General features: G+C 47.0%; 4 protein-coding genes across 6 annotated transcripts; 2 read left to right on the forward strand and 2 right to left on the reverse strand.

Annotated features, from left to right (window-relative positions):
• Nucleotides 1-3,687: 3,687 nt before the first annotated feature.
• On the reverse strand, nt 3,688-14,532 carry LOC136516977 (alpha-soluble NSF attachment protein-like). 2 transcript variants are annotated; one of them, XM_066510581.1, is made up of 9 exons: nt 14,201-14,523; nt 13,161-13,210; nt 12,991-13,063; nt 12,498-12,577; nt 12,125-12,276; nt 5,356-5,515; nt 5,239-5,286; nt 4,361-4,441; nt 3,688-4,195 (listed from the first exon to the last, which is right to left on the reverse strand). In XM_066510581.1, the coding sequence occupies exons 1-9, from the start codon at nt 14,343-14,345 to the stop codon at nt 4,115-4,117; spliced, it is 870 nt and encodes a 289-aa protein (XP_066366678.1). In that variant the 5' UTR covers nt 14,346-14,523; the 3' UTR covers nt 3,688-4,114. The 2 variants fall into 2 exon arrangements, with proteins under 2 accessions (XP_066366678.1, XP_066366619.1); XM_066510522.1 differs by lacking the exon at nt 3,688-4,195 and having other exon boundaries at nt 4,202-4,441; nt 14,201-14,532.
• A 16,675-nt stretch (nt 14,533-31,207) lies between these two features.
• Nucleotides 31,208-37,622, forward strand: LOC136517124 (endoribonuclease Dicer homolog 2a-like). 2 transcript variants are annotated; one of them, XM_066510677.1, is made up of 9 exons: nt 31,208-31,482; nt 31,956-32,218; nt 32,355-32,758; nt 33,072-33,145; nt 33,605-33,792; nt 34,094-34,300; nt 35,384-35,797; nt 36,332-36,607; nt 37,137-37,622. In XM_066510677.1, exons 1-9 carry the CDS (start codon nt 31,395-31,397, stop codon nt 37,488-37,490), a joined length of 2,268 nt encoding a protein of 755 aa, XP_066366774.1. In that variant the 5' UTR covers nt 31,208-31,394; the 3' UTR covers nt 37,491-37,622. The 2 variants fall into 2 exon arrangements, with proteins under 2 accessions (XP_066366774.1, XP_066366844.1); XM_066510747.1 differs by having other exon boundaries at nt 32,355-32,632.
• A 346-nt stretch (nt 37,623-37,968) lies between these two features.
• Nucleotides 37,969-38,628, reverse strand: LOC136456488 (uncharacterized). Its single transcript, XM_066456393.1, has one exon. It carries the CDS (start codon nt 38,626-38,628, stop codon nt 37,969-37,971), a length of 660 nt encoding a protein of 219 aa, XP_066312490.1.
• A 7,011-nt stretch (nt 38,629-45,639) lies between these two features.
• LOC136517281 (endoribonuclease Dicer homolog 2a-like) lies at nt 45,640-60,354 on the forward strand. Its single transcript, XM_066510856.1, is given in 21 exon segments — nt 45,640-45,994; nt 46,109-46,538; nt 46,875-46,959; nt 47,061-47,122; nt 47,216-47,356; nt 48,153-48,278; nt 48,353-48,509; nt 49,188-49,278; nt 49,640-49,835; nt 49,909-50,069; nt 50,891-51,109; nt 51,204-51,430; nt 52,318-52,586; nt 52,711-53,132; nt 53,226-53,329; nt 54,044-54,240; nt 54,915-55,124; nt 56,503-56,587; nt 56,590-56,870; nt 57,988-58,266; nt 59,613-60,354. Coding segments are annotated over 21 exon segments (4,209 nt in total). The 5' UTR covers nt 45,640-45,902; the 3' UTR covers nt 59,988-60,354.
• The last annotated feature ends 1,154 nt before the right edge of the window (nt 60,355-61,508 follow it).

Here is a 61,508-nt window from a genome sequence, read left to right on the forward strand (position 1 = left end):
CTACTGATCCAGGATTGATACATGATGCACAGAGGACCCTAAATTAGGGGCTCGACATGTTGGGTCCCACAGGTACACGTGACACGTAAGCCGTCGGGTCCCACAGGTCGGATGATGAAGGGTCCCGCAGGTACACGTCGGATAGAGAAAGGACAGAGCGGAGACTTCTATGACGAATTGCAAATGTCATAGATGAGTAACTACTAGTCCCATAGGTACACGTCGGATGGAGAAGGGTCCCATAGGTACACGTCACATGGAGAAAATATAGAGCGGAGACTTTTATGACGAATTGCAAGCATCACGGATGAGTAACTGCAAGTCCCACAGGTACACGTTGGATGGAGAAAGTACCGTGTGGAGATCTATGACGAAGCGCCGTTCATTACAGATCGAATATTGTTCATCACATATGTTTAATTAGTTCAATGACGAAGCCCTATTCGTCACAGTATTAAAGAAGATCATCATAGATGGGTCGCGCGAGTGATCTGTGACAAAATCATGTGCTCTTCTATGACATTTTTGTGACGATGCCTGATTTCATCATAAATAGAGAGGGTTGAAGATCACTGATCTATGACGAAACTAAAATATTCGTCATAAAAAGCGATCTTCTATGACGGTTTTAGATTCATCATTAAGATTTTCATCATAGAAGTGGATATTTCTATTAGTAAGACCTGGCTGACTGTGGGTAGCTAACAGCAGTTGTGGCCTAACTGCAACTAGCTGAGGTTGGCTGCACCTTCCTAGGAGGGGCCTCCCGCTAGTTACCTGGACGTCTTGCTGTCAATGGGCATATCATTTCCCACTAAAAGAATAGCGTCGAGATCCTAGGATACATATAACAAAATGCAAGCTCCCATCAGGTCAACGAATTAACCCATACGGTTGCGCTTAGTTTTTAAATGTTGACTTTTTTTGCTAGCCTCCCCTAAGTATAATTCGTAGCTCCGCCCCTACCCATGGCAATCCACAAAACCTTGGGTGCTTGCCAACGACTCCTAGCCATCTAGGAGACTTGATCTCCAAGAGTAACAAATGCTTTCATGAGATCTTTGATTGCTACAAATGCTCAAGATTTGACTTGCTCTCTTTTGCTCACAATTTTGAATCTCACTCCACCCACCTCTAGGATTTTGCACTAAGGATTAATCTCACAAGGATGTGGGGAGTGTTTCACAAGTCTTTTTTTTACACCTCAATACTTCAAGTACAAGCTATAGAATCTAAACTTTAGCACAAACTCACACCATACACCACACACACGCACGCGCGCACAGTGCACAAGCTAGATCTAAACCTATACCTAAAAACACACACGCGTCTTACAGGTACTTGAAGACCAACAGACTCCAAGTGTAATGGACATGGCACATTGACCATTGTGGAGCATCCGCACTTGAGGTGGCAACTTAAAACTGCAAAGAAAATGGGGAAAACCCCTCGGTGTGAAACCTGTGTCGAGCAAGGGTCAAACACAGATCGCGGGAGCTCCAATGAGCACACCCGACCACTAATCCAATGGCTCGTTCGCGTGTTTCACAAGTATTAGAAAGGTTATTTGAAGCACCAAAATCAGCAGCCTTCAAAAGGGAAGGCTTCGTTAACTAGCTATTGTGTTGTATCAGTACATAACCTGACAGGCAAAGTCAGTTCAACTTGTTAGCTCAAACTCGTGTGCAATCATCGAAACTTCCATCGCATGTTGGAAGTCCTCATCATCAGAACTTCCAATGATGATCCTAACTTGTGGAATTGCGCAAAACTGAGAACACAAGCTTAACACTGCAAAACCCCTACACATACCGGACCTTTCCAAAATGCATTACCGTAGTGCACCAAGTTAGTTTTGCACAAGGCTCTCACTCATAGCTCACATGGGTTCGCCACTTTTTTGGTACACAAACCTGCGCCTTTTTTTTTGCTACTGGGCACATGCATCAGAGGCGGGCGTATGTTTTTTTTCCTCTCAAATTTGCTTCGCCACTTTTTTCTAGGGGCAAAAACGTCTTTTTAACAGCCAGTTAACACCGTTAGCTAACGGATTTGACGGTAGTGTCAAATTAGGGATGAAAGTTGAAGTGAGTGTCAAATAGAGAACGAAGAAAATTTCAGGGCCAAGAAAGGAACGACTCATTTTCCCAGTGTCAAATAAGGAATTCTCTCATTGTCATAATGTTGCATCCCCTTGATATACGACATTCTTATGAACTCAAGATTAAATGAAAAAAATGAATCAAACCAATTGAGCTCCAATTCTTTCCAAATGCCATTTCTTGCAATCTTCAACACTTGAGGGTGACAACCAATTGTCTCATCCATTTGAGCAAAACCATCTTGAACATGTGACTTGGAACCATTTCAATAAATCCAAATTCAAGTCATATCTCCAAGTCACTTCTTCCATAAAAATCCAACGATGATTTGATTCTCCACACAATGTGATTTTCAATAGCTTGATTAGTACCAAGTCTAAATGCAGGTACTCTCTTCTTCACCAAAGCATTAATCCATCGGTGCCCAAACCATAGCTTGCCCTTTGCCCTTGCTGGATCCCTCGAAGCCTTTTCCTTGCTATCTTCGTCTTCTCAAGCCATCCCAAGTCACAGGGTGATTTGAACCAACAATAAGCATATGTTAAAATCCTTTTCATGAAACCATCTTCATCTTCATTGATTTCACAAGCAAACTCTCCAAGTGAGACCATCCACATGCATAACCTTATGTCTCATTTATCCTTCACAAATATGCTTGCCTTCACATGATGCAATGATATCCCACAACATATAAGCCATTTCATCAATTCCATTTGCATCGTTATCTTCTGTTTGAACTAGATTGTATCCATGATCTTCAAACATAACAATATACAATTTCGGTTTTCAATTCAACACAATGTGGAATACCATCAAGTTTGCCATCTTATTGAACCTTTGATACACTTCAAATCATACAACAATTCTCCTTTCCAAGTGTATGCAATGCACAATTTCGGTCTATTGTGTCTTCTCCCCTACACCCTAAAGTTTGTACGCCCTTGCAGCCCCCCTCTCCCATGGCCGCCATCTTCGCCACGCCAGAACCAGTCACGAGGTCAAGTCCACATGCCTAGGCACTGTATCCATGCCAAGCTAATGCCAATGCAGGCTAACAATTGGAAACGCTGGAGCGGGGGAGGGAGGAAACCAAGTGGCGAGGAAAGAGATGCCTCTATGCTAGCTTCTTCGAGGACACCAATTTTTTGATCGGCCGCTCCAGTGACAGCAAGGGGGAAGAACTGGGGGCGACTGGCCTGAGCGCCGATGCGGTATCGCTGCCGGAGCCACCAAGAAAAGACAATGCGTAGGCATCGAGAAAAGTTCTCATATAGGTTGACAGATAAAGTTTTATCTCTTCAGTTCCCACTTAATTGATTCCCATTTACTTCAAAATTTAAACAGCTCCCAAACAAAACCAGATCCATCCTCAACATCTTGTATCCATCCTCAACATCTTGTTAAGAACCAATCATGTTCAAGTGATCTCATCACACAGATAGCCAATGTAGATCTCATAACATCGATCGATAAGGTTTATTAGAATTAGTATTAGGCGTCCATCTAATCAGGCGACTCCTATACTCCCCTGTAAAATACCGACATTGCCAACCAACAGATTCATTCACGAGTGATGCCTCTGAATCGACACCCACCAATTGATTGGCGACAATTCAGCATGTATAAATACCATATCAATCAATGAAAGCAATGTAGTTCAATCATTTCTCTCTCTGATTACATACTCAAACACATCTCAAACAAAATCCACACTACTCCCTATTATTTAAACCTATTTATACTAGAAAGCCTGGAGTAATACGCACAGCATATATAATCATGAACACTAATGGAAGAAATGCAACATATAGGATGACACAAATAGCAGCTACTGGATTCCAAATAAGGCGGTGAATTAAGCGGTAACCAGAGTACTCCAAAGTGCAAACAGGTGCCCATAGCGAAAGCATTTATCCAGGAGGTTTTGTATATCCATACTTATGTCAAACAATCTTGTGTAAAGATTTCACGGCATCCTCAATGAAATCATGGAACCTTTTGTAGAACAAAGCCTAGGTTAGATCATCCTCATCCTCATCCTTTTTCTTCAACTCATTTTTTGCCTTTAGAAGGAGAGTTGTTTTCCAAGGATCCTGAAACAAAAACACACAAGACACCTCGTGTAAAGGGGAACTAACCTACTGTTTATGTTTCTGAAGTTAAGATGCAATACTTCATCTCAGATAATACACTACCCTAGAAGAGGCATCTTCCAAATAATGAAGGAAAAACAGAGAGAAGTTTCCAATTGACTGTACCAGGCGTGTCATGCTGTCAAACTCCTTTACAGCATCAGTAAACTTGCCAACGTCTCCTTCATCCATAGAGCCTGCGAGGTCCTGCCATGCAAATTTGACATGCAAATTTCAGTTCAGCCAAGTCACCCAAGAAAACAAAATATCTACACTTGTGAGTGAACATCTAGGATTGACAACCTTTTTTGGGTTTCATTTTAGATAGTTGACGTTCAATAATTGAAATGTGCTATAGTGTTAAAAAAACAGTGAAATTCAAGCTAGCGATGTATAGCTTTTGGGAACTTGTAAGGAAAATCATATGGCACCCTCGTTAGCTAAAGGACTAAAATACCATGTTACAATGTTTCAAAAATCATCATAAAAATCATGTATGTAGTACACCTAAAGTTAAGTGTAAGCCACAACAATTCAGATTGAAATTCATCTTTAATGCTAAGATTAAAAAAACAGAAGTGTCACTGTCAGCACATGATGAACAGTGCCAGGTTTGCTTGTCTATTTTGTTTCTTGGCATCTAGGATGAATTTAAAACTGAATTGTTGCAGCTACACTTAACTTTATGTGTACTACATACATGATTTTTGTGATGGTTTTTGAAACATTCAACATGGTATTTTAGCTAACGAGGGCGCCAGCCCCCCTGGGCACCAAATCTGCACTCAATTTGTAATGCGGGCAGTTTAGTCCTTTGGCGATAGGCGTTTGTAATCTGTGCTAGTTCTGGTGTGCGTGGTATTTCTCATTGCTCTTCGGGGATTAACTTTATGTTCTTTTCTCTCTACTATAATGCAATGCAAAGCTCCTGCCATTTTTCTTCAAAAAAAAGCTAGCAATGTATAATCAAGGGCTATGCATCAAGAGGAAGTATTGTATGGTACCGCCAAAAGCTTGTATTCGCGTGTCCCTGAGAAGGTTGGGTCAATGTCCTGCAAAAAGAAGTAACATTGAGAGTTTACAATAGCAACCAGCTGACAGTTCAATGGAACAGTTTGCACCTGATAACGCTCCAATGAATTATTTATAGCAACAGTATCGCCTCTGCATAGTTGGCAAAGGCCCGCATTAAGTAAAATGCCTCTGACACCGTACTTGAGAAGGTTATTGTTTATTGATTTACGAGCAATTTCTTCAAAGAGCTCGGTTGCTTTCTGGTACCTGAACATAATGGCAGTGTGTGTGATAAACTGTGCATGAGGCCGCAGCAGTCTTGAAAAATATCTAACAAGCTATGAGAAAGCAAGAAAAAGTTATCTAACAAGCTAAGAAAACAAGGTAAAACATCTAACAAGCTAAGAAAGCCACCGGAAGAGTGAATAAATAGTTCAAAAGAGACAGATAAGTAATAGCCTAACACCTAGACCAAAAAAGTGGTCAGTTCAAGCTGGCTACATTAACTTACCCATTTCAAATCAAATACATACCCCAGCTGATTTACAGCATAAAAATCATTTCAAGAAGGGAAATTAGAAATGGGCCAGCAACTTTATAAGAACAAAACCAAGTCCAACTAAACTATCCATATAGATGATGTTCCGTCTCATGTTTTGATTTCTTTTTATCGCAAATGGCAGGAGCTCTGCCTTTCAATTAAGAAGTAAAAAGTTTTCAGTACAGGGTGCCTTTCAATTAAGAAGGAAAGATTTTTAAGTACAGGGTGGGCAAAGGCCCAAAAGAGATCCAGCTCCAAGCGTGGTCAGAAGGAGGTGGGGTGGGTTTGGGTAGGGAGGCACCACTAATCGAAGACAAAAGTGCCCTTTAGGTAGGTTGCAAACGATGTTTTGTATTCAGCACAGAGGAGCAACGCACTAAAAACCAGAAAATAACTATCAATAGGATGCCAACTCTTTGTGGACAGCCTAAAATTCCTTAGTTGATGCCACGGGGTAGTCTTGATGGTATTCCATCATTTGTCGTGATATTGAAGCCATTTTCATTTTTAGTGCAAAATATATTGGATATTCAGTGAAGAGCGAGCAGGGGTCTACAAAGCAGTTCAGTGTTCAAAATTCGCTGTTGGAAACTGATAGAGAAAGGCCAAGAGGCTTGGATTACTTGATGATGAGTTTACAGGAGTATTACATATATAGAGAGAGGCTAAGAGAGACTAAGCTAGAGAGTTAAGAGGGGGGAGAATCCCAGGCAGCATGCCGGGAGTCCCTAGGCAGCACTGGGTAGAAACCCAGGAGGCAGCCGATACACAATAAATGATAGAGGAAATAAATACTCTAACACCCCCCCGCAGTCGGAACGTCGTTAGAACGAACGTTCAGACTGGAGCGAAAGTCCATAAAAACAGAAGAAGGAAGACCCTTGGTGAAGACATCGGCGAACTGCGACGTGGTGGGAATGTGAAGTACACGGACAGCCCCAAGGGCGACCCGTTCCCGGACGAAGTGAAGGTCGATTTCCACGTGCTTGGTACGCTGATGCTGAACGGGGTTGGTGGAGAGGTAGACGGCGCTGATGTTGTCGCAGTAGACGAGGCAGGCAGATTCCAGAGGATGATGTAGTTCTTGCAGAAGTTGCCGCAGCCAGGAGGCTTCGGCGACGCCATTGGCAACTGCTCGGTATTCGGCCTCGGCACTTGACCGTGAAACAGTGGGAGCTTGGACGACCAGGAGATGAGGCTGCCACCGAGGAAAACAGCATAGCCGGAGGTGGATCGTCGGGTGTCAGGGCAGCCAGCCCAGTCAGCGTCGGTGTAGACGATGAGCTGAGTCGGGGAAGAGCGGGGAATGACAAGACCAAAGCTGAGAGTGCCCTGAAGGTAGCGAAGAATCCGCTTGGCAGCAACAAGATGAACTTCCCGAGTATCATGCATGTGTAGGCAGACTTGTTGAACAGTGTACGCGATGTCGGGCCGGGTGAAAGTGAGGTACTGGAGAGCACCCACAAGGCTGCGATATGCTGTAGGATCAGCAACAGAGGGGCCGGCATCAGCAGAAACTTTGGCACAAGTGTCAACAGAAGTGGAACAAGGCTTGCAGTCGCTCATGCCATGGCGAGCAAGAATATCCAGAGTGTACTGACGCTGTGAGAGAAATAGAGTGTCCTGCTGTCGCTGAACTGCTATGCCAAGAAAGTGGTGTAGGGAACCAAGATCCTTCATGGCAAATTCCTTCTTCAGTGCATCAATCACTCGGTATAGGAGCGGCTGAGAGGAGGTTGTAACAACAATATCATCCACATATAGGAGCAAATAGACTGTCTCAGTGCCGCGGTGATAGATGAAAAGGGAGGTGTCGGACTTAGCTTCAGTGAAACCCAGAGATAGCAGATGAGAAGCAAACCGGCTGTACCATGCTCGCGGTGCCTGCTTCAAACCGTAGAGGGACTTGTTGAGCCTGCAGACATGGTCGGGAAGAGCATGATCGGCAAAGCCAGTGGGCTGAGAGCAGTACACTGTTTCTGACAAAGTCCCGTGAAGGAAAGCGTTCTTCACATCAAGTTGATGGATCGGCCAGTCCCAAGAGTGAGCCAGAGTGAGGACGGTGCGAACGGTAGCAGGCTTGACGACGGGACTGAAAGTCTCATCGTAATCGACTCCGGGGCGTTGTGTGAACCCACGGAGCACCCAACGAGCCTTGTATCTGTCCAAGGAGCCATCAACATGAAACTTGTGTTTGAAGATCCATTTTCCGGTGACCACATTTGCCTTGGCAGGCCGAGCAACTAGATCCCAAGTGTGGTTGTCCAGGAGGGCAGCGAATTCTTCTTCCATGGCCTGACGCTAGTGCGGATTGGCAAGAGCGTCACGACAGGACCTCGGAAGTGGGGACAGAGCCTCGGTGTGTAGAGCAAGACGAGGCTGCTTGTATCCGGACTTTCCGCGGGTCGCCATGCCATGGGAGTTGGCGAGTGGCGGGATGGAGACCGCTCCTGTTGGCAGTGAAGGACCACTTGACGTAGCGCGGTGGAGAGGGAATCATGCCAGAGCATCGAGGAGGAGCCCCAGCGGGGGACCTAGGTGGCGAGCTGGGTGCGGGGGCACGCCGAGTGTAGACGTGGACGACGGGCGGCTTGCTGAAGGAAGGAGCCGGGGGTGCCTGCACAGGAGGCGCCGTGGGCGCCGGTACAGGGGGCACTGTGGGCGCCTATACAGCGGGCACTGGTGGAGGGGATGCCAGGGGCGCGGTGAAGCCGGGTGGAGGAGACCGCGGCGCTGGTGTGCCTGATCCCAGCGCTGGGTTGCCTGAAGATACCGGCTGGGAGGGAGCCCGCAGAGGTGCAGGTGCTGGCAGGGTGGCAGCGATGCGAGGTGTTCCTGCAGGTAGAAAAGGGACTAACGGAGGGACGTCATCAGTTAGAAAGTCCAGTTCGTGTGTAGGCGGTGAGGGCCGGCAAAGTGAGAAAGGGAACGTTGTTTCGTCGAAAACAAGTAAACAACGTGGCGAGAGATGATGACACGGTTTGTGGCGAGGTCGAGGCACCTGTAACCCTTGTGGTCGGGAGAATAGCCGATGAAAACACATAAGGAAGAGCGCGGGGCAAGTTTGTGAGGAGTGGTAGCGGTGAGATTAGGGTAGCAGGTGCACCCGAAAGCCCGAAGATCATGATAGGTAGGGTGAGTGCCATAAAGTGCAAAGAAGGGAGTGCTCATGTTCAGCGTTTTGGTGGGGAGGCGATTTATGAGGTGAGTGGCAGTAGCAAGGGCATCGGCCCAGTAGGAGGGGGGCATGGATGCTTGGAAGAGTAGGGTGCGGGTGACGTTGTTGGTGGTGCGAAGCATGCGTTCGGCTTTGCCATTTTGCTGCGAGGTGTAGGGGCATGACATGCGAAGGGAAACACCTTTGGCAAGAAAGAAAGTGCGAGACGCAGAGTTGTCAAACTCACGACCGTTGTCACATTGCACGGATTTGATGGTACAACCAAACTGAGTGTGCACATAGGCGAAGAAATTGGAGAGGACAGTAAAGGTATCGGACTTTAATCGAAGAGGAAAAGTCCAAAGAAAATGAGAGCAATCATCGAGAATAACGAGATAATATTTAAAACCGGATACACTGATAATAGGAGAAGTCCACAGGTCACAATGTATAAGATCAAAAATTTTAGGTGCTCTAGACATGAACTAGCAAAAGGCAAGCAAACATGGCGCCCAAGTCATGGCAGATTGAGTCATCTGTAGACTTGCTGCAGAAAATGGAAGAGGACTAGGTGAGACTCTGAAGGGCAGCCTTGCCGGGGTGGCCGAGACGACGATGCCAAGTAGTTGGAGAAGGAGTGGTGGCCACAAGAGCACAAGTGTCAGAGGGTGATGACGGGAGCTGCAAGGTGTAGAGCGGCCCTGAGCTGTTACATCGAAGGAGGGTATTCCTGGTACGAAGATCCTTCACAGAGACACCAAGAGGGTCAAATTCCACAGAAACAAAATTATCAGTAGTGAACTAATGAACAGAAAGAAGATTTTTAATGATGTCAGGAGCTAGAAGGACATTGTTGAGACGGAAAGGGCCAGGAAGGGTGGAGTATCCGGTGCCAACAACCGGGAGAGTGGCGCCATTTCACACAACAATGGAGGAAGGAAAAGAGGAGGATGGAGATACGGTGACCATACCAGGGTTGGAGGCAATGTGAGACGAAGCACCCGAGTCGATCACCCAGTCCGAGGAGGTCGGTGGCGGGGTGAGGGTGACGGTGCTGAAGGCGTTGGCGAGGGACTGGGGGTCCCATGGTGACCAAGCAAGGGGCGTCGGAGGTGGTGCTGGCGTCCAGGCAAGATGAGGCGCCTGGGTGGGCACCTGGTGGTATGTCCCAGGAGCCGAAGGGTAGTAGGTTGGAGGCACGCCAGCCACCAAAGCGTACTGCTGCAGCTGTGGCGATGTAGACGGACCGGTGCGGGGAGGTGGACCGCGAGAGCCGCCGGGAGTTGACCCGGGCCACATGTGGATGGACCCTGTCCATGGATTGAGGAGGGAGGGCCACTGGGAACCACCTGGGGAGCCGCTGTTCGAGCCGCCTTGGCCACGGCCGCCACGGCGACGCCGGCCACGGCCACTGCCACTGCCAGACAAGCCCCCCCTGGCGTTCTGTTGGGGACGCGGGGTTGCAGACCCAAAGGCCGGCTGGGATGCCGGTGGCTTGGTGGATGAAGATGCGACGAGAGCCGATGGAGGCGCCGAGGGAGGTGCCATGTTGAGCTCGGCCAGGCGCAGGTCGGCGCGGACATCCGCAAAGGAAGGAAACGGCTTATGGCGCGTGATGAACTGCGACATGAACTGGAAGCGCTCGTTGAGGCCTCGCAGGATGTTTAGCACCAGAGTACGGTCATGGACGGGCTCGCCTAGATCAGCAAGGGCATCAGCCATGCCCTTCATCTTGCGGCAGTAGGCGTCGATGGAGAGAGCGCCCTGGGAGATGGTGCGGAACTCAGCATCGAGGAGCATGGCGCGTGACTCGCGATTGTTGAGGAACTGCTGTTCGATGCCGAGCCACGCTGCCCGAGCGGAGACGCCGTCACGTTCGTGGATGACGTCCAGAAGGTCGGTGGAAATGGTGTTGAAGATCCAGGAGACGACCACGCAGTCCATGCGGGACCATGCTGGATCGGTGAAACGGGAGTCGTCACTGAGGACGTGACCCTGTAGCGCGAAGCAGCCGAGGATGAGGAGGACGTAGCCGCGCCACTTGGAGTAGTTGGAGGACTGGAGGTCCAGAACGATCGGAATCAAATTCTTGATGTTCTGGACAGCAGCAGCCTGGTTGTGCAGATGGGCGATGGTTGCGGTGCCGGAGGAGAAAGAGTGATCGCCGCCGTCCTGAGAGTCGTCGTCGTGGAGGGAGTCCGTTCGGAGACGATCCCGGAGGGCAGCGGCCTGCTGTTCTAGGGCGTCGGCCTACGCGCGCTCCTTCTCGAGGGCGTCAGCGGCGGCACGAACGCGATCCTGCGCGGCAGCAGCGGACTTGAGGAGGTCAACCTCCGTCTGAAGCTGCTGGCTGCGGTCGGTGTTGATGGAGTGCAGGGAGGCAGCCTCCTCCTCCAGCTTCTGGGCGACGGCGAGAGCTTCATCACGAAGCTTGATCGCGGTAGCCGCGGTGGAGGCGCCAGAGGTCGAAGTGGCCATGGGCGCGCGGCTGGGGCACCAGGCGCGTCGACGAGGGCAGCACCGGGCACGCCGCCGGCCGAGAAGGGTCGTGGATGGCGGCGGCTCTGGGCGCGCGGGGCGGGAAGGTGAAGGGGCGGGCGCTGCTCGAGGCGGGCGCGGCTCGAGGCGGGCGCCGAGAGGAGCGGAAGCAGAGGAATCGGTTTAGTCTGATACCATGATAGAGAAAGGCCAAGAGGCTTGGATTACTTGATGATGAGTTTACAGGAGTATTACATATATATAGAGAGGCTAAGAGAGACTAAGCTAGAGAGTTAAGAGGGGGGAGAATCCCAGGCAGCATGCCGGGAGTCCCTAGGCAGCGCTGGGTAGAAACCCAGGAAGCAGCCGATACACAATAAATGATAGAGGAAATAAATACTCTAACAGAAACAAATTTTAGCTATGCATTTTCTGTTAAATGGCATTGATTTTTCTATTGGAATTGCACCATGTGAGAGTTAGAAGATAGCTGAGAGCACACAGAAATTCATTATTTCTTTTATATACTGTAAGATTTAACAAGTTATGAAACTAGAAAGCATGTATTGAGCAAACTTTCATTTTAGAATACCAGTGAAAATCTGCATTTATGTCAGCATCAAATTGTGTTTTATTGGTAAAATTTTTTAGTCATTCAGAATAAAGTCATTGTTGCATAAAGCTAAAATTAAAAGCTTACTTTTCCAGCTGAGCATATATTTCTGCAATTTTCTGTGTTATGCTGTTTGCCTGAGAGGATTGTCCCTCACTATCAAAAAGATCAGCAGCTCGATTCAGGTAGACTGCAGCATTCTCTAAATCTTGTTCTTGCTGATAGATTTCACCGATATCCTGAAATGTCCAAATTCAAGGCCATCATTTTGGCGCTTCTAGATAATAATAATATATAATTCTTCTGTTCTTGTAAAAGAACACATAATCCAAGTGTATTGGTCAGTAAAATAGATATGTAGGTTAATCCTTTATAGTACAAGAACTGGAAAATAAGAAAATAAAATATAGGCATCAATGTGATCATATAATATTAAATCAGCATTAATAATGTATATGACCTTGCTGTATCTTGCAGCCATGTTCAGTCTACCGATTTCCAGGAAAAGATTAACGGCATGGTTAAGTGCTTGTGCAGCATCTGCATGAAACATTATATGTAACAGTTAGTAGAGCAAGTTGTAGCAACTTCATTTTGTTGGTTGGATTAATGATTTGTTTAGTTGCAGAAAGTACTCGTGATACATAGCCTTAATGTTTCTTTGATTGCATTAAAACAATTATTGTTAAAGGGACATGCCATATTTTGCATGCTAGCTGCTAGTTGTCCCAAGGGTAGCCAACTATGGAAAGAGGTAGACATATTTAGCCAGAAGGAACAAATCAAACAGCATAACTTGGACAACTGAATGATTTTCACTAGCTCCAATAATTGATATTCTAGAAAATATGAAGGATGTATCGAATTGTATGGCTAGCTAGAAAATGTATGAAATGAAGAATAACAACAAAGGAGGATATTCATCATACTCTGGTAAGTGTATATAGAAGTACCTTGTGGTGAGAACTTTTTGTAGCAGTTTGCTGCCTCAACATAAGCAGAGGCAGCCTCGTGCTTGCTATCTCCCTATAAAACAAACATCAGCAGCATAGTCTCATAATTTAATTTCCATGATGACATGCAATGGTATGCAGAAAAAACAAAAAGGAATAGCCAAACAAACCTGCAAATGACAATCTGCAATCTTTTTGTATACCGCAGCTGCTCTGCTCCCTATAGCAAATAGTTACAATGATTAACAAGGATAAGAAGTTTTTCTTTTCCTTAAATACAAAGGAGTAGTTGATAAATTCCAGTATGACAAGATAAATCTGCAATTTCAGATTCTCACTCATGGATAGCAAATGGATTCGAGAGGACAACAGGGCACAGTAGCTACTGAACATGCATATCAGCAGTTCAGGATCCCTAATGGATAAGTCGGATGTGAAACCATTACAGTGGGATATGGGACACAATTCAATATTGAAAGAGACAAATTATGCGGCCTATAAAAAAAATAAACGGATCTGATAATCGTAACTTCGCAATTTTTGCATTTCAGACCATGGAACAGATGAAACTGCACATGGATGGTAGTACCAGGGAGCTCAATATTAAGATCGGCCTAATGGCGTCGATAAATTTCGTCGAAATCACGAGTATCATGTAACCTCTCCCCCAATCATATATATATATATATATATAGGGAGAGGCTATTCAGTAGCCAGTTATAGAATAAGTTATTCTGTAGCCACCTCCATTTACCATAATTTTATATACTAATTTACGATAATGTCAATATATATTTACTATAGTTGGGTTACTATAATACACGGGGATATTTACCATAACGTTGTAGTAAACCACTTAGTAAGGAGTTACTATAATCTCATAAATTAACATAGTAATTATCGTAACTCAAAGTGGCTACAGAATAAGTTATTTTGTAGCCAGCTATAGGATAGTAGTTCTATATATATATATATATATATATATATATATATATATATATATATATATATATATATATATATATATATATATATATGTGAAACAATAAACCTAGATCTCAGAAATCGCATTTCCGTACGTATCACCGCGATACCCAGCGAAACGACATCATCAGACACCTACATACGATCGATCGCGCCTTGATGTCTCAACACCAGCACACGGATGCGAGATTGCCAAACGATGCAAAAGGGGGAACAGGGGGCTCACAGTTCTTCGCGAGTTTGAAGAAGTTGCCGGCCCTGTCGAGGAGGTCGGCGGCTTCCTCGTACTTGTTGCCGAAGAGGCCCCATCCGGACAGCTTCTGATCGGCCTTCTTCTCGAAATCGTCCCCGCGACCCTCGTGGTCTCCCATTCCTCTCTCTCTCTCTCTCTCTCTCTCTCTCTCTCTCTCTCTCCGGCTGCTGCCGTACGAGGACGCGGTTGCGCGTGTTGCCACCGATCGGTGGCGGTGGACGGTGGTGCGGTGCCGTGCGGAATGCGAATTGCTGCGACGGGGCACCTGGCGCCTTCTTGTTGGGTTGCGGCCTGCGGGGAAGTGGGGACGGGCCATGTGAGATACGTTCCCGACTCCCGAGTTGGGTACTTGGGTTCCACCAGGCCCATAGGTGAATAGTCCAATAACTTTTTTTATCTATTTTAATTTGCTAAAAAGTCTACATAGGTGGATATTATAAAATCAAAGTGAATTCTTCCAACTGCCTTTTTTTACTCTCACAATACACTTACATCGCACATATCTCGACCGTGATCTGGATTCACAAATATAGAGTCCAATTTTAAGATATATTAGAACATGACGCATGTCGGTGTTTCAGACCGGGGGTCCTCAACCGACCAGTGAATTTGTTCTGCGTGCTCCCGATTCCGGATGATGATGCAAAGAGACACAAGATTTATACTGGTTCAGGCAATCGGCGCCCTACATCCAGTCTGAGAAATCGAACTTGTATTCCTTGCACCGAAGTGCTCGTAGTAGGGGTTACAAGCTAAAGGAGAGAGGGAACTAGTCCCAGGTCTCGGCAGGGTGTCGTGTGGGCCGTCTAAGACGTTGCTCTCAAACGGCTGGAATGTGTGCGTGCCTGTGTGTTACAAGGTGTCCTCCTCCTTCGTCCCCCCTCTAAATGGCCCAAGTCCTCGCCTTTTATAGTTGAAGGGGAAGACAATGACAGTACATGTGTTAACTATGCGGCGTCGTGTCAACAGGGGCGGCATGTCCGAGCCCTGTGGCCTGTTCCTATGGCCTGTTCCTGTGGCGACGTGGTCGTCGGAGTGGTCCATCCTTGGGGTACTGGGGCGGCGTGGTCGTCCCATCAGATCCTGTGCGTCGTGGGAGCCCCGGAAATGCCTCGGAGTGGATGCGGCGGCGAACGTGCAAGCCACTGTGGACGGACTGTGCGCGAGGCCGAGACTTGGTCGGTGCTGAGGCTTGTACTGCGGTGGGGGGGTCTCGGTAGGCACGAACCCCAAGATCGCCGAGGCCCCGGTGTACAATGCCGAGGCCCTGGTGTACAGTGCCGAGGCCTTGAGCGGGCGGTCGATCATGGGTACAGCGTTAGGACACAGTGGCCGGTAATCCCCGTCGTACCCTGTCCCAGCCGGTATGGCGCTGATCGTGGACACAGTGGTGGGACACAGTAACCGGTAATCCCCACCGTGCCCTGTCCCGGTCGGCATGGCGCTGATGCGACCTCGGGTCGCGTCAGCCGTTCTGTGGCGTGGAGCCACCGTCCGGCTGAGATTACGGGAGAATGAGGCCTCGCGCGAGACGGAGATCAGGCTCCTTGCCGAGGCCTCGCGCGAGAGGCCTCGCGCGATACGGAGAACGCGCCTCCTGTTGAGGCCTTCCGTGGAGAGCCTCGGGCGAGGCGGAGACAGCGTTCCCTGCCGAGGCCTTCCCTGGGGAGCCTCGCACGAAGCGGAGTTCGCGTCAGGATGCTGAGGCCTCCTGCTCGAGGCTCGAGGCGAGGAGGGGGAGGACCCAGTGGGCTCAGTCGTGGCGGGTGAGGGGCCCACGCCTTACCTTCTAGCTTTTCTTATTTTTTTAGATGGAACTTTAGCGACCCTATTTGATGTTTTGCTTGGGGTATCACATACTAAGGTACCCAACAGTAGCCCCCGAGCCTCGGAGGGAGTGCGTGCACTCCCCCTGAGGGTTTGCCGAGGCTTGGTTTATACCTGCCTCATAGGAATTGGGGTTTGTTTTTTGAGGTTCCGGTGGGTGCGCGCGAGCGCACCCGCTGGGTGTAGCCCCTAAGCCCCTAGAGGAGTGGAGTTACTCCTCTAGGGGCTTTCTTCATTTTCGCGTCTGAACAAGTAGTTCTTATTACATTTGCCGAGCCCCCAAGCGCAAGTTCGGGCTGCAGGAAGAAGCCCTCCTGCCTCCGCACGGAGCGAGAGGTTCGTCAGGGGTCCCCTGACTTTGGGTATGATCCTCACGCTTCCTTTCGCTCAGAAGGAGGGGTGGAATGTGCTAGGCTACCCTCGATGGGCACGAGCGTGGACACTTCCGGTGAGCTGTTAGCGGGTAGTCTGAGTGGAGGCCCGAGCCCCGTTCGCTGGGGGATGGCTAGTGGTCCAGAGACGCACTCCAAGAGTACCAAGGGGTTTCTCTAGTGGGTGCCGAGGCCGTTCATGGGCCTCGGTGGCTCGGTGCCTCCCTACGGTGGGATCCCATTCGGATACTTCCCTGCTGGTCTCGGATACAACTTAGGACGCCCTGAGCGACCGTTTGCTCGGGCCTGGGCCATTCGTAGGCTCGCCCCGATGTCGTCACTGACTCTGTTGCCCTGGGGCGGCTGTCGAAACCTTTTAGAGGCCCAGCCTTCGAACCCCTGGACCGTAACGGGCTCGGTGCCCTTTTATCGTGTTTGTAGCGAAACCTCTAGCGCGGTTTTGGACTGTTTGTCTTTGTCTTGGGTATTCTGGCCCTTTCATCTGATCTTCACATGTCATTTTCGTTCGAACGGAGGGTTAGTTTGCCGAGCCCATTCTGGTCTCGACAAGGTTGCAGGAAGAGCCCCTAGCCTCTGTGTGAGAGGGTCGTCGGGAGTTCTCCTGACTTTTTATACGCCCCTCGCGCGTGAGGGTTTGTTTGCCGAGGCCCCTTTGGGCGCGAGCTCGGGTCGTGGGGTCTCGGCATATTTGCAGGAGGAGCTCCCTAGCCTCTGCATAGGGCGAGAAGGCCATCAGGAGTTCCCCTGACTTTTTATGCGACCCTCGCGCTTTCTTTTCGCTCAGAAGGAGGGGTGGAATGTGCCTCGCTACCCTCGATGGGCACGAGCGGTGGCACTTCCAGTGAGCTGTTATCAGGTAGTCCGAGTAGAGGCTCGAACCCCGTTCGTTAGGGGATGGCTAGCGGTCTAGAGACACACTCCAAGAGTACCAGAGAATTTCTCTAGTGGATGCCGAGGCCGTTCGTTGTGCCTCGGTGGCTCGGTGCCTTCCTACGATGGGATCCCATTCGGATACTTTCCTGCCGGTCTCGGATACGACTTTGGGCATCCCAAGCGTTTCGCTCGCTTGGGCCTCGGCCCCGTATAGGCTTGCCCACAGTCGCCCCTGACTCTGTTATCCTGGGGCGGCTGTCGAAACCCTTTGGGGTCCAGCCTTTGAACCCCTGGATCATAATAGGCTCAGAGCCCGGTTCCTTCCTACGAAAGGAACAGGCCGTGGGGAAAATCTTCCCTATTGGCTCGGCAACGGGTGGCGCGCCTTTTGAGGCGGTTTCATGGGGAGGCAAAACGACGCCTGCTGCCGCAGTGGTCGAGCGTAACGTGATGGATGGGACATAACTGTCCTCGCATTTAATGCGGGAGACGTGGGCGCGTGGGCCGCCGAAATCGGCTCATGGTTAACCGCGCCGGACGGGGGAAAACCTCCCCGATTTCATCGCCCGTTCGTTTCGCCTCCTCCCTACATAAATACCCGAGGAATCTTGCCCCTCCTCATCTTACCTTGCCTGCATTAGCACCGCCTCCATCGAGCCATCGCCAGAGCAGCGGGTGCCAGGAAGAAGAGGAGAGAAGAGCGAGCCTAGGGAGAAAGCGAGGAAAAAGCGAGAGCGTGGGAGGGAGAGAGAAAAACTCACCGCCGCGCCTGATTCCTCCATCGCACCCATGGCCAGCAACGTCGTCGTTGTCGAGGTGGACCCTTGGGATCCGTCGGACATCACCGAGGAGATGCTCTAGTCGCTTGTCGATGGTGGACTCCTCCGCTCGGTGACAGACCCTAGTAGGCTAGAGTGGATTGCTCCGTATGGCGAGCCGGAGCCGAGGCCCCACGACGGCTACGTCATGAGCTTCGTCTCCTTCCACGAGCATGGCCTCGGCGTCCCGGTGGACCGGTTCATGCGGGCGCTCCCGCACTACTACGGCATGGAGCTCCACAATTTTAATCCCAACTCCATCGCTCAAGCGGCTATCTTTGTTGCCGTCTACGAGGGGTATTTGGGGATCGCTCCCCATTGGGATTTGTGGCTCCACCTGTTCTAGGCGGGGCATACTACCAAGCCGACGGGCACGTCGGGTAAGAGGAAGGCATCGAGGGCCGGAGGCTGCACTCTCCAAGTGCGTTAGGACCACCTGCACCTCTACATCTCGGCCCAACTCGCATCCTCCAATCGCCGGTGGTACATGAGTTGGTTTTACCTTCGCAACGACGACGGAGGACTTCCCCCTTATACTGGGTGGATTGTGGGGAGTTGCCCAGAGAAATGGAAGTGGGGCGTCCTGAAGGTCGACCAGCCCAAGCTGGAGCCGCTCCTAGAAGGGCTGGCGAGGCTACGGAGCCATGGCCTCACGGTCGCTGTGGTCGTGGCCGCCTTCCACCGCCGGAGGGTGCTGCCGCTGATGGCTCGGCGGCGGCGACTGTTCGAGATGAGGTCGGGTGAGCCCGTTGAAGGCACCCGGATGTCTTCCTCCGCCCTCTCCGACGAGGAAATTCACCGTCGGGTGGGGGAGACGGTAGATGCGAAGTTGAGGGGCAGCAACCTGACCCCCTTCGCGATGCGACCGTCGCAGGGGTTCCTTTCGCTGGTAAGTCGAGTGCCACTGTGGCCTCTGAGCCTCCTCAATCTCCCTTTATCCCTTGTTTCCTCATGCGCGTTTGTCGTTCCTTCAGGGGATGAGGGATGTGCGCTCCTCCCTACCGCCCGTTCCCGAGGACGCGGGGCAGCGGGCGATCAACCGCGCTCACGCCGACGCGCAGAAGAAACAAAAGGACACTAAGGCGGCGAAGCGCACGGAGCACATCCTTGTGCGCGAGGCATTGGATAAGCGTTGCCGTCAGCAACGGAAGGATGGTCTCCCGTTGGAGGAATCCCCGTCGACGTCGTTGTCGACGGAGGCCTCGGACGGGAACAGCAAGGGTGAGGGAGGGCGAGGTCCCCTGGACCACCTTTTTGATGTCGTGGAGGTGGCGCCCGAGGCGTCAGCAAGCAGCCCGGCACCCCCGGGAAGGGGAGGAGAAGCGGACCCGGGGCCGGCGGTTGCCCGCTCCGGGGCCGAGGTCGATACACCCAAGGCGCGGGCGTTAGGCAAACGCGCCGTCAGCCCGGTAGGCTCGGCAGCCATGGCGGAGCAGGTGGCGGTGGAGGCAACGCCACCGCCCCCGCAGAGGACCGAAGGGGCGCCAGGGTCCGCTGAGGACCGACCGGCGCCGATGGATACGGATGCGACGCCACTGTCGCTGCCTCCACCGTTGCGGATGAGGTTTGCTGTGGCGAAGCGGGGGCCGCCCCGTTCTAAGTAAGTGTATTTTTGGTAGGGTCGTAGTGTCTTCCGTTCGCTTTTTTGGTCTCGCGCTGACCCTGTAGGTTAATTTTCTTTAGTCGGAAGTGGCCTGCGGACGACCTCCCCTTGGCGCCCCTCAAGGCGCTTAAGGCGAGCCCTAGCTCCTCCACCCACTGGGTGGCGGAGGCACAAGCCGCCATCCAATGTGGCGCGGCGTCGGCGAGGGTCGACCCAAAGGAACCGACCGCCCAAGGAGGGGTTGCCGAGGCGGCCCCTACACGGTCGGGTGGGGCCGTCGTGCCCTTTGTTGCCAAGGCTCCCGGGGCCTCCGAGGCTGAGGCGATGGAGGCCCCGGCGCCTACGATCACCGAGACCACAGTGTCCGCAGTCGGCGTTTCTGCGTCTGTCGAGGCCACAATGGCGGAGGCCGGAGCCCCCGAGACCGCCGAGGCCATGATTGCAGAGGCCGGAGCCCCCGAGGTCACCACGGCCATCGTGATGGTGGCGAGGCCGTCTGTGTAGGAGGCGGAGATGCAGGCGGCGGAGGCCTCGGCCGCGCCCTTGGCTCAGGGCCCGCCGTTGTTGCGGGAGAGCGCCCGGGAGATGGAGGTCTATCCGATCTCCTCCGACGATACTTCCCGGGCACGGGAGGTGGTCGACGCCGAGGAGACCGACGCTGTGGAGCAGTCAGCGCCGCTCTTGGGCGAGGGAAGCTCGGCCCTCGTGCGGGTGCGACTCGAGCCCCATGGGTAGGATCACCCACGGGTACTGTGGCGGAGCCGGGATGACCCTGAGGGGGAGCCTCTGTTCGCCCTCGAGGACACGGCTGAGGGCGGGTGCTGGAGTACCTTCGAGCAGTACCGCGAGCTGGCGGAGCGGTCGCTATGGACGGCATTGTCTGTGGTGGGCGACGAACTGCCCGGAGTCACCTAGGTTCGTGTTTTCCTTTCTCGCGTGACGTTGTTCTTTTCTCGGTTTTGTCGTAATCGATGACCTCTGCTCTGCCTCCTCAGGAGCTCGAGACCCGGTCCCTCGGGAAGTCGGTCTTCCTTCGGCGGGAGAGGGGAGTCTGGGACCAGCTTCAGCGGTAGAGGGGCCTTCTTGCCGATGCTAACAAGCTTCTATCGGCACGAAGCGTGGAGGTGGAGGACCTCCGCCTTCACTGTGCCAACGCGAAGGTCGAGGCGGCCACAGCCTAGACACAGCTCGCCCCCTTGGCGGCGTGGATCAAGGAGCTGGAGGAGGAGCTTACCCGCGCCGTCAGCGATCGGGATGCCTTCAGATTCCAGGCTAAAGAAGCAACGGCCTCGGGCAAGGCCCTCGCCGGGCAGCTGGGGGAAGAGGAGAGTGCGCACCGACTGACCAAGGGCGCTTTGAATGAGGCCCTTGCTTCGGTTGAGGCCTCACAAATTGAGGCTGTGGTTTTGAGGGGATGGTCGAGGGTGAGTTCCAGTCCCCTTGTTTCGTTTCCTTCTCCTTATGTTCGCTCCCTAACTTCTTTGTATGACGCAAAGCTAGGGAGTGAAGTTTCTAGGGCGGCGGCCAAGACCCGACGCTGGGAGCAGAAGGCCAAGGGTGAGTCCCGTGGGCTTCCATCCCTAACTTGGGTTGTTTTATCTCTAGCTCGACCTCATTCCATTCTCCACGGTGCAGAGTCAGAGGCGGAGTTCGCTCGGGCCGCCGAGGCTTCCAGCGCGGTGCAGACAGTGCTCGACAATGAGATCAAGGAGCACGAGGCGCTGAAACATGCCGCCCTTTCTGCCTGCGAGGCCTTGGAAGTCGAGGGAGTTTAGTCAGGTAGCTCCCTTGGGAGTCGCTTGATTGCGCTGAGCAGCCAGGTGCGCGAGCGACTCCGAGGGGCGCTGCACACGGGTGTCAAGCGGGCGATGGCCGTCATCTCCTCTCACTACCTTGGCATCGACCTCCCGGCCATTAGTGATGGCTACGTTCTGCCTGATGATGACGAGGAGGCCAACGCGGCGGTCGTGAAGCTGATGGAGGCGGTGGAGGGCCCTAGCATGGCGCTGGCGATGCTCTTCGAAGAGGAGGTGGTTCCTCCCCTACCATCTGCCGGTGTTGAAGGCTCCGAGCCTTAATCTGGGCCCCGGGGGCTATGTAAAGATAGAACAGGGGTTATTTTTGTATCATAACGTTTGTGGCCATCGAGGCCCTTGTTTCTGAAGTATTTGTGTTTCTTAGTTGTTTTTCTCATGCTTCCGAGCCTTTGTCCTCTTGTTGCTTCTGATCAAATTTCATTTGCAAAATACCCCTTTGGGGCCTAAGCCATCCCTTGAGCGAGAGGTAGTGAGGGAGTGCCGTAGCCCAGGGGCGTAGGCCGTCTCGCGACTCTACCGGCCTCTTGCTTAGGAAACAGACCTTGGTCCGAGGAGTCTTTACAAATAATTCGTCAGAGCCTGCTAGAGTCTTGGCGTAGGAATTTTTGCGAAAAACAACTAAAGAATGGTACGTGGGACTTAGAGGGAGTCCCCCATCTAGCCCCCGAGGGAGGCTTGGTTCTACCAAGGCAGAGCCGAGTCTCCCTTGTCGTGTTGATTGTATTGCCGAGACCTACGATGGGCTCGGGGGGTTTCTCAAAAAATAAGACCAACTAAAGAACGCTTTTTAATTATATTTTGGGAAATGACATATACAATGCTTGGAAATTTAGGGATAAAAGTGACGTAGCTGTTCTATGTTCCAAGCGTTGGTGAAGATTTCGCCCTTCTCGTTGGCCAGCTTGTAGGTCCCGGGCTTTAGTACTTCGGCGATGATGTACGGTCCTTCCCATAGCAGGGTCAGCTTGTGGCGACCCTTGTTGCTCTGTGCTAGCCTCAACACTAGGTCGCCTACCTTCAAGTCTCAGCCTCAGACGTGTCGGGCCTGATAGCACCACAGGCTCTGCTGGTATTTGGCCGAGTGTAGTAGCGCGACGTCTCGGGCTTCCTCCAGCTGATCAAGGGCGTCCTCTCGGGTGGTGCGGTTACTTTGTTCGTTATAGGCTTGCAGCCTCGGGGAACCATATCCCAGGTCGGTGGGTAGGATGGCCTCGGCCCCATAGACTAGGAAGAAAGGCGTGAATCCCGTGGCTCGGCTTGGAGTGTTCCTCAGGCTCTAGATGACCGACGGGAGTTCGGCGAGCCATTTCTTGCCAAACTTTTTCAACCAGTTGTAAATCCTTGGCTTGAGGCCTTGTAGGATCATGCCGTTGGCACGCTCCACTTAGCCGTTGGTCCTTGGGTGTCCTACGGCCGACCAGGCCACTCGAATGTGGTGGTCGTCGCAAAACGTCAGGAACTTTTTGCTGGTGAACTGCGTCCCGTTGTCGGTGATGATGGTGTTGGGGACCCCAAACCTGTGGATAATGTCAGTGAAGAACAGCACCGCCTGCTCGGATTTGATTCGATTGATTGGACGAGCCTCGATCCATTTGGAGAACTTGTCGATTGATACCAGTAGATGGGTGTAGCCCCCGAGGGCCTTTTGTAGAGGCCCGACCATGTCGTGCCCCCACACGGCGAACGGCCATGTGATGGGGATGGTTTGCAGGGCTAGGGCCGGGAGATGTGTCTGTCGGGCGTAGTACTGGCATCCCTCGCAGGAGCATACTAGCTTGGTAGCGTCGGCGATCGTCGTTGGCCAGTAGAATCCTTGGCGGAAAGCGTTCCCTACGAGCGTCCGAGGCGCCGCATGGTGCCCGCAAGCGCCTGCGTGTAAGTCCCAAAGTAGGGCTTGGCCCGCCTCGGTACTGATACACCGTTGGAGGACACCTGAGGGACTTCGTCTATACAATTCATCATTGTAGAGGGCATAGGTCTTGGCTCAGCACACAAGCCGTCGCGCCTCGGTTCTGTCGTCGGGGAGCTCCCCTCGATCAAGCCAATCGAGGAATGGGACTCGCCAATCCACGTTCTGATCAGTCTGCGGAGGCTCGGCGTTGACTTCCATGACCTCGGGCTCGGTCGAGGGGGTCTCGGCAGCAGAGGGAGCGTCGAGCTTCATCGTGGGTTCCACAGGTGGACCCTCCTCTGTTGCCGAGGTGTGGCCAATGGATGGTTTGTGGAGGTCTCTGGTGAAGACGTTCAGAGGGACCGGGGCCCATGCCGAGGCCATCTTTGCCAGCTCGTCGGCAGCTTCGTTGTACTTTCATGCGACGTGATTTAGTTCAAGACCGTCTAACCTGTCTTCTAGGCGTCGTACTAGCTTGCAGTAAGCCTCCATTTTGGGGTCGAGGCAGTTTGACTCCATCATCACTTGATCTATAACGAGCCACGAGTCGCCTCGGACGTCGAGGTGCCGTGCCCCAAGTTCGATGGCGACTTGTAAGCCACTGATGAGGGCCTCGTATTCAGCCACATTGTTAGAGGCGGTGAAGTGGAGCCACACCATGTAGCGCATGTGTACTCCGAGGGGCAAAATGAAGAGCAGGCCCACGCCTGCCTCGGTCTTCATCAGGGATCCGTCGAAGTACAGGGTCTAGCACTCCATCTGAATTTGAGCAGGTGGCAGTTGGGTATCTGTCCATTTAGCCACGAAATCGGCCAAGACCTGAGACTTGATCGCTTTTCAAGGCGCAAAGGTCAAGGTTTCCCCCATAAGCTCGACAGCCCACTTGGCTATCCTGCCCGAGGCCTCCTGGTTATGAACTATCTCGCCCAGGGGGAAGGATGATACCACAGTCACTAGGTGCGACTTGAAGTAGTGGCGCAGTTTGCGTCGGGCCAGGACCATGGCATAAACCAGCTTCTGGATGTGGGGGTAGCGTGCTTTGGTCTTGGAGAGCACCTCACTGATGAAATAAACAGGTCGTTGGGTGGGCAGAGTATGCCCTTCTTCCTGCCTCTCTACCACTACGGCGGCGCTGACCACTTGGGTCATTACGGCGATGTAGAGTAAGAGGGCCTCGTTCATGGCTGGGGGTATCAGGACGGGAGGATTGGTGGGTAGCCTCTTGAGTCTATCGAGGGCTTCCTCGGCCTCGGGGGTCCAAGAAAAATGCTCGGACTTTCTCAAGAGTCGGTACAGAGGCAAGCCTTTTTCGCCGAGGTGTGAGATGAAGCGACTCAGGGCCGCAAGACATCCCATGACCCTTTGCACTCCCTTGAGGTCTCTGATTGGTCCCATGCTGGTTATGGCCGAGACCTTCTCTAGGTTGGCTTCAATGTCGCGTTCCGAGACTATGAATCCCAAGAGCATGCCTCGGGGGACCCCGAACACACACTTCTCGGGATTGAGCTTGATGCCCTTTTCTCTAAGGCATTTGAAGGTTATTCTTAAGTCGTCGACGAGACCCTCGACTTTTCTGGTCTTGACCACGATGTCGTCCATGTAGGCCTCGACGGTCCGCCCAATGTTGTCGCCAAAGACCTAGGTCATGCATCGTTGGTACGTGGCACCTGCGTTTCTGAGGCCGAAGGGCATCGTCACGTAGCAGTACATGCTAAAGGATGTGATGAAAGAAGTCGTGAGCTAGTTGGACTCTTTCATCTAGATCTGATGGTAACCAAAATACGCATCGAGGAAAGACAAGGTCTCGCACCCTGCGGTGGAATCAATGATTTGATCAATTCGAGGTAATGGGAAAGGGACCTTTGGACAGGCTTTGTTCAAACCGGTGTAGTCTACGCACATCCTCTATTTCCCATTTTTCTTCTTGACTAACACGGGGTTAGCCAACCACTCTGGGTGGGATACTTCTTTGATGAACCCGGCCGCCAAGAGTTTCTGTATCTCCTTACCGATGGCCCTACGCTTTTCCTCGTCGAAGCGGCGCAAGTCCGAGGGACTCCATGCAAATATGTCGGTGTTTGTACGGAGAAAGTCGACGAGCACGGCTTCCTATTCGATGTCGAGGGTGGCGCTGATCCTCAGCGCTCGGTCGTCGGGGCAGGCGGGGTCGACCAAGATGAGTTTGATGGTTTCAGCGGGCTCAAACGCCCCCGCGCGATGCTTGGAGTCAGACACCTCACCACTGAGTTGGTCGAGGTGGGCGATGAGGGTCTCGGCCTCCGCAAGAGCCTCGGCGTACTCGATGCACTCGACGCCGCAGTCGTATGCATGTTCGTACGTGGACTCGATTGTGATGACACCACTAGGGCCTGGCAACTTGAGCTTGAGGTAGGTATAGTTGGGCACTACCATGAACTTGGCGTAGCACGGCCGCCCCAGAATGGCGTGGTAGGCTCCCTCGAACCCGACAACCTCGAAGGTGAGGACTTCCTTGTGGTAGTTGGAGGGGGTGCTGAAGCAGACAGGAAGGTCGATGCACCCGAGGGGTCACGTGCGCTTCCCTAGCACGATGCCGTGGAAGGTTGCAACATCGCCTCGGAGCCTCGACCGGTCGATCTCCAAGAGCTCCAGGGTGTTGGTGTAGAGGATGTTGAGGCCACTGCCTCTGTCCATCAATACTTTGGAGAGTCGGGTGTTGCCAATGATCGGGTCGATGACCAGTGGGTACTGCCCAGGATTCGGAATATGGTCAGGGTGGTCATCTCGATCGAAGGTGATCGCCTCTCGAGACCAGTCGAGGTACTAGGGGGTGGCCACCTTGACCAAGAAGACTTCTCAACGTTCCCTCTTGCGCTGCTGCGCCGTAAGGCAGGCCGAGGGCCCACCGAAGATCATAAAGGCATTGCGTACCTCGGGGAACCCATCGTCCTTGTCTTCGTCCCGGCCACCGGTGCCCTTCTGCTTGGCATCGTCGTCGGGGAGCCCAAGCTTGGCGTAGTAACACCGCAGCATGGTGCAATCCTCGAGAGCGTGCTTGACCGGGCCCTGGTGGTAAGGGCAGGGTTTCTTGAGCATGTCGTCGAAGGGCCTGGGGCCTTTGAAGCCTCGGGGGTTCTTGTGTTCCGCGACTACAATTAGATCAGCCTCTAGGACCTCTTGCTTCCCCAGGCACCCCTTTTTCTTTCTCTTAGGGAGGTGGGAGGCTGAGGCCTCGGGGGCCTCATCCCTCTGCTTACCCTTGGTGTCGGTGTTGGGGAAGATGGCTCCGACAGCCTCTTCACCCGAGGCAAAGCTGGTGGCGATGTCAAGAAGCATGGCAGCAGAGCATGGCACATTCCGACCTAACTCTTGGACCAAGTCCCGACAAGTGGTACCAGAGAGGAAAGCTTGGACGATCTCTGAATCACCGACGCTGAGCAACTCGGTGCACTGTTTGGAGAAGCACCGGATGAAGTCTCGGAGAGACTCGTCCGGCTTCTGGCGACAGTTCTTAAGGTCCCAGGAGTTCCCAGGGCACACGTATGTGCCCTGGAAGTTCCCGACGAAGATCCTAACCAAGTCACGCCAGTCGTGGATTTGCGAGGGAGGAAGGTGCTCGAGCCAGGCTCACGCCAAGTCTGACGGAAGCAAGGGGAGATTACGGATGATGAGCAGGTCATCGTCCACGCCACCCAGCTGGCAGGCTAGGTGGTAATCGGCAAGCCAGAGCTCCAGGTTGGTCTCGCCACTGTACCTCGCGAGATTGGCCGGCTGCCAGAACCGGGTGGGAAAAAGAGCAGCGTGGATGGCCCTGCTGAAGACCCGAGGGCCTGGCGGTTCAGGGGAAGGACTACAGTCCTCCCTGCTATCGTAGCGACCGCCTCGGTGTGGGTGGTAGCCCTGAGCGGGCCCCTCGTTGTCGTGGCGTCGTCGCCTGTTGACCACCTCATGGTCTCCCTGCACCTCACGTTGATTGCCGAGGCGGTCCAGAAGCATGGGGACCCTGTGGGCTATTGGCGCTCATTCGGGCTCGGGACGAGTTGGGGCTTCCCTCTCCTGCCGAGGCGGCGCCGTGGGTAGGTTCGAGGCGCCCCCGTGCCGTCGAGAGGCAGAACTCTCGGCCTACTGAACCACAGCGGTCTCTAGGAGATCACGGAGCTCACCGCGGACCAGCCGCCCCTCCGTGGTAGAAGGTTCAGGCATTGCATGGACCAGCATTGCCGCAGCCACGACGTTCTGGCTAGCGCAATTGAAGACTGGGGGTTGCTCACTCCCTTCGTCGTCGTGGATGCGGTGATGCACATCATGGGCCCTCCGTCAGGCTCCCCCGCCTTCGTTGCGGCCTCGCTGTTCTTGTTCGAGAGAGTCTCGAAGCTGCTGCAGAAGGAGTTGGTCTTGTTTGACCTTGGCCTAGAGCTCACGGAGCTGCTCTAGGTCTGGGCGCTGAGGTCGTACAAGAGTGACGTTCTCATTTCATGCGGCCGGTAGGGCAATGCGTGGGGGCGTGGCGGCACCCGCCCCTGGGCGAAGTGGGGAGCGGCTACCTGTTGCCTCGTCCTCTTCGCCTGCCCTCGGCATCTCGAGCCCGACGTGGAAACACTCGTGAGTGGGATCATAAGTACCTTCGTCGTCAGAGTCGGAGTAACCAAAGCAGTAGTCGCTTGCGGCCAAGAACTGGCGCAAAGCCCTAGAGTCGTGGAGCCCGGAGAAATCCACTCTGGGTCATGCCTCGTCCTCATCCGAGGAGTCGGCGTGGGTGCTTAGGTCGAGATCGAAGCGCTGGCAGCGCTCTGAGGGATCCTCGTGAGCGGCAGCGTATGCGTAGACGTAAGAAGCGGTGGCATTTCTCAACCCAAAGGGGTATGGGGATGGTGCCGTCGCTAGATTCTGCTCCGTCGGGGTCGGTTCTTCAGGGAGTGGTGGAGCAGAGCTTGATGACTAGGCATCACCACGAGCCACCAGCGATTTTCCTTTGTCCAAGCTCAGGCCAGACAGGTCCCCAGCCAGGGACCCTGTACCAACAGCTGGTCGCAGGATATCGGCGGGGAGTGGCGTGTCGCCCCGGGTTCGCGTAGCATCGGGGTGGCCTTGCTCGTGTCGTGCCTGGCGAGCGCGGCGAGAGCGGCCGCCTGGGCGCCGCCTGCGCCTAGGCTACCGGTGCATAACTTCATCATCGGACGGTGGGGCTCGAGGAGCGAGGAGTACCATGTCGTACTCATGCCCTAGAGATATGAACTCTAGGCTCCCGAACCAAACCACGGTGCCGAGACGCAATGGTCGTACGAGGTCTGCCATCCGGAACCTGCTAGGATGAAAAAACTGACACGCAGAGGCCCCTACCTGGTGCGCCAACTGTCGGTGTTTCAGACCGGGGGTCCTCAACCGACCAGTGAATTTGTTCTGCGTGCTCTCGATTCCGGATGGTGATGCAAAGAGACACAAGATTTATACTGATTCAGGCAATCGGCGCCCTACGTCTAGTCTGAGAGATCGAACTTGTATTCCTTGCACTAAAGTGCTCGTAGTAGGGGGTTACAAGCTAAGGGAGAGAGGGAACTAGTCTTAGGTCTCGGCAGGGTGTCATGTGGGCCGTCTGAGACGTTGCTCTCAAGCGGCTGGAATGTGTGCGTGTCTATGTGTTACAAGGTGTCCTCCTCCTTCGTCCCCCCTCTAAATGGCCCAAGTCCTCGTCTTTTATAGTTGAAGGGAAGACAAGGACAGTACATGTGTTAACTATGCGGCGCCGTGCCAACAGGGGCGGCATGTCCGAGCCCTGTGGCCTGTTCCTGTGGCATGTTCCTGTGGCGACGTGGTCGTCGGAGTGGTCCATCCTTAGGGTACTAGGGCGGCGTGGTCGTCCCATCAGATCCTGTGCGTCGTGGGAGCCCCGGGAATGCCTCGGAGTGGATGCGGCGACGAACGTGCAAGCCACTGTGGACGGACTGTGCGCGAGGCCGAGACTTGGTCGGTGCCGAGGCTTGTACTGCGGTGGGGGGGTCTCGGCAGGCACGAACCCTAAGATCGCCGAGGCCCCGGTGTATAGTGCCGAGGCCCTGGTGTACAGTGCCGAGGCCTTGAGCGGGCGGCCGATCATGGGTACAGCGTTAGGACACAGTGGCCGGTAATCCCCGTCGTACCCTGTCCCAGCCGGTATGGCGCTGATCGTGGACACAGTGGTGGGACATAGTAGCCGGTAATCCCCGCCGTGCCCTGTCCCGGCCGGCATGGCGCTGATGCGACCTCGGGTCGCGTCGGCCATTCTGTGGCGTGGAGCCACCGTCCGGCTGAGATTGCGGGAGTGGTTGAAGCATTAATGAGACATGACACGCTGTCGGGAGGGTCGTCCGAGGCGGGGGGCGACGGACCGCGGATGAGCCGGCCTCAAGCGACACGGAGAATGAGGCCTCGCGCGAGACGGAGATCAGGCTCCTTGCCAAGGCCTCGCGCGAGAGGCCTCGCGCGATACGGAGAACGCGCCTCCTGCCGAGGCCTTCCGTGGAGAGCCTCGGGCGAGGCGGAGACGGCGTTCCCTGCCGAGGCCTTCCCTGGGGAGCCTCGCACGAAGCGGAGTTCGCGTCAGGATGCCGAGGCCTCCTGCTCGAGGCTCGAGGCGAGGAGGGGGAGGATCCAGTGGGCTCGGTCATGGCGGGTGAGGGGCCCACGCCTTACCTTCTAGCTTTTCTTATTTTTTTAGATGAGACTTTAGCGACCCTATTTGATGTTTTGCTTGGGGTACCCCATACTAAGGTACCCGACAACGCAATCATTAAATAAATCTCATGAGCCAAAAATCATCTAAATATTCGCATAAAATAAGTTGCATATTCTATTATAATACACAGACATGTTCCAATCCAAACAGGCAAAAAATAGAGCACAACAGTCCAAAAAGGCAAACAGGCCATCGTTACACGAGTGTTTATCAAATTAATAATAACATAATCCCTTTCCTTCCGGACAAATTTTTTTATATCTCTAAATAGCTATACTATTTTATGAATAATCTAATATATTTATTTGATATCATGAAAGTTAGTGTCTTTTACAAATTTAGTTGAATTTAAAATTATTTGCATTTTTTAATGGAGAGAAAAAATTATTATAGAAGTGTCCGTTGACATTGGACCACCGAAACGGCTAGTATACTACGTGACGTCAGTGATCTGACGCGTTTCTCTGTCCAGAAAAAAAACATAGGCCCCGTTTAGTTGCCGTCGGAATCCTCCAACACTGTAGTGTATGATAGCATTTTATTTGTATTTAGTAATAATTGTTTAATCGTTGACTAATTAGACTTAAAATTTTTGTCTCGCAAAGTATAACCAAACTGTGCAATTAGTTTTTGATTTCGTCAATATTTAGTACTCCCATGTATGTACCGCAAGTTTGATGTGACGGGGAATCTTCTTTTTGCATAGTGGCAAAGTTTGGATTTTGGATAACTAAGGCCCGTTTAGATCCAAAAAATTTTTGGATTTTGGCTACTGTAGCACTTTCGTTTGTATTTGGCAATTAGTGTCTAATTATGGACTAATTAGGTTCAAAAGTTTCGTCTCGCGATTTCTCACCCAACTGTACAATTAGTTTTTTTTTTGTCTACATTTAGTACTTTATTATGTGCCGCAAGATTCGATATGTGTGCAAAAAATTTTGGCAACTAAACAGGCAAAAAAAAAAAAAAAAAAAAAAAAAAAAAAAAAAAAACGGCCTGACAACTGACGAGACGAGACTCGATTGAGACTAGGCACAGCAAAAAAGGACGGCCTTTGCTTCCGACCGAAGTCTCCTCGCTCCTCGGTCAAGTCTCGGTGTGCGCGGGTCGGCGCCTCGGCGGGTGTCAAGTTAAGGGACAGCAACCGCGCGGCCCCAGCCCAAGCGCCGCCCCTCCATCGTTTCCTCTTCCTCCCTCCCTCCCTCCCAATTGCTCGCCGAAACCTCACCAGTGACCAGTCACCACCACCACCACCATGGATGGTTCCGCCTCCCCCTCCGCGGCCGCAGTCGAGACTGATACGCGGGGAGGAGAAGCTCCGTCCAAAGCCAAGCGAGGCAACGGTACGATCAACGGAAACTGATGCCACCTCACTCTGCTTCGTTGTGTACCAGTAGCACCTTAGTTCGCTAGTGTTTACTGTTCCCTAGATGAAAACGATGTCCTTACTGAGATCTATAGTTACTTTTTTTGCGAGAGGAGATCTATAGTTACTGTACTTTCTTTTATAAGGGTATTTGTAGTTCCTTTTTGAAAAACCCCGTTGTGATTATTACTGATTACTACTGCTGTTGTATTCTAGTGTAATAACAATTTCATGGCTGCTTCGGTTTCACCATAAGTTACTTATAACTTATGGTGATCTGTTGTAGGAGTTGTCATTATGAACTAGTTCGTGTAAGGACTGCTGTTACAGTTCAAGCTTTCAACTAAATGGAACATCACCCGTTCGAAACTGATGTCATTATTTTGATTAGTGTCAAGCATCTGCTTAATGTTAGATTTGTGATAACAATGCTTGCCATGCCTTATTCAGCCGAGGAGAAATATCAACATGGACAGCCGGTTTACTTTCCAGAGGAACTAGTGGACAAATGGGTTTCTTTTTCTCTTCGTGGCCTGTACTATTGCTACAACATCTCGCTGCAAGGGTCTTGCAACACAACTGCTGATCCCACCGACATAATTTTAGCTGTCAAATGTGACTTGGGACCTGACTTCCTTCGGTACTCTTTTAACTTGGGTGGTATTGAAGTTACCATTAAGTACTTGCACTTGATTCATCTGAATCAAGAACAGGTAAATATGGAATGATGCTATCTTTTTTTCTTAATCTCAGGTTCCTGTTTTTAGTTTCTTTTATCAATATATGTTAGTATTTAAGTGTGAGAGGTCTTCTGCATTAATGCTGTGTACAACATTTTTGCTTCTTCAGGTAATTTTTGCTAGAAGATTCCAGACCACGGTTCTTTCTTTGCTCATTAACAGTGACCATTCGGAGGTCAGCAATGCTATAAAATACTTCCATGAACTGCAAGTAGATGTGGGGGTAGTCTATCTACTTCTGCCCACAGTGTATGGCAAAATTGATTGGTGTGGTATCAAGTTCTCAACTTCATCAGTATATGATGATGTGACTGATAAAAATCTGAGACATTGCCATTCTTGTAAAGATGCTGATATACTGCAGACAATGGATGATCCTTGCTGCAGGTGCATACTTCAGAATTCTGTTGTCTATGCCCCTCGTGATGGAAACTTTTATAATATTACAGACCTTGACCTAAATGTAAACCAACCTTTGGATTTGAACAATAGGACTGCTGTTAGCTGCAAAAGGTATTAAGATTAGATTTATATTTGTCCTTATATTTGTTATGTGAAGGGCGGGCCTGGTGCAAGCGGTAGACTCTTACCGCCTGTGACCGGAAGGTCCCGGGTTCGAGTCGCGGTCTCCTCGCATTGCACAAGCAAGGGTAAGGCTTGCCACTAACACCCTTCCCCAGACCCCGCACAGAGCGGGAGCTCTCTGCACTGGGTACGCCCGTTTTTTTATATTTGTTATGTGCTCCTGTAATTGGTAGAATTTACATCCAACAATTGGTATTCTTTTTGTATGCTCTGGATATGGCCCACATTTTACCTCTGAAAGCAAACTACTGTTGGTTGCCAATGGATTATTCACAGTGCAAAACTTCCTCTACAAATGCTACGAAAAAAGGAAAGGTTGTTTTCTGTTAACAGTACCAATATTTTTGCCTCTTGATATCTTGTTCTAACAGCATATATAAATTCATTATTACACACGATATTTTTGCCTCTTGATAGTGCAAAACTTCCTCTACAAATCATATCATGTTAGCATATATCTTGTTCTAACAGTATATACAACCAACAATTAGCCTTACATGAGTGATACCATTCGATTAGTATTTGAAAGCACTATCTTATAAGATAAAATATAGGTCAAAGTATAATTTTGGAGACCACGCCTAGTCAAACCGCACCTTATATTGAAATGGAGGGATTAATTTAGTAAGTAAATTCCATGCAAAAGAAAAGGTATGCACATGTAATTTTCCACTCTCAGAAGATAGAGAATGAGGTTAGAAGTGTTGTAACCTGTGACCCTACTGCTGTTAATAGGCTATGCATGATGTTAACTTATCCTTTTCCTTTCTTCAGAACCTGGGAGTGTTAAGTTGCCACCTGAACTCTGCAGAGTAGTCATGGCACCAGTGTCGACAAATACTTTGTTTAGCTTCTCATTTGTTCCTTCCATAATGTACCGTATCCAGTGTCTGCTTCTATCTGCAAAGTTGAAAATCCAGTTGGGCCCAAGAATGCAACAGTTCAACATAGCAGCTATGAAGGTTCTCTTTTTCTCAGCAGTTATTTACTCCACTAATAGCTGTAGTACGCAACTAGATACTAAGGTTAACTGGATGAGCTTTTAAGCTACAAAAGAATTTCAGTTGCTCTTATTTTGTCGAGGTGTTGAGAATAAAGAATGTCAATGCATTACATGTTACTGAACAGCAGTTTTTTTTTTAAAAAAAAGAACAGATGGCTTGCTTGTATTATGCTTAATTTCTAAACTAATAGCAACATTGGTTAATGCTTAACTATTTCATTTCCTATGAATTTGAAGTTAGCAAGCTGTATCATGTGCAGATTCTGGAAGCACTTACAACAAAGGAATGCCAGGAGACTATTTCACTGGAATCATTAGAAACACTTGGGGATTCTTTCATTAAGTATGTTACAGGCGAAAATCTTTTTAGCAAATACAAGCATCGAGAGGACATACTGACCTCTATGAGGGAAGAAAAGGTCACCAACGCAGCTCTATGTCAGCTAGGTTGCAAAAGCGAACTTGTGGTACTGAAGATCTTCTAATCTGCTTTGCATGCCTTTTTTCAACTTAGCACTGAAGTGTAATAGTTGGTTAAACTTTCTGAATGAAATAGTTTGTGATTGAAACTAACACTTATCGTTGCCAAGGTCCAGATAACCCCTAAACTAACGTTTTGTTCGATTTACTCCCCCAACTACTTCAGTTGCTCCAGTTTACCCTTAACAAGATCTATCTTTTTTGTGTCTCCATGTGCAAGTTAGGTTTTAATTCAAATTTTGTGAGATAATAGTGGACATCATATTTTATGTTACCAAATATATATGATGAATTTTTCATCGTTATGTTTCATACAATTTTATATCTCTAGTGCTAATTTATTATCGACCAATCAAATGATGATGAATTTTTTATGTATTTTTAACATAAATTATTATGTCATCTGTCACCTCACAAAATTTGAAATTAAAACTCAACTTGTACACAGAGAAACAAAAAAAAAATCTTTGTATGGGGTAAATTGGACCAACTGAAATTGTTGGGGGAGTAAATCGAACCAAATGTTTTTAGGTTTATTTGGACATAGTCCAAACTTGAGGGAAGTAATTTGGACCTTTTCCTTTAAATCAAAAAGAAAATAATTTTGTTCACTTAAAGTCATATTACTAGTGATGAATGTTCGCACCGTGGTTCAAATGACCTTGTTTAGAGCAGTCTTTTCATGGAAAAAATGTTGCAGGAACTGTTATGCTTTCTACAAAATTTCTGTGCTGCAAACAGGCATGCCAGCTAAGATCATGTTGCGAGCAATATTTTCATGGAAGTCCTACTGGAGATGTAGATTTCGTTTTCTGTCCATTACTTTGTTACAAGTTTTAAAGGTGCTTTTTGATAATACTGTTGTCCACAATTTTTTACCATGTTATGCAATGAAACACTAAGCCAAATGGACCAAAATTTGCCACCATTATCCACAAATTACTCCACTCTTTGTAAGTACAGAGATAGAATCATTTTAGTTACTTTATCATCTCCTTCAGCACTTAAATTAATTTATATGTTTACTTTCAGGTCTATATAACATTAATATATTTTTTCTTGTTTGGCAGGGATACATTCGAGGTGAATTGTTTAACCCAAAAAAATGGACCATTCCAGGGCTCGGCTATGACACACGTGGTAACAACAAAGTTTTCTTCCGAACAACCAATAATATGTACAGTCTGAAGGAAGTATCCATAAAAAGCAAGAGAATTGCTGATACAGTTGAAGCCTTGACTGGGGCCTACCTCAGTGCTTGTGGTGAACTGGCAGCAGTTCATTTCATCAAATCACTAGGAATGGATGTAGAACTGCATAGTAAAATGCAAGTTGAAAGGATCATTACAACAAAATCTGAAGAATTCATTGACGTGAAAAGCTTGCAGACAATCCTCGGTTATGTGTTCGATGACAGTTCACTGTTAATAGAAGCATTGACACATAGTTCCTACAATATTGCTGGTATTACAGCTTGCAATGAGGTTAATCTCGATGACTTAATGCACTTGATCTTCAGTAGCAATCGTTTATATTTTTTCGTATTTAATTGCAAACAATTCTTTTTCAAAGTTAACAATATTTTTGCAGTTGAGTAATCTGCAGCATTGAGATGGGTAGTTCAGTAGTTTTTCAGTTAATCCAAAGGGCGTGAATATGTAACATAAAGACTAACCCAAGCCATGGAATGGACTACTAACTTTTAATACAATGAAAAATTGTTCTCCTGCGTGTTTGAGGGGAAAAATAATGTTTTGCAGTTCTTTGATACACCCTTGACATGCAAGAACATAGACAAAATTGTCTGTTCAGAATTACTAAAGGTGGCTAAATAATACCAACAGCAACGGAGTCTAAAAATCTACCAATAGGAGAGAATCAGAGAAGTACAAGGAAATGTATGAAATTATAATTTATTAATTGTATTAACCCTTTTATTAACTTCTTTTAACACAAATGGTATTTTACCCCAGATGGCTTCTTATGGGTAAACTTAACAAGTCTGTGCCCGTGTGCAGAGGCTTGAATTTCTCGGAGATGCTGTATTGGACTACATCTTAACTGATTACTTTTACAGAAAGTACTACCCCAATTGTACACCAGCTCTGTTGACAAATCTACGAAAAGCTTCTGTGAACAACTGTTGCTATGCACATGCAGCTGTTAAAGCAGGGTTACACAAGCATATTATTATTCATTCCTCATTAAAACAGATGATTAACGATCTTGAGAATTCAAGGTGGTCATTTTCAGGCCCATCGCATGGTTGGGAACCTGGCATTGGTCTACCTGAGGTGTGTCTTTTTGAATGTTCAGTTTTTCTAGGTTTCTTTAAAACACATGTTTCATGCATTCCTAGGACCATGAAAACACATTTGCCCCCTTTTTTTATTTGCATTGAACACATATACTTACCGTATTTTGTATGGTTTCTGTTTCATATTTCTTTGGATAAATTAGTTATTAGCTACAGCTGTATGGCTGAAACTAGCTAGCAGTTCTGTTCAGCTTTCATTAGTCTTTGTTCTCTCGTACAGTATTATCATACAGTATTATCATGTCTCATGGTAGACAACTTGCCACTCTGCCAGTAACGAGGCAGATGGTTCTGTAGGCTCAGGATGAATCTGGTTTAACAATTGAAATGGTAACGTGAAATATGGATTAACCATGTGGTTTCGCCTCGTTTCCGCCTTTGTTTTTTTTTTAACTGAAACCTTCGAGATTTCTCAATAGGTGCTATGTTCTGTTACTCTTCGGATGTTTTTTTTTTCATTTTCGTGGATAACATGTGTCTGTTGCTTGTTCGAAAATAAAACACAGGATCTCGCAGATTTGTTTGAAGCAATAGCTGGTGCAATTTACGTCGACAGCAGGAATAACAAGGAGGTTGTCTGGAGAGCCATGAGACGGCTACTGGAACCTCTTGCCACCCCGAAGACCATGGAGCCTGACCCAGTGTCGGAACTGAAGGAATTATGCGAGCGCAAAAGTTACCCTAAGCCATCGTACTCTCCAACTCGTGACGATGTAGCTGGAGTGACAATGGTGGTTGCAAAGGTGAAGGCTGCGGGGACAGTGTACTCCGAGACTGGAAAAGGCCGCAACCAGGATGTGGCGGAAGTTCTCGCTGCAAAGGCTCTGCTCAAGAAACTAAAGGCCGGAGCTAGAGGATGACGTTTGGACTTTGGAGCAGAGGGCATTAGATATTTGCGCACTTGATAGCTGTTTTCGCGGAGGATCAATTCGGTCGCTTGGTTACCAGCTTGTACGTCACTACTACAGAAACGATTATGCGCAGCGTTGCACTTTTACACTCCATAGCGGACGTCTATTTTGTTCGCTGCGGTAAATCTCACGATTTACCGCGGCGGGCATTTTTTATTTACCGTAGCGGTCACTTTTGCCCGCTACGGTAAATTGATTTACCGTGGCGGACGTCTTAAAATGCCCGCCACGGAAAATAGGCTATTTACCACGGCGGACGTTTTAAGATGTCCGCCATGGTAAATTGATTTATCGTGACGAGCACCTTATAAGACCCGCTTCCAGAAAAAGCAGGCCCAGCTCGCGGCCCAGCTCAGCCCGTCATATATATACACAAGCTAGGGTTTCTGTCACTCACACCCACCAGACGCCGCCCCTCACTTCTCTCTCACACAGCCCCAGCCTCTCCCTCACAGCCTCGACTCCGCTCTCTCCCTCTGTCTCCGGCGGCCAGGCGCGTGGGGGCGGCCGGATCCGCGGCGGCGCGCCTCCCTCCTCTGTCTCCGGCGGCCAGGCGCGCGGGGGCGGTCAGATCTGCGGCGGCGCGCCTCCCTCCTCTGTCTTCGGTGGCCAGGCGCGCGGGGGCGGCTGGATCCGCGGCGGCGCGCCTCCCTCCTCTGTCTCCGGTGGCCAGGCGCGCGAGGGCGGCCGGATCCGCGGGATCCGCGGCGGCGCGCCTCCGTCCTCTGTCTCCGGCGGCCAGGCGCGCCTCCCTCCTCTGTCTCCGGCGGCCAGGCGCGCGGGGGCGGCCGATCCGCGGCGGCGCGCCTCCCTCCTCTGTCTCCGGTGGCCAGGCGCGCGAGGGCGGCCGGATCCGCGGCGGCGCGCCTCCGTCCTCTGTCTCCGGCGGCCAGGCGCGCCTCCCTCCTCTGTCTCCGGCGGCCAGGCGCGCGGGGGCGGCCGGATCCGCGGCGGCGCGCCTCCCTCCTCTGTCTCCGGCAGCCAGGCGCGCGGGGGCGGCCGGATCCGCGGGATCCGCGGTGGCGCGCCTCCCTCCTCTGTCTCCGGCGGCCAGGCCGAGGCCGAGGCAGTCTCCTCTCCACTCCATCGTCACCACCTCTCCACTCCTCTCCCGACGCGACTCCCTCCTCCGTCTCCGGCGGTACAGGTCTCTCTTCGTCTCCCTCGCTCTTCTCTCTTCGTCTCCCTCACTGTGCCCTCTCCCCTTTCCCAGATCTAGAGCCGGCACGGACGTCGGAGCTGCGGTGGCGGCGCACGCGGATGCGCGGCTGCTCGGCGCCCTCCTCCTTTCCGGCCTCATCTTCGGCAGCGGCGCTGCAGAGGCGGCTGCAGCTGGATCTAGGGACGACGATGGCGGCGCTAGGGTTTCGGTTTGGGATTGGGCTCGCCGGTGGGCTCAGTCAATGGGCTCGCCGGTGGGCTTTGGGTTTTTTTTTGTTTTTTCCAAATGATTAACCGAGGCGGTCAGTGTAACGTGCCCGCCGCGAAAAAAGTATATTTACCGCGGCGGGCACGTTACACCGCCCGCCGCGGTAAATCGGTTAACCGCGGCGGGTAAGGCCGTCCGCCGCGGTTAAGCCACGATTTACCGTGGCCTCTAGGCCGCGGCGGACGGCTTTGCCCGCCGCGGAAAACCGAAAACACCCGTCTCCAGTAAAGTTTTTGTAGTAGTGCGTAAGACTGGTTCGAGGTTTGAGCGTCGCAGCTGTGAGAAACTTTTATTGGTGTTGACCAATGGTCTGTTTGGTTCCGACCGTGGTCTAGAACGATTCCTAGCCGGATTGCTTGTGTATTTTATATAACATTTCATGAGCTGGAATGATTCCTGAGTGGAATCCTGACTAACCGAACAATGCCTAAAGAGAAGGAAGAAACAAGTAGCGGATATGTGGTGCCAAGTCATAGAAATGGCGTTGCAGAACTAACGTTTGCTTCTGTTTTTGTTTCCTGTTCCTGGTTTATGCTGTGCTACTCGAAGCACTGGAAACCCGTAACATTTGTAACTAAATCTCGAGGGCCGCTTTTTGGCCACTAATAAAACCAGGTGAGGATCGTTAAAAAAAAGTTAGATACTCCATGCTATAAGGGCTGTTGAACCATCCCCTTTTGGTTTCGATAGCTGCCACAGAACCTCTGACCTACGATGCAGTGTCTTCGTGCGCACGTTTCCTCCCCACCCGTCATGTGTTCGCATCTTGCTCTCTCTCCTCCGTCCTGGTCTCCTTTCTGCTTCTGCGGCCAACGGCGGGTGAGCACGAGCTGGTGCCTGGTGGTGCACGCGGCTTGTCACTTGTGTGCAGTGCGCGCTGCCGGACATGGCAGCACGAGCGCGGGCGCGATGCGGAAGGTGTCGGTGTGAGCGTGGCCGTGGCCGTGGCCGTGGCCGAGCATAGGCCAGGACGCCCGAATCTTTTTGGCCATTGACGACATTCTCATGGCAATTGGCAAGGGAAGCTAATCCACTTCTGATATGTCTAATCCAATCATCGTGTGACGTGGTGTGTTGAATCTCCTGAATCAATCTGATGATTTACGTATGTACCCTTGTGCAAAATGTGCTACTAGACCTTAGAGACTGTTCAGCTCCATTTTTTTAGCTCCACTCTCAATTTCGCTAGCTAAACATAGTGATAACTCCGCAAACTCTACTCTAGAAAAAAAGATAGAGTTAAAGAGCTAACTCCAAGCTTTTTGTGTACAACCTAAAAGGGTACTCTTAAAAATGAACTTGCATGTGTGTGCTAGAAGGAAGTGCGAGCGCTAGGTTCGACTGGCGAGCGACAGGTAGCTGTGAGTAGTCCTATCATTATCGTGGGTCACCCAAAACGTAGGCCTTGTTTAGTTAGACCCTAAAGTCCAAAAAGTTGCTATAGTACCTATCACATCGAATGTTTGCGGCTCATGTATGGAGCATTAAATGTAAACGAAAAGAAAAACTAATTACATAGTTTGGTGGGAAATTGCGAGACGAACGTTTTAAGCCTAATTAGTCAATGTTTGGACACTATTTACCAAATAAAAACGAAGGTGCTACAGTAGCCCCAAATTCCAAATTTTGCCAACTAAATAAGGGCATAGGAAGAAGCTCTTCCTTGGGGTATTGGACTACGAACCGATTTTGTTTTTTTCTCTCTCTCTCTCCTTATTAACTTGATTTCACCTTAAAAAAAATCTTATCTGGCAGGTTCATTTAATTTTATGGAAACCACCTCTAGTACTCTGTTGACACTGCCCTAATGGATCTTCATTCATACTAATACTCCCTCTGTCCAGAAAAGAATGCAACTACGGGTTACGTGCCAGTATAGGTGATTCACGTTTGTTCAAATTTCTAGTAAATAATATTCACATTTACGGCTCTAAAATAATTTATTATAAAAATACATTTCATAGTTAATCTAATGATATTTATTTAATATCATAAATATTGATATTTTTTATCTATAATTGATCGAACTTAGGATACTAAACCATACACTGCTACAGTTGCATTCTTTCCGGGACTGAGGGAGCGGTTGAAAACATATTCAAACAGGGGCGGAGCTAGGCCTTTTTGTGGTGTCACTTGACAGCAACATATTTTTTAAATGCAAGGCTAAAATGTTGTCAACTAAGGAAAAGTAAGGTTAACGAACGAGTTAGATCGGTTCCTGTATTCAAACATTTGTATGTCATGGCTATTTTAATGTAAGGGCCCGTTTGGATCCTTAGAATTGAATTCATTCTAATAATTACAATTTAGCTATAGATTAATTAAACTAATATAGTTGTATATGGAATATATTTGTATATTATTGTTAGCCATATAAGGGACATACTTATATGTTGTATTTATATTGTAGGGAAGTGAGTTGAAGAGTGTGCTATAAATTGAAGAGTAGAATTATAGCATAGTGATTTATAGAATCTATTTTTATCTCTCACCCTATGAATTTGACATAGACTTATTTGTGAGCTTGAGAAAGTTATGGAATATCAAATTCCAAGACAAATAGCCTAATCCTTTAAGTAGATTTTAATTCCTACAAAATGAAGAGATCCAAACGGCCCGTAAATGTATATAGCCCAGTGGAATAAACTCTATAAATCAAAACGAAACGAAATGGGGTATAGCCAAGTACGTAGTAAGGTAGGAATTTTGGCCCATTACCTAATGAGTTAATGTTCGAATCATTTCATCCTAGATTTTTATTAAAGCAAATGATAGAATATTAATATGCTTTGGCACGACGCTAAAGTGAACTAAGGGGCATTATATATCAACATAGCACATTCTCATCTATGATTCCACTTTAACAGAAAGGAAAACCGAAAGAGCATGTCTGATTTGCTTTGCATCCACTATTCTATTATGACATTATACAAGCCTATTAAAAAGCTAAAATGAGGGGCGGAGCTATATAGGATCTTGGGTGCGAGCGCACCCACGTAAAAATATATATAAAAAAACTATAATCAAAGACTATGTATGGTTCTGATTGGCACGATTTTAAATGGCTCTCACTCCGTGTTACAGTGCGTGGAAGAATTGAAGCCAGTCAAACCAAAAATAATAGTTTCGGCAACTCCTAGTTTATTTTGAGAAGAAGGGGAAATCAACTCATCGCCACAGTGCACGGAGGAGCAAGAGCCAAATCTATTTAAAGCTCTATCAAACAAGGTCTATTTTTATCCATGCATCAATAGTCAATACCCCCGTGGCACAAATATATGAACGAGTACAAGACAAGCACAAATTTCCAATATGATCCGACTTCTCCTCTTGAAAACCTTTAAAATTGTAAAATGATGACTATGAGACAAAACTGTACATTCGAGATTGTACGAAGCTTGCGTGATATAAAAAACACAAATCGAAGTTTCAGTGAGGGTTCATGTTATGGATGAGTTAGTATTTGTTGTTTCTGCACCATCATCAAGCAAGCCATCAATCAAACCAAGCTTGTTCGACAAGTATCTGAACTCGGGTATCACCCGTCCGGCCGTCCGGCCGTCCCAGACTCCCAGTGGAGAGTGGACCCCGCTTCAGAGTTCAGATCCAAGCTTCGCCCCCCGTTTGTTTAGGCTTGTTTGGCTGATAAGCCATGGCTGAAAATACTGTTGGCTGATTTGATGTGAGAAAAAAATATTGTTTGTTGGCTGAAAAAGTACGGTTTATAAGTCAAACAAGTCCAAACAAACAAGACATTTGTTCCACATGTATATTTGCTTTTAGATATAGTTATCAGTTTATTTCAGTTTATTCTCTCTCACAGAATATTATTAAATTATCCGAAATCATCCAAAAACGTACCAGCCGAACGCGCCGACAGCGTGGATATGCTTTACTTTGTTAGACGAATAGTCATAGGGTTGCTTTATGCAGTGAGCAGGCCCTTGCTGGCAGTTGGCTTTTCATAATCGTGCGCTACTTTCTGTAGCACCTTTGAACTAACACAATAATACTAATACTATGTACGGTTTCAGTTAGCTTTTGACATCTTTTTTTTTTCTAGTTTCGTGTTTGTTTCTGCCCTTGCCGTTTTCAAAGAAAAGGAATTATTCGCTTCGAAAATGACCTTGAAATTTCAAATTTGTTTTCGCCTCTACTATAGTGATTACCACTCCCTTTGTCCCACAGAGTGTCACTCTCGCTTATCAAGAAGTCAAATAATTTCATTTAAGTATATATATAATAAATTATTAATACTCCGTAAAAAACGTCACTCTCACTTACCGAGAAGTCAAATATTTTTCATTTAAATATATATATATAATAAATTATTAATACTTATGGTCGTTGAATATATTTTCATAATAATAAGCTTATTTGAAAATACAAATATTGTTAATATTTTATATAAATCTAGTCAGACTTAAGAGAGTTTGACCAATACAAAATTCTAGGCGACTTTATTGTTATTTCTTTTGACAATGGGGAGCTGCTAGCATTTATTTTTTGAGCAGGACCGGTAAAGAAACTAGTCCCTGAATTGGAAGACAACACCCAAAGTTATTGGTAAGGGTAAAGTACATTTCCACCCTCAAACTTGTGTTGTAGTCTTATTTTCAACTTTAGACTACGAAACCGGGTAACATACGCCCTCCAATTATCAAAACCAAAAAAAAAAATTATCCTTGTATTGGTTTTAAAAGTGACTTTGTATGTTCTATAAAAATAAATAAAAATCTCATTAGTTTCTAGAATTCATAAATGAATTATTTTTAAATCAGGAAAATATGAAATTAGTACCAATTTGTTCTTCTAAAAAATGTTGTCTAATTGTTATGATCTATGCACCGGTATTTAGAATTGGTTTATTTATGTCCCTATTGCTTTATTGCTTGTAGTTGCACTCATCATTTATTTAAAACAAGTAACAACCAAATAACTTTAAATATAACACTAATGGATTGATGATATTTTTAGAAGAAAATTGAAACTAGTTTCATATTTTTATGATTTAAAATAAATTAATTATGAATTTATAGATATCAAACTAGTTTTTTATATGATTATTAGAAAATAGAAAACTCCTTTTGAAATAACCAGATGACTATTTTTGGCTAGTTTCAACAGTTGAAGGATGTGGTCTATACGGTGTGTTTGGTTGAGGTGTGGCTTCTGAAAAAGTTGTTGTGAGCTATGGAAAACTGCTGCATGGTGTGGCCCGTGGAAAAGTTGTAAGCTATTTAGTTCAAATAAGTATAAAACTTACCGCATATCTCTATTTTTCTAGAAACAAATGTGAAACAACTCTCAATTTTCACCATTTTAAAAAACAAAATGCCAAAAACCAAAAGCAAAGTCAAAGGTAGCTGCTTCTTGGAAGCAGCTTTTGGTTTTCACCTCTTTGGTTGGAATTTTGGTCTTTTAAACCAAAAAAAAACAGCTCCAAAAGCCCAAACAAAAGTACACGTAGCTTGCTAGGCCTCTAGTCCCATTGCCCTATGTCTCAGAATCAAAACTAATACAAGACTACCTTGTCACACTTTGTTCGGAACCAAGCGCGGATCCCATGCTTTAGACTTTAGAATTCTAAAAACTTTATAGCACTTTACCTCACTTTTGAGGTCTAAAGCTCTAATCGGCCTGTTCGCTAGTTGGTTTCTGTGCTGATTTAGGCTGACTGATGCTGGTTTATTGTGAGAGGAAAATACTGTTGACTGGCTGATTTGGGCTGGCTGAAACCAACAAGCGAACAGGCCGAATGTGATGTGAGCTAAAGTTTAGAGCTAATTTTCGACCATCTGTTTGGAGCTTTGGTTCTAAAATTTAGAGGAGAGAATCCAAGCAGGCCCTTAGAACACTTTAGCTCACGTTTGAGCTCTAAAGCTCTAATATGAGGTGGGCTAAAATTTAGAGCTAACTTTAGACCACTTATTTATAGTTTTAGTTCTAAAGTTTAGAGCTTTAAAGTTTAGAGGAGTAAAACCAAACAGGTCCTTAGATAAATCGAGCTAGGAGGTGGTCGCTTGCTAGCACAACATGCCAACAGCAAGCACACAACTTGCTAGCACAACACCTTTTTTCTCCTCATTGGTATTTGATAATGTAAATTTCTTTAGGTTACGAGTACGTGTACTTGGGCTTATTTTAGTGTCGTGAATTTATGGTACTCTACTTGTCCGTAGTACACATGTATATTTACTAGGAGTATTTACGTATCTACTTATATCATTGTATGTATGTTGTACTGAGTTGAACGTTCCAAATGATTACATGCATCAGTGTTACTGATTACTGATTTGAACTATCGGTTTCTTCCATTATCGTGGTGTTCCATTTCTGATTTCTCGACATAACTGTTTTCGTTTTCCCCACGGCGTTTCCGATTCCGAATAAAAATACGAAATCAAGAGTTGCTAGAGTTTTTTTTTTTTGACGTTCCCCACCATTTTCATCCCTATTTAAGACAGACAGTACTTCGGAAGGAGCACGAGCGTGTGCTTAACGTTGTTGGTACCCTATTCCAAAAAAAGGAGCATCATCGCTTCATGCCTTCGTCGTGGAACACTGGAAATTTGAAAGGCGAAAGCCAAGCGATGAGCCCTCCCCTCGCCGAGTCAAAAAGCGTATAAAATGTTCCGTGTCCCAACATATTCCCCCTCCCGAGTCCCAACTCCCAAACTCTCCAAGTCTCAACAGTTCGTCTCCCCACCTCCGTTTCACTCCCAAACTCTCCAACAGTTCGTTCCCATCCCCGCACACACGCGCGCGCGTTGATTCGAGGCGGCGCTTGCATTGCACGGCGTGTGCCGTGGAGGAGGAGGCAGCGGCAGCGCAGCCGTCGTCACCACCAAAAGCTCCGCATTCTCTCGTGCACGCGTCCCTAAACCTCCCTCGCCCCTTCCCCTTCTCCTTCTATATACCTCGCTGCCATGTCCCGCGCCGCCGCCGGGGAGGTGGTGATGGAGGAAGAAGAAGAAGATCCGCCGCCGCCGCCCTGCGACCCGCAGACGCAGGCGAGATGGTGAGTGCGCCACCGCGCGCTGCGCGTCCTGCCGCTCGGCTCCGCTCCTCGCCCGCCGCTCGCTCCTCCCCGTCCCGTCCAGTCCCGTCCTAATGTGGGTGCCCGCCCCCGCAGGTACCAGCTCGAGGCGCTGGAGCGCGCGCTGGCCGGGAACACGCTGGTGTTCCTCGAGACGGGCGCCGGGAAGACGCTCATCGCGGTGCTGCTCCTCCGCCGCTTCGCGCACCGCATCCGCTCCGCCCCGCCGCCCTCCTTCGCCGTCTTCCTCGTCCCCACCGTCGTGCTTGTGAGCCAGCAGGCGCGCGTCATCCGGGCGCACACGGACCTCCGCGTCGCCCAGTTCTACGGCGAGATGGGCGTCGACTTCTGGAACGCGGACAAATGGCGCGACATGGTCGACGGGGCCGAGGTGCTCGTCATGACGCCGCAGATCCTCCTCGACAACCTCCGCCACAGCTTCTTCAGGCTCCGGGACATCCCGCTCCTCATCTTCGACGAGTGCCACCGCGCCATCGGGAATTCCCCGTACGCCTGCATTCTTAAGGTCACCCGAAAGTTGGAACCATGCTTGGCTATTTTTGTCCCCAACCGACCCTCTTGTCTGTTGGCATGCACATTTATATTGATCTGGTTTCCAAATCGCAATTCAGTTACGAGCTTTGACCTTTAAGGCTACGTCTGCCACTTGCCCACTTGTATCAATTCAGGAGGTCCTATGTCTGTAACTCTGTATGTGTACTTCTAGGTGGAATCATGATTGCTTAGATTTTTTTTTGGGGCAAATTTCCGTTTCAGTTAAGAGCTTGGATTTTGTTGCCTTCTTTTTTCATGTATATCCAACAATCTAGTTAAATCTTTTAGTGTGCCTTTTTTCTGGTAGGAGTTTTATCATCCGCAATTGAATTCTAGGCCATCAGATCCTATTCCAACTATATTTGGGATGACAGCTTCTCTAATTGCAACAGGTAAGGAGGATGCGGCAATATTCTTTGTATTTGTATATTTATATGTGCATGTGCATTTCATTCTCTCATTAATTAACTCCATTGTGGAATTTTCTCCACAGGTTTGGCGCGTGTCAAATATTCAGAGAAAATATCTGAGCTCGAGAATCTCATGAATGCGAAGGTCAGGCTATATAAGAACACCCACACAACTGTACTTCTATTTATATCCCTAATTGGTAACATGTGACAACAACTTATGCATTTCCCTTTATAGGTGTACACTGTTGCCAGTGAATCAGCACTATTGCAATACATTCCATTTGCGACTACAAAGATAGTTGAGTATGATGATTATATCATAACGTCTGAGTTCTATAGCCATACTATCCGTTGCTTGAACAAATTGGAAAAGAAGGTACTATTATATGCTCTAGGAATGTCCTTTTGCTGGATACATATTGACTATGTTACTCTGCGTCACCCAGTATGTATTCCAGGGGCCTTTCGCAGTGCATTCTGCATTATATTATGATTTAGACAACATTTAATTTGTTATCAATACTCTAGAATTGGAATCTTATGATTTAAGATACTACAGTTCACAACAAAATTGTTCGGTCTTGTTTGTTTTAAAAACATTTTCTGTTTGATGCTGAAATTGTAAAGGGTGCTACAACTACATTAGTTTATTCTGGCTCCTAAAGTTCTAAACGGTATGCATGATTGCACCTTATATAACTGGTTCGCAGTAGAAATGATATAATGAATAATGCACGTAAAAATAACTAAGTATGACTTGTGAACTTCGACTAGTTTAGCAGGAAAGACAAAGCTACATACTAGTAAGATGGCTAAATATTACAGGCATAATGCTCTTGGTAAGTCACATGATAATGCTAGGAATATTTGTTGATATTTAGTCCAATCGAATTCGAAGTAATACTCAACTTTTAAGGGATTTTGAACAAATCTTTATTATTCATTCTTTTGTTTGTTATACATGTGCAGCTGTGCAACAATGTTCCCATGGCTTTATATTTGGAAAAAATGCAACAGCTTTACTGACATATCCATATTGCTTTTTATCTGGATTTATGCTCATGATGGGGCAATGGAGCTTTTTAGTGTTTTCTTTTATAACTTTCAATAACTTCTTTCATCATGTTCTGAGTTGATATGCACATGAATTAACAGTGGTTACATTATCTTAGCATTTAGAAACCCTGAAGGAGAAACTGCATGGTTCACTTCTGGAAAATTCAGAGAAAAAGATAAAAAAACTAAATGCAATGTTCTTATATTGCATATCTGATCTTGGAGTATGGCTGGCAGCAAAGGTATGAGGATATGTAATGTGCACGTTTTTATCATTTTGATGCACTCCTAAAAATGCCTTTAAACCTTTTATCAGGCTGCTGAGATTCTACAATCAAACAAGGAAATCTGTGTGTCCTTTTGGGGCGAAAAACTGGATGAAAAAGTTGAAGGATTCATTAGAAACTATGTCAGAGATGTGTATAGTGATCTCTCAGAAATTATATTGAAGATGACAAAGAGGGGCGTACAACGTAATGTCATCCTTCTTCATTCCTTGTTTCTTCGATGTACTTTTTCCTGATGAAAGTTTTGACTTAATATGAATTACTCTGTGCAACTATTCTGCCACTGCTATTCAATATTTTTAACTCAGCCTTTATGGTTTATAAATCATTTTGCTGATAAGACGTGTATCTATAACTACTACTGTGCTATTTGTGAGGTGTATGCAAATATTTATCACTTTATCAATTCATTAAATAAAATACTAAACTCAACCCCAGGAAGAAGATGGCACCTGCCCAACCTTTATTATTAGAGATGTGAGCACCTGGGTTTGAACTGGGGCGTGCGGCCTCTCGACTGAAGGCTATTGACTGAGCTATTGCTCGATTTGACAATTTACATTATTATTAGATATGCACTTGTCCTTAGTGTGTTCTTGAGTTATCTATGACACTGTCCAAAAATGTATATGATGTGTTTTATTTTTACATTCTTAAAACTAGTTTTTGAATATTGTTTGTAGCTACAAAATCAATATGGTGCAAAAGCATTTATTAAATCTATTTATATGATATTTATACCAGATGTTCAATCTTCTGAAAGCATGCACACCCTACCTGATTGGATGAAGGGAGTATCAATTTGTGAAATGTGTTAAATATGATTCATTGATCTTCCTGTCATATTTACATCCGTCTATACAGGACATATTGGTGAGGACTTCACTGAGGATCTGCAAGATGGGTTATTGACATCCAAAGTTTATTTTCTTATCAAATCTCTTCTGGGGTATAGGTGAGAATATGTTTGGATCTCAAGCATGTAATAGTTTACTCCCATTGCCTTTGAAGTAGTGATTTGCCTACAACAGGAACGCATGTATAGATTGGGGCTCGCCGTACATGCAAATCTAATTCAACTAAAGTTGTATATCCAAATAAACGTACACTAGCTTGTCCAATTGATCTTATAGTGTTATGAACCCGAATGTCCAGCTGGATGGTTACTGCCTTGCTCGTATCTTGATGTGATCATGTTCCATGCACTGCTACTCTGCATGTGGCCATGACATTAATTGCTAATGAAATGGTATGGACAGCTGAAAATTGTTCTCTCTCATTGTGTACCATGATTAATCTCTCGCTCCCTCTTGCAGGCATATGCAAGATTTGAGGTGCATTGTTTTTGTTGACAGAGTCATTACAAGCATTGTGTTGGAGGCTCTTCTGTCAACTATTAATCAAATGTCTGGATGGAGTGTTAGATACATGGCATCTGGGAGAATTGGTGGTTTGCAACATCAGAGTAGGAATAAGCATGTGGAAATCGTTGATTCATTTCGGAGTGGAAAGGTTTGCCACTAATGTTGCCCTGCTATGGTTGTCCTATTAATAATTGTACTGATGATAAAATGGCATCCTGTAGGTGCAAGTGGTTATTGCTACATCAATCTTGGAGGAGGGACTGGATGTGCCAAGTTGTAACTTGATAATCCGTTTTGATCAGGCAGCAACTGTATGCAGCTTTATACAGTCACGTGGTCGTGCTAGGATGCAAAATTCTGACTATGTTTTACTTATTAGAAGGTATGTTTTCCAGTTCTGTAGGTGTTGTTTCCTGAGCAATTTTTTTCCTTTGAGGTTCAAGTTTTTTTTTTAATTTTTTTTGTCGTCGAAAGTATACTTTGGTTGTTGTGTGTTTTTTTTTTAATTTTTTTGTCGTCGAAAGTATACTTTGTGGAATTGCTCCTTTGGTTGCTCACCCTGAACATTTGGTCAACTTGTTGGGTAGTATGTTTGTTGTGGTCGTCTTTTTGATGGTGTGTGTGACATGTCTGTTTTCTGTTTCGATGGGGAGGAGTTTGTTGTGTTTGGGAGCAGGGTCCGTTCTCTCCTTTGTATTTGGAGTAGGCGTTTGCGTCTTCCTGTTCTTTTTCTCCTTATTGAAGTGACACAGCTCTCGTGCGTCGCTTTGAGAAAAAAAAAGTAAGTTTGTTGGCTGGATTCACCAATCACCATTTTAATTGCATGTGTGGGATAAAGAATGTGTTTCGTTGCAGTGATTTGTTAGTGTAGGCACAACATTTCCTGTTTTAATTGTATGTTGTGAATTGCCGAGTGCGCTTTTTGGTCCCAGTGGCTTAATCTGCATGCCAGTGTGACTGATGGTGATACGAGAAATATCATGAAGGAACCTGCGTTTTATTCATTTTAGGTTGATTTTTTGTTCCTGGTGGTACCATCTTCATTTGTTCTCAATTCGAGACGTGGTTTCTGTTTTACTATTTTTCAGTTTAAGACCCTGTAATCTGTGTCAAATTTTGTTGTCAATCTTATTTGAGTGATATTGTTGGGTTTTGCATATTGCTTTACATGATTATTGAGGTTTCTCTATGTTTCTGTATCAGGGGAGATGCCAATGCTCTTTATAAGACAGAGAAGTTTCTCGAAAGTGGACAAATCATGCGTGAAGAATCTCAGAGATTGGAATCTACTTGTTGTCAGCCTCTTCCCAACACTCTATGCAATAAGGAATTTTATCGTGTTCAATCTACTGGAGCAATTGTGACTCTGAACTCTAGTGTTGCATTGATTTACCTTTTCTGCGCAAAGCTACCATCGGATGAGTCTGTTTTCTTTCTTAGATAAGGTTTTCTTTTGGTTCATACAACAAAACATTTCTTGGTGCAAATACTAACAGTTTTTACCAACATATGCCAGGTATTTTAAACCTGTACCAAGATTCAATATTAACAAGGCATTAGGTACATGTACGCTGCATCTTCCAATGAGCAGTCCTGTACAAACAATTTATGCTGAAGGAGAAGTTTCTATGATCAAGAAGGTTGTTTGTCTCAAGGCCTGCCGGGAATTACATGCTGTTGGCGCTCTCACAGATTCTCTCTTGCCCGAATCGAGCGTTCCATGTGAAGATGAACCTGACATTGGTATTCCTATTTCTTTGTTAATAAAAAAATGAGTCCAGGCTTCATTTTGTTGCAGTTATTGTGAATATATTTTTTATTGTGATTGCCTACACTGATATTTTCGTACTTGCATTTATTTGTCTGATTTGTAGTTGTAAGTTGTAACTATCCAAAACTTCTAAACTCAACATACATATCTTAGGACTTGGGTCATATTGGAGGGTGGGATCACGCATAGGGCACAACCGCACTGGGTAGTATGGCTTGAGAGAGACTAATATATTAGCTAAGTTCAATCTGATGCTTACAACTTCAAAATATGCCTTAGTGAGGATGCTGGAGTTAGAGAAAACTAAAATCTGCAGGTTTAGCATAGAAGTAAAATTGTTGTCTAATCAGGCACAAACAATATCAGCATATAACATGATCCCTACTTCATGATAGTGTTAACTCATGGCAAATTATTATGTTGCGCATGTCAAAATCACATTCATCATCAGCTTACCTATTTTATTTTACCAAGTCTATCCTTGTTGTTTACATGTTTTCAGTTGTCTGAAATCAGGGCTGAAAATGATCAGAAACATATAAGCTTTATGGAAATAATGTTTGGTCAGTCGTGAATTTCCACACTTACCTATGTAACTGTTAAGTTGCAATGTAGGGGTGTGTTATTAGAAATATCAAGTTTTGTGTATGGCTAGGATAGGGAACGGTCGCAAACGGTACCATTTTCTTGGAAACGATACTCAGTTGGTTGGGAATTTTCATCATCGTATTCATCCCTGCCTGAAATGTCCGCTATTAAGTCAAAAGTGCACTCGTTCGATCCATTCCAATTGGGTAATCAGTTTGGCAGCAATTGAATTGTATGTTATACTAAGACTGTATTAACTCTCGTGATGTAGTTGTGGACAAATACAAAAATGGGCAACCTGACTACTTTCCAGAGCAATTAGTGGATAATTGGTTGTCTTTTTCTCGTCGTGGCTTTTACTATTGCTACATGATCTCACTGGAAGGTTGTTCTGAAACTACTCCAGCTGAGATAGTATTAGCTGTGAAGTGCGATATGGGATCTCACTTCATCTCGAACTCATTCAAACTGTGGGGTGTGCAAGATGATTTGAGTTTTACCATGAGATACGTTGGTATCATTCATCTCAACCAGGAACAGGTAGGTTTTCACTCAGTATAATTTTGTTCTGTAGTCACCATACCATCTTTTCTTGGTCTCTTTTTGATAAGTGAAAGTATTTTGGACCCTTCACCTTCATTATGAATGCACCACTCCTGCTCAGGTAATTGCCGCGAGAAGATTTCAGACAACGATTCTTTCTTTGCTTATTAGTAATGACCTTTCGGAGGTCAGCAATTCTATTAAGAACTTACTTGAAATGCCAGTATCTCCTGGAGCTGTGTATCTACTTCTGCCAGTGGTTTCTGGAAAAATTGATTGGTGCAGCATCAAATTCTCAGCCTCAGAAATGCCTGAAGCTACTAACATGGATATGAGACACTGCCATCCTTGTAAAGATACTGGTATAGTGCAGAGTCTGCAGACAAAAGATGGCCCTTTCTGCCGGTGCATGCTTCGAAATTCTATTGTCTGTACCCCACATAATAGCATGTTTTATGCTGTTTCTGGCTTTCGTCTTGACTTGGATGCTAATTCGCTTATGCCTGAGAGTTCTCTTAGCTACAAAACCCATTTTAAGGAAAGGTATGTTTGTCTTTCCTTTGGTATTCTTTATGTCATGCTCCCATAAGCTGTAGAAATTATCTTTATGTATCTTATTTGTTTTACATTCTCTAGGCATGGCCTTGATTTAACATGTGAAGATCAACCTCTCTTGAAGGCCTGTAAACTTGTGGAAGTGCGGAACTTCCTCCACAAGTGTAACTATAAAAAAGAAAAAGGTTCCTTTCTCTTGAGAAGAGTATTTAGTTGTGTCTGTTACCATATCCATCATGCTGGGTATTTATACCATGTGCTGAATCAATTAGTTTGTGCTCAAATCCTGGGAGACGGGATGGGAAGACGCCCGTGCCTTCCCTGAACTGTTTTCTCTTACATGTGACCCTCACATTTGCAAAAGCTAACATAATTGACCTGTGGAACATGGGTCCATGATATTTGTCTTCATTAGCACAATGCATTTCTGCTTTAATTCATGGATGGTCTGCTCATAGGTACCATTTGTGTACAAAATTTCAAAAAACTACATCTGTGTTCATTAGTACAATAATCTTCTGGAGGAAGTAGTACTCATGCTGCTATCAAGATTATAGAAGCTGAATAATGGAGATATGACAATCTTATGTCTTTTTTCTTCTTAGCATAGCTAAGCAAGCTTCTTAGAATAAAGGAGTCGGAAGATGTATCCTTGTGGCTGCGGGAAGGCCTAAGGCCTGTTTCTTTCCCTATGGCTTTGCGAGGGGCGGTTTGTGGTCAGCTGTCTTGAGAAGTTGGCAGTCTGGCATTTTGTAGTGTAGACCAGTAGGTCGAGTTCCGTAATATTCTCTAAAAATTTGAAAGTTTCAAATAATGTTTGTTTTTTTAACGTAGCTTTTTTGATACTCTAATTAAATTAACTTGTTTGTTAGATGACTGATTCCATTATCCTGTTTCAGAAAGAAGCCGTAAGAATGCGGTTGAATTGCCACCCGAACTGTGCATAGTTGTCATGTCGCCGATGTCAGCAATTACTTTGCGCAGCTTCACGTTTATTCCTTCTATAATGTACCGTATCCAATGTATGCTTCTTTCTATGAATTTGAAAATGCAATTGGGTCCGAGCATGCAGCAGTTTGACATTCCAGCACTAAAGGTTCGATTCTGTAGCAATTTTCTAATCTATGCATTTATGCATAATATAATGTGGCTACTAAGTCAGCTTGTTGCTCTCTAGATGTGAGAACATAACTCTTGATTTAATGATTTCCCATATATACTGTTTTAATAGTCTATTACATTGTGAAAATAAAGGTTCTGGTCACGTATTCTTCAGTTGTATATTGCATCATGTAGCATTGGTTCTTGTCATCATGTTTCTTTTTCCAAAACTACTTGTCTTTATGTTTCACCCCTATGGGATTATTCTCAGATGAGTTCTACAATCAGTTCAGTTGATGACTTTGCAAATAGGAACTGGCAACTTTTTTATTTTTGATACTTTTAATATAATTTTACATTATAAAAGTATTTTCATGAAAAATCTAAGAACATGGACCTTATCTAGTCAATCTATATGATTATTTAGCTATTGATAGTTGAATCTCAACCAGTTTTGACTCAAAGCTTTCTAATGAACTTATTTGCGGTTGGAGTATCTTAACCTGATCAAGATGCAGGATGTGCATGCTGCTTCATATATTTTCTTCGTAAATATTCAGTAAAGATTGGAGTGACGTACAGTGGTTGATCATTTCTTGTCACCAGCATGAACATTCTCTTCTATGCATTGTCTATTCTTATTTTTAACCCTCGTTTATTGGCTTGCAGATTCTGGAAGCACTTACAGCAAAGAATTGCGAAGAGGAGTTTTCACAGGAGTCATTAGAAACACTTGGGGACTCTTTTCTCAAGTATATTACAACTCAACACCTTTTTGGCAAATACAGACATCAGCATGAAGGCATGCTAACCAAGATGAAGAAAAACTTGATCTCGAATGCAGCTTTATGCCAGCTGGCCTGCAGTAACAATCTTGTGGTACTCTTACCTAACCTGTCTTCTTTTTTAAAATCTAAAGTTCTGTTTGTTTACGTGAGTCATCCCAAGAATCGTAGATTTTCAAATGTGATCTACTGAATACAGCAGTTTGGATCAGCATAGTATCAGACCCTGATTGTATTGTATATTATACCTGAGCAACTTAAGTCTAAACTTGTCAAAACCAAGCTCTAACCTTCTGAATAGCACTGAACCACAGTTCATCAGCTCCACCTAGTCTACATGCTTGCTACAACCAGACACCAGACAACTTCCATGTCCAGTGAGCTCCAGCAGTCTGACCTTAGGCCACTGCTGGCCAAATTGCCAGTGAAATTGCCTCCTCTTTGTCCACACTGCTCCAATCCAGTTCCAATCAATGCCACTACTGACCATTGCTTCGTCCTCGTCACTGACAGTGAGACCCACACTGCTGTTGTTTACTAGAATTTTCCTGGGCGAGGCTTGCGCTGCTGTCATCGATTGTGGAATATTGCTCTTCTCTGGTGCCCAGACCAAGCAAAGGTGTGGCTTGGGGTCAGGGATCAGGGACCTGGTCATTCTTCCTGGCAGACAGACTTAGGGGGTGTTTGGGACTGCTCCGCTCCACGTTTTTCAGCTCTATGCCATGATTTTTAGCCAAACGGTTTTAGCTCCACGCACTCTGTTCGAGGAAAAAAGGGTGGAGTTGTGAGAGCACCTAAAGAGGCGCTCCACAAACTCCAGTTTTTTGTGGAGCTGCTCCACGGTGGAGTTTGTGGAGCAGTCCCAAACGCCCCCTTAGATTGTGTGTCTTTGATGTCGTTTCCCACATAAAAGCACGGGCAGATCTTTGGTGCCTTTGCCTGTGGTACTGCTGCTCCCATGCAGCATTGGGTCATGCTCATGGAGGTGCCCAAATACTTGTTAAGCGCGCATCCAGCCGTCCAGCTGCACCAGATCCCAATCCTCCACAGCCTGCAGGCTCATTTTTCATGCCATTTAATACATTGACACAGTCCCCAAGTTTGACTCATTTTTGCACACGTGTGTGGTTTACATACACAGGGTGGAGTCATAACTTGATATGTGTGGTGTCTTTTTGGTAATTTTCAGGGTTTGTGCATGCCTGTATTCATAAAAGTATTTTGGAAACATGTGTCGCCATACACAATCGCCATCGACAATGACATGCTTACCAGTAGCTTGGTGATAACTAAATCTGGCTCAAATTTTAAAAAGCTGCTTAGATAATTCTGTACCAATCAGCCATTAACGCAATGTGTCAATGTTCTCTGATGAAACTTGTTTCTATCAATTATTTGCCTTTTTTTTTTGCTGTACTGTGTGTTTTTCCTTACCAATTTTGCATTTGTTGTGCCTTTTGCTTTGTTTTCAGGGATACATTCGAAGCGAAGCTTTCAACCCTAAAACGTGGATTGTTCCCGGGGTTGGCTATGACATATGTGGTACGAGTTTGAGGAAGCTAAAAGTAAGAGAATCGCGGATTCAGTTGAGGCATTAATTGGGGCGTATCTTTGTGCTGCTGGTGAGCAGGCAGCATATATTTTCTTAAAATCTTTAGGAATGGATATAGAGTTTAACAAAATGCCAGTTGAAAGGATAATCACAATCAAACCAGAAGAGTTTGTTAACGTTAAAAGTTTGGAGCTACTGCTTGACTATAGGTTCAATGATCCTTCATTGTTGATGGAAGCACTGACACATGGTTCATATCAGATTGCTGGCACTACTGCATGTTATCAGGTTGGTCTGGAAGCCGCCAAACACTTCTCTCCATCTACTTCGTTAATTTCTATTTATTTTCCAAAAGTTCCATGGCTACTTCAGTGCAGAGGCATAAATCTGCTATTATAACAGAAGTATCTTTAGAATAAATAATCATGTTGCAGTCTCTTATTTCGTTATACCATAGTTTATGAGATGAAAATCAAAGTGCTGGGGTTTAGGGTTGAAATATAGAAAAAAAGTTTAAAAGAGTGGAAAAAGTGTCAGACTTGAGCCGTATAGGAAACGTTCACACATAGTGGAAGCAATCATCAAGAATGACCAAATGTTAGACACCAGGGTGCGGCAGGCCCCCTTGGGCTGCACGTCCTAACCTTGCTTGGGCCCTAAGTGTACACAGGATTAGAATTGATATGATTGAGATATTACAGGCAAGGATTACCGTTGATTGGTTCTGTTTCGATAAGCCAAATGCCCCAATCCTAGGTCTTTCTTGCCTATATATGTATAACCCATGACCCTCAACAATCAATCTACTATTCCCTGTGCCAATACTTGTTACATAGTATCAGGCTAGTCGAGGGAGCAGAAATAGGATTTTTAATAAGGGTAGGCGAAACAAGGACATTGTTAAGTAAATCATTAAATTCACATGAGATATTTTCATAGTATACCTATTTGGTGTCATAATGTTGACAATCTTCTCTATGAACTTTGTTAAACTTAAAATAGTTTGGTTTAGGACAGCGGTGTGAGTGTGTGCAGGTCTTGTATGGGTTCTTACCACCATTTTTCTTCTTAAGATAATGTAATATAATGATATGCGGCTCTTCTTCATCTTTGAAAAAAAAACATGTTTTTTGGAACATAGAAATACTGCATAGGATGTACCGAATAATAATCTTTTGTCTTAATGAAAACACATGGCATTTTTGTTTGCACAGTGCAATTTGTATCTTGAGTCCCTTAGAAGAAAGAGTTTCTCAATGATAATGGTTTATTGTTTCCTATATTTCCTCAGAAAAGAATATTCTCTAAATGTATTATATCATCTATTATAATAAATTTGATACTATTGAAGTTACAGCATGTAACGATTTTATTGAGTTACTTACCGCTTGATGCATTTGTGCAGCGGCTCGAGTTTCTTGGAGATGCTGTATTAGATCATATTTTTACTGATTATTTCTACCATCAGTACCCTGAATGCACTCCAGAACGGTTGACAGATCTGAGATCTGCTTCTGTGAACAATAGCTGCTATGCTCATGCAGCGGTAAAAGCGGGATTACATAAGCATGTTCTTCACTCGTCATCAGCACTGCACAAAAGGATGGCTGACTACCTCGACAAGTTTGAGCAGTCATTTTCAGGTCCATCACATGGTTGGGAAGCAGGCATCAGTCTACCCAAGGTGCACCTTCTTCACTGTTTGTTCCTTCTAGGTGGCTAATAGACTAATTGTTTGACTTGTAGCACTATAGTGCATTTTCAGTGTTCTGTTGCCAGGTTTGGGAAAAACCTGACCTTTAGCCTGAGTGGTAGTAACCCCCTTATTTATAGTTTCTTTTTCACCTTGACTACGTCCTTTGAAAACAGGCTGAAACATATCACAATTTAACTATTAGTCGTTTACAGTACTTCCTAGCAAGGAACTAACTTGATTTTACTATTAACCAGGAGATAATTGTGGTTCTAACAAAACAGCTAATAAGTAGAGGAAGTGCCATAGTGGCTCACGCCTCAGCTTTGCTTGGCCAATCCCTAAGACTGAGTCTGTTGGTGGTGGTGGTGCATCTGATCAATGAAAGTGCCCTTTAGTCTGCCAAATTTTTGACAATGTGTTTTTCCCTTGAACATGCAAGACAACTGCATGCGGGCTATGTTAAGAAAACGGTGTCCATCAAACACGCCAACAAGAAAACAAAGAACCCCCCCCCCCCCCCCCCCCCCCCCCACACACACACACACACAAACTCACACCAGCACACCTAATGATCTACACCATCACATAAGAGGTGCAGGGAGAGGGAACAAAGGGCCTGCTTGGATGCAGGCCAAACTCCGCCAAGCACCACCGCCACAGTTGTGACGTAAAAAAACGTCGCCACAGTTAGGCGAGCCACAGCACAAAAATGAACTGGGTTTCCGTGTGGCTGCCACCTCCTAGGTACGAACCAAGCAGCAGCCAATTATTGTAGTGCGGCCATAGTTAGGCGTGGCTGGTTGTGGCGTGCAACCAAGCACGCCAAAAGTCACTCACGCATACATGCGCTAAAATCTGAAGCAAGTCATGAATGCCCTTAGCTCCAGCCAGTCACCATAGCTGAGCTTCATCCCAAACCTTGCTCGACCAAGGTTAAACTTGAGGCAACACTTAAAAACAATGCATTATGATGCTTCCACAGCCACTAACATCCCAGGATAACAAGTGACTTGAAGCCCTTTCGTTCAGAACAAGTCCGACCTTGGCAATCCTTAGGCTATGTTTTGTGTTCGATGTAAAGCTGATATAAGCCCAACTAAAAAAATACATTTTGCTTTTTGAAAAGCTAGGCTAGTGCCTTCGATCCAAACATAAATAAAAAAGAAAATGCCCTAACACAGGACACTGGTTGCATAGCCTCCACAAGTATTGATTAATCTTAACAAATGGCTTGTTCATCCTTTTTCCATTTTGGAGGAACATATAAATTTTACTACAGGACCCTTTTCACTCCTGTTGCTAAATGGATCATTTTCTTATTCACATATATGCAGGTTCTAGGTGATGTAGTTGAATCTATCGCTGGTGCAATTTACATTGATGTCAAGCATGACAAAGAAATTGTTTGGAGAAGCATGAAACGGCTACTGGAACCTCTTGTCACCCCCGACACTCTTGAGAATGATCCTGTGAAAGAGCTCCAGGAATTTTGTGATCGCAAAGCTTACACTATGGAGTACACGGTAACTCGTGAGAACGGGGTATCCTCGGTGGTCGCAGAAGTGCGGGCTGAAGGGACTACATACAGGGCCACTCGGACAGGCTTCTCTAAGCTTGACGCCAAAAAGTTGGCGGCCAGTTCCGTGCTCCATGATGTGAAGGTTGCGGATAGAACGCAGTATTCTGCAAATGGTATCAGCAACACTTAAACTTCATAGCTCTACGGTAGACTTTTGTATAGATGTCATAGAAAGCGTCGAATCAGTAAGGGTGTGCCGGTGCCTACGCACACTACGGCCTTCCCTACTTTTGTTGCCTCTACGTCTACGGTCACACTAAAGCTGTAAAGAAATGTTTAGAACTTCTTACATTCTAAATTATAAGTCGCTTTGACGTTTTGGTATATCCATTTTACTATACATCTAGATAAATAATATGTCTAGATATATAGCAAAATAAATGAATAAAAAAATCAAAGCGGTTTATAATTTAGAACGGAGGAGATAAGAATGAAGATAGAGTACCATATCATTGCCTCCCTTATTTTATACTAAGTAAAGACCGCGCGCGAAGGCAGAGGATTACGTTGCTGGTATTTGTATGGATTGGATACGCCTTTTTGGTGTTGCTATGCAAACGGCGAAATGACTTTGTTTTGGGAGCACAAAGACTGTGTCTGGTATAGCGAGTCTCTGAAGATTACAAAGTCGCAGCCATCGTGAAATGACATGGGATTTAGTCGAGGCACAAGCACAGTTTTTATATACATAGATGTTTTTGCAGGGTTCCACAAAGGTTCCATGGAGATGTGTCTCTTACGACAGCATGAAACGATCGTACGAGTTCTACATAGCGTTGTGTTCTACTTTTGATACAAAGTAAAGCAACCTGAAGACTATTCTAGTTAACCGACAGTACACTGACCAATGTTTTTAAGTTGTCTAGTCGAACCCGGTCGTCATGGGACCGACCGACCGACCGACCGACCAAGCGACTAATCGTGATTACTCGTCAACCAGGCCGATTAGTTTAGTAGAGTGGATTGCTTCTCTTTCCTTTGGAACCAGAGAATAGCAGAGGGACAACAGTACAGCACAACAAGCAACCTAGCAGTCTAGCAGAGAGCCAGAGAGGCTGCAGAGTGAGGGATGGGGGAGGAAAGATGATGGAGAAGGGAAAGGCACATACCGTCGTCGAAGCAGCTCATCATGAAGACCGCGGCCACTTGACCTGGCATAGGGCGCCGTTGGCTTCACAACTCACCAGAGAGGATAATAGTGTGCGAGGGAGGGGAATAGCTCACGAGAGAGGGAATCGCGCGCGGGAGGTAGGAAACGCGCACGTGGGAGAGTGGAGGCGCGCGGGAAAAAATTGCGACCGCCCTGCGTTTGTCACCGTGCGTGCGTGCCTCTGGTGTTTTGAGGTGCCTATTCTAACCCTAATAGGCCAAATTGAAAGCCCAATAGGCCACATATAGGCCCGGTTGAACAGGCGAAAAAAAAACAGAGCAACCACATTGATCGTTCATGGCCTAGTCGGACGACTAATCGTGATTAGTCGTCGACTAATCGGATGACCAGCTTTCTGGTCGAGCTAATCGAGTCGGACCTCCTAATCGAACACCAGGGACTGATTAGGACGAGTAATCACGATTAATCGGACGACTTGAAAACATTGACTCTGACGACAGTATCAGCTAGTTCAGGATAAGTTATATTGGACCAGTGCAC

The sequence above is a fragment of the Miscanthus floridulus genome, chromosome 1, assembly GCF_019320115.1.
Source record: "Miscanthus floridulus cultivar M001 chromosome 1, ASM1932011v1, whole genome shotgun sequence".
NCBI lineage: Eukaryota > Viridiplantae > Streptophyta > Magnoliopsida > Poales > Poaceae > Miscanthus > Miscanthus floridulus.

Coding starts and splice junctions, on each gene's coding strand:
- LOC136516977 (XM_066510522.1), bottom strand. CDS start 14,345: ATGGGAGACCACGAGGGTCGCGGGGACGATTTCGAGAAGAAGGCCGAT. Junction 13,211..14,200: donor CTTCAAACTCGCGAAGAACT/GTGAGCCCCCTG, acceptor TATTTGCTATAG/GGAGCAGAGCAGCTGCGGTA. Junction 13,064..13,160: donor TTGCAGATTGTCATTTGCAG/GTTTGTTTGGCT, acceptor TTTGTTTTATAG/GGAGATAGCAAGCACGAGGC.
- LOC136456488 (XM_066456393.1), bottom strand. CDS start 38,628: ATGGAGTGGAGAGGAGACTGCCTCGGCCTCGGCCTGGCCGCCGGAGAC.
- LOC136517124 (XM_066510677.1), top strand. CDS start 31,395: ATGGATGGTTCCGCCTCCCCCTCCGCGGCCGCAGTCGAGACTGATACG. Junction 33,146..33,604: donor ATGCTACGAAAAAAGGAAAG/GTTGTTTTCTGT, acceptor TCCTTTCTTCAG/AACCTGGGAGTGTTAAGTTG. Junction 35,798..36,331: donor GTATTACAGCTTGCAATGAG/GTTAATCTCGAT, acceptor GCCCGTGTGCAG/AGGCTTGAATTTCTCGGAGA.